Genomic DNA, 64698 nt, shown 5'->3' on the forward strand with positions numbered 1-64698 from the left:
AACAAGGAGCACGGTGGCGCCTTTAGCCACCCTGCAAAGTGATATTTTATTCAAATGTCACCCACTCCCCCAGAGCATCTTTACACACTGAATATGCCATCTGCATGTAAGCAGCTTTGTTTTCCTACTGCTGTCTGTTCATCACATCCTTCCTACTATATGTGACCTGCAGCTTTCTACCACAGCTTACAGGTGTATTTACCAAAAAATAATAACTGTCACAGTCAGTATGAGAAGAAAGCAGCACTGCCACTGGAACAACTTTTGCAAATTATCTTCAGTACGGAGATCAATGAAAAATCGAGAGGATCGCAGTTTGAGGTTTGCTGGTGTAGGTGCCACAACAAGGAGAGATATGTAATTACATGAATTATAGTAATCAAGAGTGATATGACGTATTGAGTATTTGCAGTTTTTGTTCTGCACTGTCAGTATTGTTGTTGTCTCGGAGGTGAATTAGCAGTCCAGGGAGCATCCTCTTCACCTCCAGTCTTCCACAGAGATTTACCTCATCCTCGGTCTCCCTTTCAGAATTTCTTTGCAGGTGTCCAACTGATTCGGAAGGCTGGGGTAAGATCAGGACTGACCACCTGTCTGCACGCATTATCTTCCCTGCACTTGGGGCCACTTTCTGAATTTCTGTGGGTGAGGGGCCTGACTGGTCCCATGACAGAACTTTGCTGTCATTGCCGCTTAGGGGTCATTTGATTGATGGGTTGGGTTCTGCCCAAGCCCACTGGGAGGAAAGCAAATAGACACTCTGACCCTGCTCTGTTGGTTCAGATCCCATTTAGGACACAGTTACTTAAGCCATTACATCAGAGCTTCTCCACTGAAAACCAGGGATTAGGAATGGATTAGAAATTGAGCAACACAGAACAGTGAATGGATTAGAAAGGAATTTGTAGCACAAACATAATGTTAATGAAGGACATGGTAACGAACACAAATGCACATACTCCCTTGTACCCTTGTTTCACCACGTACCTTTTGACCCAACATAACATTTACAACAGAAAAATATATTCTGAAAAACATCATCTTTAGCTGACGTTAACATTGGTGCAACTAAAGTTACTCAGCTACACAATGTGCTAATATTTCACATATGTAAATATTTCACATAATACCAAACACCGATGGACATCTGATGTTGGCACAACGTCCCAAGTAGAAATATGTTACCGAGATGTGCCTTCCCATTGAACAGAGAGCGGAGCAGTTATTCTCTTTTAATTGTAAACAGTATATAGACGTGCATATGTGAGTTTATGTAAAAGTGAATACCTTTGGAAAAGTAATTACAGTACTGTTGTTTTGTGGCAATGCATGTGGTATGGATGGCGGTATCATTATCTTTGTCTCTCAGCTTCACTTTGTGCCTTCATTTTTGTCTTGTGTCAGAAAGCAGGTATGGAGCACTCCCCTGACATGCTGTCATGAGCACCAGACTGATAGGGGGTATGACGCACGCTCAGCTCCACCCCCTGCTATTTTTACTGTGCAACAACCTGTCAAACTGCATTTATATTGGAGCTCCCGGTCAATTTGTTTTTTGCAGAAGCTTAAAGCAGGACAACTGGGCTTTAAGAGGCTTCCTCACAAATATCTTCATCTGTACTTAGTGCCTCAAACTCTAGAGCAGGTAAGAGTTTTCTATTCCATTTACACAAGTCTTAATTACAGTACATGGTTGTGCGTACTGCTTTCTAAAAGATACAGCTATTACATTTTCCAAAGAGCACTTTAATCCAACAACGCACAATTTTGTACATTTTTAGAGCCTTTTATGTTAGCAACGTACCACAGAATGTTAGCACAGGGGGGCACTTCCTCAGCCTTGAACCTACAGCCTTCAGGTCAAAATTCCATGTCCTTAATCGTAGTTGTACCTTTAATTGATTCAAGTTCAAGGTCAAGTTGTTTGTATTGTCATTCCTCTATATAGATTGTGTACAGTGGAATGAAATCTCATTTCTCCTGAGACCATGGTGCAAAACAGAACAGGAGTGCAGAACAATAAATACACAGGACAAAACAAAAAAAAATTGATGGACTGCGATTGGCACAAAACCTAAATCTCTGGAAGTAAACAGCCAAATGTCAGTGTGCTCGTTTCTGGGACATAACTTTGTTTTTAATAAGTACAGGGAGGAAGTAAAAGCAGATAAAACTTTTTTTAGGAAGAGTGGTGTAATTCTGTATTGATGCATAGAAATTACCATTCTAGACGTCGTCCAAAGATGGAGGGAAGTTTCACCCACCTACAGGAAAAGGGAAATTAAGTGGATTTCTGAACTTCATCAAACATACAGGAAACAATAGCATCTTTCTGCAAGGCTGACAAACCTCACAGTTGTCTCCTTTAACTTTGGACAAAACTTCCTCATTGTCAAGAAAAGACTTTGTTTCAGCCTGGTCAGAACCGTGACCTTCTAACTGAAACATTCATGTCAAACTGGATGAAATAAAATTAAATTCCCCCAGAAAAACATTCATTTCCATAAGTTTGTATCAAAGCTCAATTAGATCACAGTTGAACCCTAGACAAAAAAAATCTAGCAAAAACAGTCTAAAATTATATAAAAGAGCTTTTATATTCAATGTTTTAATATTTAACTTGGGCATTTAATCTTTGACAAATGGTGTTTGCAGAAGTTGCTTTTGCATTTCTTCTTGGAAGGCTGATGGTAGCAACACTGAAATAGTTCTCCACTTAAAGGAGCGAAAACAAGTTCTCCAGCTTCTCATCATTTCTTTGAGGAGCTCCACGGATCCTTCGCATCAGAGACATTTCCCAGACTGTACTAAGACTTGTGGACAGTCAAGATGTCTGAGGGAAAGTAGAAGATACAGCTGTTCAGAATTCTGTACATAAGATATCCATCCAATTGCCTAATCACTGGGATGTTTTGTCCAAAGCAACTTTCATACATCTAGGCACATGTGAAATGCAGGAGTAAGTCTGGCATTGGGGGGGATGGGTGAACTAGCTTAGATCTATTGATTTAGCAGACACATTCTTCCAAAACGTTTAACTGAGAGGAAAAAAGAACCTCATTTCACCAGCAGATGGAGAGATACAGATGCAGACACACAATTCTCAAAGTGCGGTCAGTTTCTTCAATTCCACCACTTAAACCAGCATACGTTACAGGGGTAGCTGCATACAGAACTGGTAGAAAGTACAATACTTTTTAAAACAGATAAGGTAAGTAATTTTGACAGGTAAGGCAAATGTAAGGAACAGATAGATAACACCCCACTGATTATACTTACAGACACCTCTATGCTTACGGAAATTTGAATCACGGAAATCTCGATTTACATAAAAAATTCCCATCATGCATATTATTTACGGATAGCGCTTATGCAAAACATGGGGAATACATTAAGCACAAGTCGACGTAGCCAGAAAAGGCAGGAAGCTGCACCTTCCCAGTACCCGTATGTTTGAGCCGTGAACACATCTACTCTCCTTAGTGTAATCCTTTTTTCGTATGTTTTTTACCCATTTCATTAGTCACAATGCCTGGTGGTAAATGTGCATTTGAAGGAAAACGAGAACCATCTTGCAAGAGTACAGCAATCGATTTGGAGATGAAATTTTAAAAAGATTAAAATAATAAGGAAGAGGGGCGCGGTGGCGCAGTGGGTTGGCCCGCAGTCCTGCTTTCCGGTTGGTCTGTGGTTCAAGTCCCGCTTGGGGTGCCTTGTGACGGACTGGCGTCCTGTCCTGGGTGTGTTCCCTCCCCCTCCAGCCTTACGCCCTGTGTTGCCGGGTAGCCTCCGTGACCCCGTATGGGACAAGCGGTTCTGAAAATGTGTGTGTGTGTAATAAGGAAGTATGCAGGTGGACAGATTATCATCTATAGAACGGGAACCAGGTTTAGCCGCATCGACTGTGAATACAATAGTGAAGGATGCTGCACATATAAAGGATCCCGTGAAAGGAACAGCTATCGCGAAAACAACGGTAATAATGAAGAAACATCAAGGTGCAATAACCGAGATGGAAAAGTTATTATGTTTAACGGTGGGGGAGGAGGGGGAATCTCACATATGTAACTTTTCACTTACGTAAGGGGTTGAAGAACGGTCTATTTGCATAAGTCGAAGGGTGTCTGTATGTGACGAGTGAAACAAAAAATGACCAAGAAACACAAAACCCTCCACAACTGTACACACAACCCATTTCAGTCTCGCTAAATGTTTACTAATAAGCCAGGTATCCTTTCAAAATGCAAATTGTTACCAAAACTTTTTTTTTTCCCCTCTCTCCCTCCTCTAAAGCTCTTCCACAATTTCATTTTGAAAAGTCTTTAATTGAGCGTCATGTACAACACCTGGTGCTTGTTGCCTCTTAATTACTCCTCTCCAGGGGCAAGCGGGGGTGTGGCCAGCATCCCGCCTGCCACTGCATATTTCACTAAAGCAATTTAAGTGAGAATAGCTAGTAAGTGGTCTGTTGGCACTCGAATGCACAAATAGCTGTTCCAGCCCCTTGTAAATTAAAGACTTTAACATTTCAGGTTTAAATCCCACTGAGGGATGTCCTGCTGCACCAAACAGATTTATGGGAAGCAAACAAGAAATGTAGGGGATTATTTAAAATCACGTTATTTCAAAGCAGAATTCTGTCCAAATGGGTGAAATTGCGTGCTTATGTAGGTCATTTTGGGGGGGAACGTGTCTGCTGAGCACATAAATAATGTAAAGCATGCAGACTTCGGTGCAGCGAGTGCTGCCTGCATCTCTTTGATTGTGTGCTGCACCAAAGGCCCTTTTTTAGATGAACCTGTTACGGAATTTACCTGGATCAACAGGTGCGGTGAGTTCCTCATCACATACTGGTTGCAGTTATTCACAAGAATGAAAAAGGGAGCGCCTGGAGAACTGCATTTCCTGGATTGTACATTGTGCAGAGAACTTTTGCTTCATGACTCAGTGGTGTTTTTCTGCATTTCACTCTGACCCAGGAGCTGTTCCACCCTGGTGGCAGATATGAACTGGTCCAATCTGTGGTCCCTGATCAGTGGAGTGAACCAGTACTCGACTGTCCTGGGCCGGGTCTGGTTCTCGCTCGTGTTCGTGTTCCGCCTATTGGTTCTGGTGGTGGCGGCGCAGCCGGTGTGGAGCGACGAGTCCGGCCAGTTCACGTGCAACACGGGGCAACCCGGCTGCCAGAACGTCTGCTACGACAAACTGTTCCCCGTCTCTCCAGTTCGACTCTGGGCCCTGCAGCTGGTCGCTGTCATCTGCCCTTCGCTCCTGGTGGTGGCTCACGTGAAGTATCGCGAGGAGAAGAACGCTAAGCTTGCCAAGGCCAAGAAAGGTGCCCGCATGTACTACAGGCAACCCGGCAAAAAGCGCAGAGGGTTGTGGTGCACGTATCTGCTCAGCCTGATCATGAAGTCCGCTTTTGACCTCACCTTCCTTTATGCTCTCTATTACATCTATAATTTCAACATACCAGTCATCTACAAGTGCTCCCTGGATCCCTGCCCCAACACGGTGGACTGCTTTATCTCCCGGCCCACCGAGAAGAAGATCTTCATGATATTCATGGCGGCATCGTCGGCCGCCTGCATCCTGCTCTGCCTCTGCGAGATCAGCTATCTGCTGTGCCGTTGTATCACCAAGTGGCGGGATATTCTAGGGATGCCCAGGGAGTGGAACGACCCCACTGCCACAGCCAAAGCCCTCCAACAGAATGGCACAGCAAAGGAAGTGACTGATGGCACAGCAAAGGAGGTGACCCAGAGCAGGGAGATACAGCAATGACGCTGATGTGTCTGTCTTTCAATTTCAACCGCCAGGAGACACTTTTCAGTTAAAACATTGAGATTCTTACTTTGGCTTTTCAAAATCTTTCGATGTTTGTTTCACCTTTTGGCTGGAGCTCATGATAACAACTTACCGCTTGATGGAAAGTACACACTGACCCCTGGTGTGCAAATCAGGACAACACAAACTCTTTGGTGAAAAGCCGACACGCTCCTCAGGATACTGTTTCTGAGAAGTTTCCCGATAGACTCACCGTCCAGGGTCATCTGAGGTCTCGTGGTCCTTAGAGACGCAGATGGCAAAATTACATTTACCGGTCAGTTTTATCCAGGGTGAGTTATAATGTTAGAGTTTTTCACTAAGCTGCTAAGTTTACATTTATTTATCCATTTATGGAGCAGGGTAATGTTCACTATAAATTCACGGCAAGTGCCTTGATCAAGCGTACTACAGCTGGGGAATTCAAACCAGGGACCTTCCAACTGAAGAAATTAATTCCAACCACTGGACAGGACAACTACAGCGACTTTAGGTCCAAAGGCAGCAGCTCTAACCACTACGCTACCAGCTGCCCCCATCCAGTCGATTCGTCAGTCAATCTTTAACTTTTAACCGATTAACCGAAGGTCCAGTTGATCAGAATCTACTGCCTTACCATACTTTGAGGTGTCAATTTATAAAGGCGCCAGAAAACAAAACGACGGTAATAGAAAGAAAAATGTGTGTCATTTGACCAGAAGGAGGTCAGAAGACATAGTTTTGACATGACTGATGTTCACCATAAATGTGCACAGTGCCTGACCTCTGAAGTTGTTTTAAAGTTTTTGCATACTTGCATAATTGCACGGCTTCTGTTTTTCATGGTTTGTTTTGAGCAGAATGCAGATTACATAAAGAGTAATTTTGGACGTGCTATCGAACCTCACTGCGATCCAATGTAAGCGGTGCGTCCTCCACCACCGCAGCGGTCGCCGCGGTCGCCACGGTCACCACACCTCGCACCTGACAGGAGCCCGCACTGCTGCGAGCACCATGAAGGACGCGGTCAGAAATAGTGTTTCTGGAACTTCATCTGCATTCTCCCGGGCGCTGCAGTGAGGCCTCCGGACTGCGGCGCGGCAGGATCCGCGGCGCCTGAATGATGATGGCTGAACTTGGGGGTTAAAGCCGACAATCCCCCGGCGAAGCAGTCGGAGGCTGTTAGGTGACAGCCCTGCAGAACGCATATCAGATGTGTGTTTACGGAGGCTGCCGGACAGGGTCTTCAGTTAACTGTCGCTGTGGATGTGTCTTCCCCATCCGAGATGATGGATTGGATGAATCACGCTGGGGGGGGAGGTTGGCGGCTGGGGGACTTCTGTGGGGATTTGGACCTGGTCATGTTTGTAGGCATGAGGCTGGTGAAGGGAGAGCAACAGTAATGAAGTTTGAAAGTGTGTGTGTGTCTGTGTGTGTGTGTGTCTGTGCGTGTGTGTTGTTTACCACTTTTCCAGGAGTTACCAATGCACTGGTGTTTAAAAGCCCTGTTCCTCCCCCCACACCCCCAGGGACAGGACCCATCTGGGTTCGGGCCTAACAGACGTGTCGGCAACTCAGACTCCTGTTGGAGCCTGTCGAGCCGCTTGCCAGGGGATGACAGGTACACGCAGCCTCTCCTGAACCGCTGCTGTGCCGCTGTTGGCCTGGTGGCCTTTTCCATCGTTGCCTTTTCAACGAGTCACCGACTGTTGCTCGTCCTTATCCCTGTTTTTAAACTCGTGCTCTTGTTTTAAGGCAGCTGGTGGCACTGCAGCCTTAGGTGACATTATGAAAATTAAATGGGTAAAAAATGCAAATGAAATGTAAATGTAAATATATCCCCTTAAGAGAGCAGCCCTGCATGCCAGGAGGATATACGCGTAAACCACAAAGTACCGACTCTCAACCTGGATGCGGTACTGAAACTCAGCCTTTAAGCTCTTGAATCTTTCGAACCCAAGGTGACTTCCTGCAGGGTGTGGACCTTTAGGCCACGCGGAATTTTCCAGCTAATGCGCAGACACACACACACACACACACACACACACACACACACACACTGCATCAGCTGTCAACTTAACCGTTCCGCCCTTGCGGCTGATCCAAGATGGAACCCTGGAATCCCCTTCCTTGCACCATCCTTCTTGCTGACCTTCTCCTTGAAAGGAATGTCGCCCAGCTGCAGCTCCCGGGTTCGACGCTTTATCAGTCAGAAAATGCAAAAGTGAAAACAACAGCAACACGAGTCTGGATTTCCCCGTCTTCCCCATGACTGTCGGGTTCAACGACCACACTTGGGTATGTCCCACGGTAAAAAAGTTTTGGACTGAACTGAAAACTTCATATTTAAATAGAGGCAAATATTGATATAAACTTCAAAGAAACTGATGATGTAATGATGAACTTTGTTATTATTAATTCACACACACACATTTTCAGAACCGCTTGTCCCATACGGGGTCACGGGGAACCGGAGCCTACCCGGGAACACAGGGGCGTAAGGCCGGAGGGGGAGGGGACACACCCAGGACGGGACGCCAGTCCGTCGCAAGGCACCCCAAGCGGGACTTGAACCCCAGACCCACCGGAGAGCAGGACTGCGGTCCAACCCACTGCGCCACCGCGCCACCGCGCTATTATTAATTCAATTGAAAATAATTTTTAAAAACCATTTGTACTTGACCATATATTTCCACGTTACCTTATGCACATAATAAAATGGTCAGGGAAGAGTGTGCATCAGCTGAGTAAACACTTGAACACTTTAAAATACATACAGGAACTTACTAGCAAGCTAGTTCAAAATGTAAAAATATGAAAGTGATGGATACTTTGTGTGGCCTTTCTTTCATAATGTATATTTGTACTGTAATACTACCCTGATGTTCATTATGTGTGTGTGAAAGTGTGTAAAATTAAATATGAACATGTGTATATGTTCACATCAGTATCTGTAGCACGGATATGAACATATACATATGTTGATATTTCATTTTGAACATATCGATGCAACTGATATACATATGTTCAAAATGTAATTTTAACATATGTTTATATGTATTTTTAGAAAAAAATACATATTTTCCATATACGGATCTGTACCTGATGTTCTTGTTATTCACGAAAATAAATAAAAAAAACCATACTTGTAACTGGCAGCAGAACTTAAGTTATAATAATAAATGTTAAAATGTGCTGCAGCCCTTTCATGAACTTTTATTTGATAAATGTGGGTTTCTTTTCAATGAAAGCATCAGCTAAGTGCTTGCGAGAAAGTGTTCATTATGAATTATTAAGTGTCTTAGGACTTAATTTTAATGCATGTCTTATGACACTTTAACCATTTAAAATAATAAATTCAGAATCAGAATCAGAACGAGCTTTATTGCCAAGTATGTTCACACATACAAGGAATTTGTCTTGGTGACAGAAACTTCCACAGCACAGACAGAATGACAGTGACAAGACACAGATGAGAAGATAGAATATGTGAATAAAGGATAAAAAATATATAAAAAACATAGAAAAAATAGCAACTGGCTGACGATTTGAATGAGTTTTACTGCAGGTTTGAAAAACCCTGTCTCACACCCCACACCCATTCTGATCTTCTGTCCATGCATCGATTAACACCTCCAGTAACCCCCACCTTCCCCCCTCCTGCACTTTTCATCTGCGAAGAGGAGGTGCGTCGGGTCTTCGTCAAACAGAAGACAAGGAAAGCACCAGGCCCAGATGGCGTCTCACCGGCCTGCCTAAAAACCCGCGCTGACCAGCTGGCCCCTATCTTCACAAAGATCTTCAACAGATCACTGGAGATGTGTGAAGTTCCTTCCTGCTTCAAACGCTCCACCATCATCCCCATCCCGAAGAAACCCAAAATCGCAGGACTGGACGACTACAGACCTGTTGCCCTAACAGGTCGTGAAGGCATTTGAAAGACTGGTGTTGGCCTACCTGAAGGACATCACTGGACCCTTGCTGGACCCCCTGCAGTTTGCTTACCGAGCAAACAGGTCTGCGGATGATGCAGTCAACATGGGACTGCACTACATCCTGCAACATCTGGACAAACCAGGGACTTATGCGAGAATCCTGTTCGTGGACTTCAGCTCAGCCTTCAACACCATCATCCCACACCTCCTCCTGTCCAAATTAACCCAACTCTCCGTGCCCACCTCCATCTGTCAGTGGATCACCAACCTTCTGACAGACAGGCAGCAGATAGTGAGGCTGGGAAAATTCTCACCCAAGACTTGCACGATCAGTACTGGCGCCCCCCAGGGATGTGTGCTCTCCCCACTACTCTTCTCCCTGTACACCAATGACTGCACTGCAAAAGACCCCTCTGTCAAGCTCCTGAAGTTTGCAGATGACACCACACTCATTGGCCTCATCTGGGGTGGTGATGAGTCTACTTACAGACAGGAGGTCCAAGAGCTGGCTGTCTGGTGCAGTCATAACAACCTGGAGCTGAACACGCTCAAAACAGTGGAGATGATTGTGGACTTTAGGAGAAACACCCCAGCATTATCTCCACTCACCATCATGAACAGCACTGTGGCAACAGTGGAGTCATTCAGGTTCCTGGGCACCACCATCTCACAGGACCTGAAGTGGGAGCTCCACATAGACTCCACCGTGAAAAAGGCCCAGCAGAGGAAGTTCAAGCTGCCACAGGAGCTACTGATGCAATTCTACTCTGCAGTCATCCAGTCTGTTCTCTGCATCTCTATAACTGTCTGGTTCGGCTCAGCTACGAAATCAGACATCAGAAGATGACAGCATATAGTTCGGACTGCTGGAAGAATCATCAGCAAACCCCCCCCCCCCCAGCTCTCCAAGAACTGCACTCGTCCAGAGTCAGTAAAAGAGCTAGCAAAATCATTCTAGACCCCTCACATCCAGGCCACTTCCTCTTCGAACCCTTGCCATCTGGCCGGCGCTACAGAGCACTGAGCACCAGGAGAGGCAGGCACAAGAAAAGTTTCTTTCCTCAGGCCATCTACCTCATGAACACCTAAATCTCTCCTCTAGAGAGTAAACCAGTGCAATACACAACGCTATTTACACACACACACACACACACAAAGTACACACACACACATTTTCTAAACCGCTTGTCCCATACGGGGTTGCGGGGAGCCAGAGCCTACCCGGCAACTCAGGGCGTAAGGCCGGAGGGAGAGGGAACACACCCAGGACGGGACGCCAGTCCGCCGCAAGGCATCCCAAGCAGGACTCGAACCCCAGACCCACCGGAGAGGAGGACCCGGTCCAACCCACTGCACCACCACGCCCTCCACAACGTTATTTATATTTATAATTATGGGACGAGCGGTTCAGAAAGTGTGTGTGTGTGTGTGTGTATCTATTTATCACATCATATCTTACTCACATTCCCTTGCATTTGTATAGAATATACCTGTACATACATATAATGTCTAGTGACTATTTTGTATACTGTGTACTTTATATTTTTTATATATTTTTATATATTTTTTATCCTTTATTCACATAATAAATAGTTGTTTTGATCAGCGGCGGGATGTCCGGAGCGCATCCCGGAATCACAGGGCGCTTTCCACCATGGACGAAGACTAAAACAGATTTTTTTTTCCTTTTTTTATTAAATTTAAAGTAATGAGCTTCTTTATGCATTCGTTGATTGTTATTCATGTTCGCAATTTTTCGAGTCTTTGTTTTATGTGTAATATTTAAGCATGTGTGTCAAATAAGTGCTTTAAACTAACCCACTGCGATCCAAAATACGTCTTAAAAATGAGAGAATACTTCAAAATAACAATAACTGACGCTCTAAACAACGTGACAATTCGCACCCGAGACCGTTGCTTTCAGTTTCGTGCATGCGCAGTGACGTCTATGAAAAAGCCCACCCAAAAAACAAAAAGATTAGTTGTCCAGCCAATAGTGACCAGGAAATTTTCCCGATTACTATGACGTAATGACGATTAGAGCCAATGAACCTTAAGCTTGTAGGCGGAATTTCAGGAGGCGGAAGTGAGGTCTGACTGCTATGATCGTGAGAGGTGAGGGAGGCAGAGCTGGTCAGTGCTGTGTCTTTGAGTTGTGTAAGTTGCATTACTGGACAGCTGAAGGTCGAAGTTGTTGATTTTATTTAAATATAATAATTAAGGCGTATGTTTGGTAAAGTGATGATTCATTAGCGGTTCCAGAGCACACACGTGACGTGTGTTCCATTGAATTTTGAAGTCCACGTTGTTCCTGCCTCAGCTCAGGTGACCATTCATTTACTATTAATATTATTTATTTGCGTTACTTTTTTCCAAATCACCTTATTGTACTTGATCCCTTTTTCCATCTGAACTTTTTTCTGCAGTTATTCAGCCTAACCCTAAGATTTGGGCTAGGGACTTTGTTCAAGGACACTAGACTAGTCTAGTGACTAGGGCAGTTGAGGGGAATAGGTCTTGAACCAACAGCCACTGGGTTACAGGTCCAGGTTCTTAATTTGCTGCCCACCGGCCTCTTGGCCCCTTGTGTTGCAGTAACGGAGCCCCGCCATGTGGCCGGTGTTGTGGACCGCTTTCCGGACGTACGCCCCATACGTGACCTTCCCGGTGGCCTTTGTGGTTGGGGCGGTGGGGTACCACTTGGAGTGGTTCATCCGGGGAACCCCTGCACCGCAGCAGGAGGAGCGCGGCGTCCTGGAGCTGCGGGAGGACCGGAAGCTGGAGGAGCTCGCTGGACGGGACAGCACCCAGGTCACCAGCCTGAAGGAGCGGCTGGAGTTTGCACCGAGGGCCGCGCTCAACCGCAACCGCCCAGAGAAAAGCTAGAGAAGTGCGGGGAAGGGCACCCCGGAAAGCCTCTGCCCTGAGCGTCGCCGCCATCCCCACCACCACCACCGCTCACTTCTATAAGCAGAGGACGGTTGTGGTTTACTTTACCAGTCTGCAACGTGGCTGTCTGATGGAAGAACAAACTGGACTTCTTTTTGTGTTGACATGTGGTCATTGATGTTGTTTATCAGTTGCTGCCACACCAATCACACATCTGTGTTTTAAAAGAGCTGTCTTTCAAAATCACAGATTTTTCTAATCTTAATATTTATGAGGGTTTATCATAAGGAATCAAGGCCTTTTTTTGAGAATTTTTCTTTTATCTGCAGGTTCTCTTCAACAGCAATGTGGTTCAGTGATCATGTGTGAAGTGGATGCAAAATTTCAATTAGTTTTTTTTTTTGCCCCCTTTGACCTCTGACAGAAAGAGCTAATACGTCGTTTTAAATTAGTTGGACATAAAAACGAGTTGGTGCCTGGAAGAGGCTGGTGTGAGAGCACTGTGAAAAGACTTGGGAAGTTTCGAACACACACGTACGTGGTTCTTCTGCCCAACGTTGATCTGAAATGAAGGATGTCTGGTAATCGGTGGTTACCAAGCATTTTGTGATACGTTACTTTTCCTGTGCTTCTTGTTGATTTTATAACGACTGGGACTTTGTGCATTTTGCAAAGAAATAGCTCTAGAAAATGTCTTTATTAAAAACAGAAGTACAAAGGTGTGTGTGTTTACCCAGATTTGCTTTCATTTTTGAAAGTCCCTTAAATGCAGCCACCCACTGTTCATATGAGTCCTGAAATGTATGGCAATCTTGGCGTGTGAGATCTTAGCCAGGTGAACTGTTTTGGAGAAACCTGCAGCATCCTGAACTATAGTAATTAAAAATCAGTCATTTCAGTCTCAGATAGTAATCATTTTGTTCAGTTCACACGTGTTGGTGCTGTTATTCAGGATTATGCCGATGGGGTATAATGTATACGTGCAATTCAAGACTTTCCGCAACATATCAAGCTTGGTGTGTCGAATACGCTTTCTAGGTGGGACAAACGCAGATTTAATTAATAAAAAAAATAACAATCAAGCAGCAGAATGTTAATGATGTAACATTTTGTTGTTAAAGAGTGATACAGGCTGTTGCAATGAATATGGTACCCGGAGCTCTGCCGTTACAGGGAGCCTAGGCTTGATGGTTCACAGGAAGGGAAAAGGAGGTGGGAGGTGATACAGTGCAAGAGGCAACTCCAGGAAGTGTGACAAACCCCAGAGGAACCCACGCACAATGTGTTTAAGATAAGAGACAAATAGTTTCTCAGAGGACTGAAAATAACCACTCTTTTTACTTGAGTGAGATAGATGTATGGATAAAAAAATCAATAATCCCAGTGGAGATCGCATGAGGCTGCAGCAGCATACTTACAGCTATTGCTTGAATAAATAAACAGTGTAAAAATAGACCATGGAATGTAATGTATGCTCATCTTCACAGCAAACATTCAGTACTGTGGAATTTACATGGAAAAAAGCTCAGTTTTACTCTGGTATCAGAACGCTTGCTTTGGATCATTAGTAAGCGTGAATGTCATCAATAGGCAACTTTCTGGCTAAATGAAAGGCAAAAAAAAATCCAGTGATGGGTAAAAAAAAATGAAGAACTGGGGGCCGCATGGCAGCAAGGCTTTGGAAAGTGTTGGATAACAAGGCACCATGCTGCTGTCGCGCAGGTGACTTGAATTTATTAATCAAATGGCTTTGTTCTTGATGTTTTCCCACTTGTTTCATTTGCAGGGTGAAGCAGGACGATACCATATGGCAGCACACGGCCACTTCGCTACCATTTTTCATCTCTGATAGACATGCATAACAATTAACCTTGATTCATTTGCTTTTACAGACAAGCTGTAAATGTCCCCAGGATTCATTTCTGAAATTCTAACTGTTCTTTGTACGCCTGAACAGACAAAGGGAAGCTTCCCTGTTGGATTTCACTGTGGTCCTCATGGTAACATTTGGAAAGAGTTATTTCAATCTTCCTAATTGTATTATTAATCTGTAATGGTGCAACTATTGCTCTCTTAGTCTTTCAAACACATACAGCACAAGTGTGGCTGATGAGTAAAAAATAAATATAGAAACTTGCAAATCTATCAATGCGTCTCCTAATTTCAGCTTGAATATCTTGCATGATGATGTTTATGCCTGAAAATATAAACAGGAAGAGGAGAAATGAACACATATGAGAGCCATTTGATGTTATCAAGCCTTAAGAATGTTTGTTTAGGGTGCCACGAGTTGATAGAACTGCGATACGTGTGATTATGGTCCATTTGTTTCATACTTTTTTGTCAAATCAATAAAATACAGCCATAATTCTTCAACACGAGTTGGGATGCGAAAAAAAGAAAAAACCTTCACATGCAAACATGCAACACCGCCTTTACTTTGTGTATGACCTGATCATACCGGTGATGTAGTGTAACCTTTTGAGCCCTCGCTCTATGTACGTGGATATATTTGCAATTTCTCGGTGTGTCATCTCCACCTGTATATTGCTGTGACCTTGTGTTGTTCATACAATTATGTTTAACAGATGCTGTCAAAATGACTAATGAGTGGAAAATTATAATAAAAAAGCACTTAGATGGGACCCGTCTGCATTTGCCAAGATAAACTGTGATTGAGAGCTATCAACGTTCATCCAGCAGTTTTCAGTGGGTGATTTACATTGGCCTGTAACATATCTGGCTTGATTTTGGCATTTTTGCAAAGAAACCGCTAAAAAGAGCAGTAAATTATGGTTTGTGCAGCATCACAGCGCTGACAATATGTATCTTCAATGAAGGGTTTAGGGAGAAAAAGGAAGAGGTCCTCAGCCATGAAAGCTATAAGAAAACCTCTTTGGGCTATATGCTGTACTCGTGTGCAATGTGTATGGTACTCCGAGCCCCAGTCGAAACTACACCAATCATCCACTCCAACCGTCAGTGTAATGCTTCTAACTCCTAAAATATTTGTATTTTCAGTCATTCTCAATGAGTTTTTATTTGAATGCAGCTCAAAGTTAAGAATTAGAAACATGTTTCTTTATTATTCATAAGATTTTTACACAAGCTAGCCAGTGAAGAAATGGGGGGAAACCTAATGTAAAGTAATGTTTATATGTATCTCAAAAAAAATTCTTACTAGGAAGGTGATCAGCAATGGTCGATATTCGGATAAAGTTTTATGCAGCTACTCATGTGATGAACACTGGTTCATATGGTGGAAAGAAACAAACTAACTGTACCTAAGAACCACGCGTCTGCATCTGAGCGTCTCTTTCTGCTAATGAACGGATTGTATTTTCCATGAGATCTACGAGAGAAAAGCGTCTGCTAAATGAATACATGTAAATGTAACCTTTTATTAATTTTTACTAATTGTGCTGTAGTGGTATAAGGGACTTCGAAGACTTGACTGGAGTTACAAACTGAATTATGTACAGGCTTCAGGTCCCAGTTGTGTTTGTAAGCTGAACAACCTGCGTATAATACGGCCGACCAAGGTGAGTCGCTTGTGAATGAGGGGGAAAAATGATGCCGGTCCTTATGCATGAGTCGGTCCCAAACCCCAAATGAAAAACGGGCCTCAGTCCCGGCTCTGGTCCAGTTCCTTCCATTCAGCTGGGCCATTCTGGCTGGTAGAGAGTTTCTGTCAAAGAAGATCTAATCCTGATCCGTTCTTTTTCACGTTCCGCCTGACACTCCAGTCCAAATTGGATGGCTGAACACAGCAGTGACATGACGCATGGCTTTCACTCGGTGCAAGAGCAGCGCTCGCCCTGTTCAGACCCTCGAAATTCAGATCCCTGGAGGGATATGTGTGTGTGTGTGTGTGTGTGTGTGTTTCACAGCAAGGCAAGACGTGATGGTCCCAGACTCCAGGATGTCGCTGCATTCAGCACACAATCAGTGTGCAGAAGCAAATTCTGATAATTCTGTAAGGGTCCCATGACGGTAAGCGGGGAACAATGAGCGATGGCCCCCTCCAGACTGGCTCCTTCCTGTTTCACACGGCCTGGGATCCTCTGCTTGCTCCCATCCCCTGCTGACGGTGTCCTCCCGTGACCTAGACTCGCACCTCCTTCCCAGCTGCTGTGCACTGATTGACTGACGGACATAAACAGAGCTCATATGCCGAGGGCGGCAGGAGGCGTAGTGGCTAGATCTACTGCCTGTGCTCTCAGAGTCCCAAGGTGTGAAAACCACCTCCTGCTGTAATACCCTTGATACAAGGTACTTACTGTGAATTGATACAGTAAAGGTGTTATAAACACTCTGAGAACACACGCTCAAGTTAATATCAAGATCATATTAGGAGCTTGAGTGCTTGAACCCTCAGTATGGACAAAAAATCGAAGAATTATGATGCCATAAACTGTCACATGATCTCTGCACTGGATATATGCTAGTGCTCATACAATACAATACACGTTCACCCTGATAAAGGCTTTCTGCCAAAACACATCTGTGTTGTGCGATTGAAAACTGATTTCAATGAGGTCGTGTGTGCTGTCCTATAGTCTTCCTAATACAATTTCCCTGTTGTATAAATGGGTAAATCACTGTAAACAGCTTAACGTTTCTGAATAACATAAAATAAATAGGTACATGTAAAAATATATACTCATGTATGTATACATGTAAATTTGGTGTGTTTTTATCGGAACTGATTCATAAGAATTGAAGGTCAGGGACTATAATGGTATTTGATATTAAAAACAGACTTCAATCGGTGGAGAAGTAGAAATGAATTTAGCTCTCTTTAAAATGCGGGATAATTAAGCAAAAACAATGAGAGATGCGCTCAAATTCCGCCGTCAGTACTCACAAAGTCTTTTCATACTCTGAAACAGCGGGTATTGTTATGATGACAGGCGGGAGACAAGTGAAGAACGCGTTCCGTTAGTCAACATCACAGAAACACAACTCAGAACGTCTGTTATTCAGAATTAATTAATCCTCTGAGGAACAGAACAGTCCAAGGAGGTTTTTGAGAGTCTTGTTTTTTTAAAGCAGAATTTGCCCCCTCTCGCCCTTGTAAGCGTGTTAGCGTCACCACCGAGGCTGTCTGCCGCAGCAGCCGTGACTTTGGGCCCCCAGGGGCCCGGGATGATGTGTGCTGTGTTCCCAGCATTGGGCCCATTGTCCAGCCGAACAATCCTCAAAGTTTATCTCAGACGTAACAATGGTGTCGTAGGGAAACTGAGGGCCGCGCACTTCCTGCCTGGTGCTGGTGATGAGAGCGCTCTTATGACACAGGTATTGTAAACACACGCACATGCAGGCCGAAGAAGAGGAGGAAGCCCCACTATGCACCCGGCACCTATGGACCCAGGTTGTGTGTGTGAGCCAGATCAGTTGAGTTTGAGTACTTGGAGTTTGAGCAGGAAAATGGTTGTATTGTAAATAGTTGAATTGTGGGTAAAATGGAATTGTGTTCAACCGCTATGGGAACTCGCGGGGAATATAAAGGGGTGAGTGTGTTGGCCAGTGAAAGAAGAAAGCAAGTCTGAGGAACACTAAGGTGAGGAAGGCTGACTTGAGGTGCAGGTTCTTGAGGACAAGGGGTCCTTTGACACAGAGCATTACTTCCTTGTGTGTCGGGGGTGTTCCAATAAACGTTCGCAATGAACGCTGCCTGCGCGTCCTTCTTCGCACCATCCAAGCACAGTTCGCTACAGTATGTCAAAGCACAGGACCAGCACATATAACCAAATAAACAGGGAGTGCAAGGCTAGTATTTTTAGCCCGATTTCCCCCTGTAGTGTAACTGCTGCTTCCCGGTGTCTGTTGTGGCTTCAAACCGGGAAACTGCTTTCATCGGTTCAGCTGGCGGGACGCCATCGATAATTCTGGGCACAACAGACTGGCGCATAATCTCATCCCAGTAAGCAAAGAGGCTGGCACCGATGTCCATAGCTCAGGGCAACAGACAGCACGCAGCTCTAAGCAGGGTTCGACCGGGAGCACTACCGCACTGCAAGGTACAGGCCCTGCGGCTTCATTTTCAATCCTTCGTTGAGCTGCTCTGGCTCCAGAGGTCTCTCGGTGGCTTTGCATGTTGAGATTCTTCCTGACTTCCTATGTTCAGACCTGGATTCTCTTTTCGCTCACAGTGACACCAGAGGGCAGGCGAGGGAAAGAGGTATGCCAGTACCATGGTAACAATGGCAGGATGTACCTGGTGGTGTTTAGATGAGCGGTTGGCCATGATCGCAAATGCAAAGGTGCCCAGAGACAGAAGTGGCAGAAATGGAGGTGTTGAGGTCGGAAGATTTGAAGTCAGAGGTGAGCACTAGAATCGGCTCCGAGCCGAGGTTTGACTGGACGGGAAGATTCAATGTCGAGGGAGCAGGAATGGAACGCAAGCAAAACAACTCTGTCGCTGTGACTGTTGGATCACGAAACACGTTTTACATGTTAAAACCCTCCTAAGCCAATCCGATGCAGCCGTCTTGGTGGGGTACTTCTGTCCCGTACTGTGAGCTGCCTATCCCGCTGAATATAAAATAATGCCAGCGCACAATTAATACCCATCAAGGGAATAAAAACAGTGTGGTTTTCGCCCTGGCTGCTTTGTCTGAGACATCCTCTGGGACAAGGTGGTGGCAGAAGGTCCGTGTTAGCGTCACGAGACCGAGTTCCACTCTGACCTTGTAAAAAAGCGAATTGAGGGGTCGCCCCTCACCAGCTGCTCGGTGACCCTCTGCTTGCTTATGCTGCAATCTGATCTCATGCTGTTAGAAGACAAGGACTGAAACCGCAGGATGATGTGCCAGCTACAAATAGTCGAGCGTCTGGAAAGGCGGCCATCTAGGTCTGGCCAAGTCACTCCCAATCCATCAAAGGAAATGTGCCCATGGACTCGAACCCCTTCATTACAAAACATACGATGTGTTTGGGCTTGAAACCAAAGAAAAACAAAGGGCAAAACATTCACTGTTTGAGCTGTTTTTTTTTTTTTTTTTTGACCTCATCAAGGTCAAAAATTAAATGCTACAAAAGCTTGTCCCACCTAGCAAATTCCACATCGAGCCATTTCCTCTTGCCGATAAGTACTTATCTCAGGACAGACAGTTGTGGAAATTGCTGGAAATGATAGGGTGGAAAGGGCAGCGCAGGAGCCAAAGAGAAAAGTGAATCTGGAAGTAAGGAAAAGAAAAAGAAGGAAAAGGCTTGTGAGGTCATAAAGTGCGAGGTTTTGGACAGCGACAAAAACCCGGGTCAGAAACCTCAGCGTGTTCAGGCGGTGTGCGAAACCAGCCAACCACTCCCCCTTTTTACAGATTGCTGTGGTTGATGGAAAAGTTTATCCTTTTTGACAATGATTTTCTTCTCCGAAAACATAACCATAAACCTCGGTATTTTTCCACTTTGTCAGAGCTGAACATGCACTTCCAGTGGATCATAAATTTTTGGAATGTTTGGTATTAGCTGCATATTTTTGATACAGTGTTGCTTAGATGCATACCTTGGTTGCAGCTGTGAAGATTATAAATACACAAATATAAATATAGTATCTGTCCATGGGAAAGTCTGTTTTCGGGGAAAACAAAAAATGTAACAAATCCCCTGGGGATTAGAGCCGCTGCTTTAGAGTACCGTCAAAGACAATGAGGAAAATCTGTTTTTTGCATCAGTTCACGAAACAAACGAGCTTGAATCAGAGAGAAACATGATCCTTTTTCAGATGGAAAAAGAGAAAGTTATTAATTGTTATTAATTGTTATATTGTGTGCCATTAAATATAAATAAACAATTTGGGCTCCTGTGGAGAAGGATCCTTGTTAAACGAATAAATAAAATAATATTTCAAATTTTTAACACAATTTCTTAGTTTTTTTTAATTTGGACATGTTTTATTTTTTTACGTACGTGACAAAAATCTGACACAGAGGTACATCTCAGGCAGTTAAATAACTTTTTACTTAATAGAAATAAAATTTGTATTCTGTCTCAATAAATATATAGTGACAATTTTATAAAAATACTGTGGTTTTAAAAAAATATTGTTCAGAATTAGACAAATTCATTACACAGTCGCTAGCACGGTAGTCTGTCTCCTGGATCATGAACATGTCGTCCAAAGTTACAAGATTCACATTGGCAAGATTCACAAGTCTTTGCTTACTGCTTTTGCAGTACTAGAGAGCCTTTCCAAAGGAGTCGCTCCTTCTCACAGTCCAGTGTTTTTCCATGATCGCTCCTCAACCCCAGTGACAAACGACCGTGAACCAAAGCATGCCATGGTTTGGCAGGGATTTACTCCGGCCCAGACTGTCAGCTTGAGAAGCTGCCAAAGAAACGTGCGGGTTTCGGCCATCGAGCTCCATGCAGAGGGATTCAAAACTGAGCCAAACAAGGACCGAATCTCAGAGACTCTGAAATCCATCAAGGCGAGGGAACAATATATTCCTTAGCACGCACCCGCATACCCCCTTGCCAGCAGGGCCCCCTGTCTCCCCTGACTTGGAAATTCTCAGTGGAGGATAGCTGTAGCCTGGCGGGCAGCTTGCATCAAACATACTGCCTCGGTCTCGACTTGTCCCTTCTGGAGCTCTTAGCGTGTCCTTTGTGTGAAGATTTCTCTGAGCCAGATCTGGTAGTGGAAGAACGGCCCGGATTCACGCAGTTCGAGTAGCTGGGCAGAGGGGTTACTGGTTTGCCCTGGCTCATGCCCTCATCTGGGATGGCCCAGGTTTCCATTGGTGGGTACTGCTTGTATGGCTGTGTGTAGGTAACATTGCAATTTGGAAGAGGCAATTTTGACTGGTCCTGGTAGGTTGGGGTAAAGAGCCCCGGAACCTGAAGCCCAGTTGGTGTCAAGTTCATGCATACTGTCTTTTGGCTGTTGTTATTGTACTTTTTCTCCAGGCAGTGGATGATGGCCCTCTGGACAAGGTATAGCAGCTCCATGATGTTGAGGACAACAGAGATGGCAGCGATGACCTGCATGTAGATGGTAAAGATGGTCTTCTCGGTGGGACGTGAGACAAAGCAATCCACCAAGTGAGGGCAGGGATCACGCTCGCACACAAACCTGGGGAGGAGGATGAAGCCATACAGAATCCACATCCCCACCATGAAACCAACCTCCAACAGCAGCTTCGTGCAGATGCTGGCCGTGTAGGCACACAGCAGGCCGCCTTTAAGCTTGGGTATTTCCGAGACCACCACTTGTTCACTGGGCTCTTCCTTCCCACCTTTCTTGTCAGCCACCTTGATTCCATTAGAATCCCCTCCATCCAGGACAATTACAGCCACCTGCTCTTTCTCCTTCTCTCTTATCTTCCTTCTGCTGCGCAAAGCCACGTAGCCAAAGTAGAAGGCGGTCGGCGTGGAAACAAAGATGACCTGCAAGACGAAGTACCGGAAGTGGGAGATGGGGAAAGCCTTGTCATAACAGACAGTTTCACAGCCTGGCTGTGCCGTGTTGCAGAAGAAATCAGACTGCTCATCATCCCAGGTGGACTCAGCCGCCGTGCCCAGAACGAGGATCCGGAACAAAAAGAGCACCATGAGCCACACCCTGCCGATGGCCGTTGAGTGCTCCTGCCCATCCTCCAACACACGCTCCAGGAAGCTCCAGTCCGCCTTGGACATTGTGTGGATCTGTTGGAGTCAAATGCTGAGAAAGTCCTGTTAGAGTCTTTCACACACACACACACACAGAGCATTTTTATCAATTCTTGAGAGTCCAATTCCATCTAAAACCATTACGCCTGTAATTTCCATATTTGTTACTGACATTCCTTTTAACGCTTCATACCTATATGTACTTTTAGGATGGTGGATTGGAGTGATGCAGCAGATAGTATTTTCAAAGTTCCTAGGCTCAGGATTGGCTTGTGTGGACGTTACATGTTTTCATGTGTTTGTATGGGCTTGTTCCGGGTGCTCCTATTGCTTCCCACTGTCCAAAGATGTATTTCAGGTGAACTGGTGCCTTTTGTGCGTGTCAGAAAAAATGTCAGTGATTGTCCTGTGATGGACTGGTGTTCCATCCGGGGTGTACCCTGCACTACACCCTGTGTTTCCGGGATAGGCTCCGGACCACCAAGATCCAGGGCAGGACAAGCGGTTGATAAAAATAGTTGAGACTGGAGCTTAGTGATATCAGTAACACCAGAGAGATGTTTTTTAATGTCTGCTCCTCATAATCATTCATGCTATTCTCAATAACTAATTAAAACTGGCACAGTGAAATGAACTCAAATTTACTTTTGCCACACATGGATCCTGTTGGTGTCAAATTAACTCTCTTGCAGTCGATTTAACTTCTCATGTGTCCTCTGTTCCGGAAAGATTTTGACAGTTGTTTCTTAGCACTCACTTTTTTCCAAGGGGACGCACTGCATTAGATGATCAACTTTACAGTGATTTCCCCATTTATACACCATGATATTCTTACTGGATCAGTTTAAGGTAAACACAACGATCAAGAGTATAACGGCAGGAGAGGGATTCGAACCCGGGACCTTCAGATTACAACAGCCCTAACCACTATGCCATTTGCTGTATGTTGTGTAAATATCATATTCATTGGCTCTAAGGGGTGCTCTGTTTACATTTATCAGAAAATTATTGTCAGGCAATAAAAATACTAAGATTCACTGTACATATCATAATGAGTTTTATGAGTAATTGTGAGACTGGGGATCGCTAAGGACCATTGCCCTTCCCTGAGCTCTGTTTGCTGTCCATATCTGTGGAAAGCAATTCTACACTCACAGATCCAGAAAGATGCATCTATCAGAAGAACCATCCCAAGGCCATGTTTTGTTATATTTGTGTAAACATCCGATTTGGTCTGCCGTTACCATGGCATCGCTATCTCTCAATTAGCTGCTCCCTCTTCTGACTGAAGGGCATCCTGTGTACAATCTTTGACTTTCCTTACATGGATATTTGGTCTCTGACTATAATCACAGCACGAGCATTTTTTCCAACAACAAACATGAGCAAAGTGACGATCAAAAAAACTAAGTGTGACCTGAAGGTGGTCTTAGAAGCAGGTTCTTATCTTCACAATCAATACATTTTTGAGCTTGAAAATTTTGAAGAACTTATAAGGCTTTGAGAGCTTATATAGAGTTGTGGTCATTGTTCATACTTACATTCCATTACTGAGAATTTTTATCTATTATCTCTAAAGTAAATCTGAGCCCTTTTTACTGGAACATACCCTCTGTTTCAGAGAAGTCCCTTTTCTCTATTTATGGAAATGTTCTGTTCCAATTAAAAATATATTAATCTATATTGTCGTTATTAATATATGATAATCTAAAGGAAAGATTTTTTTTTTAAATCATGGTTTTAATAGATGTGTATTTACAGACTCTTGTTCAGTTGGGAGTAGAGATGAAGATGGTATTTAAGTAAGTTTTAAAAATAAAAAAAGTCTGTGCTGACAGAAAGTTCTGATTTCCTATATAAAAAAGCGTTTGGAATTAGTTTTCAAAGTGTGAAAATTACGATCTCACACAGCGAGTGTGAAAATTTGAAACTGGAAGATTCTTTAAGTTTCACTTTCTTTTAAACTTTTATTTGTATGAGACCTCTACTGTTGGAATCTTTAATATTAATACAGTTTATGGTAAATCATCGCTATGCTGGAGCATTATAAAAATCCTGTATATACAGGAATAGAGTAATTTGTCCAGCATCCCATAAAAAAATCAATAGCATCAATTAATTTTTTTATGTAGCTGATACCGTTAAGTTTATCATAAATTCACATGCTGTGGCAACAGATCAATTCAAAATTCTCTTAAAACCAACAGTCCTGACAACAGCAGAAAAAGGAGAGACTAAAACCTAGCATAAAAAAGGTATAAATAATAATTTATAACGACCGAGAATACCTGCTGTTTACTGAGAGCTCGTTCCTGTTCAGTTTAGGGTCCACATGGAGCTCCTCTGTCCTGTGCTCTGCTCCTTTAACAGTTCATTGTAAACTCAGGGGGTATTTTCCCATGTTTTTAAACTGCACCTCCCACAGGAAACTGGGCCAGGAAAAGGGATGGACATGATCACAAACAGTTTTCTTCTTCCTGCATCAACCACCGAACATGTTGGTTAACCGCCGCTAGGCCGCGCTCACGCCTGCCATGGAACAGAGGTGAATGAGTATGACTTGTTAACAGTTTAATTATTCACTAAAGTTGACCACTGGGACCCTTAAAGTGCTGACATACAGTATGTGTGTGTCCGTTCAGCTGTGTTCACATAATTATTGTTTTAGTGTGCATTTTGATACATGCAGTCATTACTATTGGGTTTTTTTCCATGTGTATTTAATGTGCACTCGAACCCAGATCGCACACAAACACACACTTTTACATTTATTTATGGTGACATTAATTCATTTAGCAGACACTTTTCTCCTAAGTGCCATCCAACTCGGAGTAAACAAAAGTGTATTTCACAGACAGAGAGACAGAGACGCAAATGATTGTATTCAAGAAATACGGTTAATTAATTGAGTTACAGCAATTTATTTAGCAGGGAAATTTCTTCAAAGTGATTTAGAACTCAAAGTTAATTAAAAAGAGAGAACAAGCCAAATCAGAAATACAGGGTTAGGCCAAGGGTTACGATCAGGGTTAGGATTAAGGTTGTGATTAGGGTTAGGTTTAGGGTTTGGGTTAGGGTTAAGGTTAGGTTTAGGGTTAGTATTTGGTTTAGGGTTTGTCTGATACCACCAATTTGCAGGAGAAGCATTCATAGACATTCAACACACTTCCCTTTCTTGACAAGCCTAATCATTCAGCGATGCTGGACTGGCAGGTTTGCAGGTCCATGACATCAGAAGTGGACCTCATGGTCCTCTGCGGTTCTCCTGAACACCACAAGGTGTCAGTGGCCTCTTTGTTTCCAGAACCTTGGATGCCACAAAGCGACTAATAAAGTGGAATTCGAGGAGATTTAGGTTTGAATTCTTACTCATTGCTCATTCATTGTTGTGTTTTATTTGCTTAAATGAGTTTGAGGGCCTTTAATTAGAGGCCTTTGATTCCTCAATAGCACAAACATGCTTTGCTTAATTTGCTTTGGTAAATATCCAGAATAGGCAAGATGGGATCAACGTAAAAAACTGGAAGTTAAATTATGCATCTGGGATAATAAGAAACCACTGAAAGAGACAAATATCACTCTTTCTGGGTTATTACACCTGGGAGGCAGCTCTCTTGAGGACTAATGGGAGGAGAAAAACTGTATGAGACAGAGAGGTAACTAGTGTGGTAAACATGGTCCTAGTGTGACCAAAGGGCTCATTTGTTTTTAGCTCTGTCAACAAAACCCATTGGTGTGTAAGAGGCAGCAGTCCCACAGCAAAGAGAAATATACCACAGTACTAGCTGGAATAAATGCACTCCTAAGTATTAAAGTATATCAGCATTCATTTATGCTGAAATTATGTAAATATATTCTGAGGAAAGCACTAAGCTTATACATTCACAATAGAAATAATGCATTACGCACAGAGAAATTCATAATGAAACATACAATATATTACAATACCGCCTGTGTGAGATCGTAAATTGGAATCATCGTCATGTCCGAAGACTCAGCATTTGTCGGTGACTGCTGGTTTATATTAAGCCTTATTTATTTATTTATTTAATAGTGTAGCTACGTCACAGTATTCGTGATGATAATCGTAAGGCATATGAGATGTATTGTGCCATTGCTTTGTGCGGGGAGAACACCGCCGGCCCGTGATCTCATTCAGATAACGTAGAAGCAAAAATGCTGTTCTTAGCCGAATAACACAGGGAAAGGCATCACAGTGGCAGAAATGTTCATGTGAACCGAAAGCACACGTGGAACTGAATCAAGTAAATAATGCTGAAACATCTGACTAACAGATGGACACATCTGGCACTCTGAACCATAAATCTTGGAGAATGTTAAAAATAAGCATCACTGCGTTCATTTGAAGCGTACAAGTTCTTGCTCTGGGAACGGAGTGTGTTTGTGCATCGATTGGAGCAGGACTTTTAGGCAGCAGGTATTGATCCTTGCCATTGGCCATTCACACACATTGATCTTCATCTTCCCGCTGCTCCGGCGCCCTTTCTTCCAGGGCCTCGACGTGCACGGCAGTTTGCACCGAAACAACATCCTTATTAGTGGGGACTTGTGCAGGTTCTTTACATGTATCAGGTAGTGCCCTGAAGGCAAAAGCAGGACTGGATGTTGCGCTTGAGGTTAGGTGCCTTCAGATCTTCCGCCTGGTACATCTCACGAGCACAAGCGCTAAGGTGCCAGTGATCGGGAGATAACATGATGCATGATGCAGAGCTCAGAGATGTTCTGACTTGCAGTGGACTCAGTGGGTTAGCAGATGCTCCGCAGTTTGGAGAAAAGGGTCGAGGAAACCTCACTCCTCGATCAAGTCTCATAGACTGTATGTGTGTGTACACTTTTGTTGTGGGGGCAGTGGTAAAATGAGCCCTGCTGACAAAAGAAAACCACCAAAGGCCTATCCCTGAAACCCACCCAGAAGCCTGCCATGCTTTCAGCTTTTCCCATCAGCAGCCGCTGAGAAATCCGTTTCGGTGTCATTACACAGTTCCGCTCTTTTTCAGACAGCGCTCACACCTGTCAGACCGCACAGTGGAACGGACCTTTCTTCCTCCCGCATTGCGCTTCATCTAGTACCTGACCCACTGCAGAGGGACATGGCCAGGCAATAGGTGCCTGCTCCAAATCCTTCTGGGTGTAGTTCTGGAAAGGAACAACCGGAACCAGAAGCACAGCCTGTACTTGGTTGATTTACACATCTATTCATCACTTTCCTCCAAAATGAGCTACAGTGTTAAGATGTTTACAGTGATTTTCCCATTCATACACTTGGGTAATTGCTACCGTACTAGTTCAGGGTAAGTACCTTTATCGAGGGTATTATGGCAAACCAGGGTTTTCTGATTGAGAGGCTCTCTAACCACATGAGCACCTACTACCCCCTTGTCGATGCTCAGTATATGTTTGTAGAGACTCTTATTTACATATTTGCATATTAGATACCCTGACTGGGAGGAAAGAACACCCTAGGTCAGGCAACACCAATGTGCTCGGGTAGAGTTCATCCTTACTGCTGGAGCTGATGTCAGTTATTTATCTGCATGTGCTCTAGACCATCATGAGAGGCTGTAGCAGGCCAGCACGATGGTGGTACCAGTGGGATTTCCCCACTCAGAAATTCCAATCTTCTGATGCTCCTGTTCAGAGTACACTGAAACCTAAGCAAAGTGGACTCACCACAGGCCAATGCAAACGTAGAGCGAAGGGTTCACAAACCGTCCCATCCAGTGGCCCTGGCCCAGGCTTGCGTTCCCAGGGGCCGCGGATCAGAACCGCGAGGAAAACGGGAACCTTCGACAAGCGAGCCATTTGGTCCTTCAGCTTCAGCAGGCCAGCCTCAGCCTTTGATGTGCTTGCGGATGCACCCGGTCAGATCTGTCAGGAGCCAAAAATCTCTCACTGCACTCTGCTGATTATTCTCCCAGAAACCATTGTGATGGACAGCTCGGCCTGGTCTGCATGGCACGGCTCTACGCATTAATAACAACATGATGGATGCTATCAAGGCTGCAGTGCAGAGTTTACCATTACTCTTCAGCAGCCTACAGGGTACATCGTGCGTGCACAAGTGTGTGTGTGCGTGTGTTTGTGAGGGTGTGTGTTATAACTTCTGGTGCCATATGGTGTAGGGTATGTTTAAATTATACATGCTGCAATCTGTTTAGGCCTGAGTTTTGTGTTTGGCTTTGTGCTCATTCCCCTCCACCCCACCCCCCCACCCCCTTATTATTTATTTATTTATTTATTCTCTCTTTTCTGTTGGTCAGAGAATGCGCCATAGTTTCATATTGAAATACAGGCGTGTGAGACCCAGCCTTGGTGGTTTGATGTAATATTCATGATGCATTAGCGAAGCAGGCATTGCGTTATGTATGAGGAGGGGGTCCTGATCCTCCAAGGCCCCCTAAAAACATTAAAAACATATACACGGCTGCCAGGCTCACATTTACGCTCTTTCACGCAATTACATGTACGTCCTCCCAGGAGCTCACACATGGGCATGTAGGGATAAAAAAAGAGCGGGTAATTTTTTTGAATGCCCCTCTCAGGGGCTGTGTTGGAATGTGTTCCCAGCTATGAGGACACCCCGTTACCTGGGACTGTGGACTGAAAACTTGCAGTATGGCGGAGGTCCCTGGCTCCTGCTCCGCTGCGTCCGCCCTCCTCGACAGGAAGGAGGATCCTAGGGTCTGAAAATCCTTGTCCAAAGATGCCTTGACAAAGCACCTACACCTGCAGTCACTGATGTCTGCATGGTACAGTCTGGAAAGACTCTTCACCTTGATCGAGTATTGATAGTGACCTCGGTTTGTTCCCCTTTCCCACCGACCTCCAAAAAAGCAGCCCTGAAACTTTTGATGTTGGTCCATGTTGGTTGCACAACAATAAACAAGCAAGACAAGGTGGTAAATAATGCAGACCGTAGGTTCTCCTCTTAAAAATCATTTCTGTGTGTGGCAAGAAATATTTGGACAGCCTTTGATTCGCAGGAAGTAAGCATGACACCATAAGAGGTCCTCGTGCCGCTATACAGGCAAACAGCAGAGACTGAGAACCACACATACAGTCCAAAACCATTCATCCCGAACTGGAGCCTAACCCGGCAACACGGGGTGCAAGGCTGGAGGGGGTGGGGACACTCTCCGGACAGTTTGCCAGTCCATCACAAGGCACCCCAAGCAGGACTCGAACCCCAGACCTGCCAGAGAGCAGGACACAGCCAAACCCGCCACACCACTCCCTACGACTGAGAACCACAAAGGAGCAAAGGCGGTAATTCTGCAATGATGGCTGGATCATCAGTGCTTCTGTCCTTTGGTCACCTTGTCACACCGTAATGTTATCGAGTCTCGTGCGAATATCAGCCTGAATTTCTTCACTAATGACAAAATTGCTACCCTCTCATGATGGGAATATGTGTGTGTGTGTGTGAGAGAGCGTAGTAGAAGACAGTAGATAAACATCTGTCTCATCTGTCCAGAATGCTGGAGTAGTTGAAGGACAATATGAGACATCCTAGATTGCCTTTCCAAGACTGGAGGTGTGCCCCTTTAGTGCGTAAGTCCTTTTTACAGTCTTGGGGCTCTTTGAAGATGTGGCGTCAGATGTTAAAGGGGCGCGTTAACTGCTGAGACATCTCATAACAGCATAACGGCTCGAAACGACAGTCTGTGACAGCATTAGACTTGATAATAGAGCCTCATGACAATGCGCAAGCTCTTTGTGAAGACAGTGCAAATTAATTCCTACGCTATGTGCAAACTTTGGGGAAAATGCAGGCCAACAGCAATTAATGTTGTGACTAAGAACAAACGCTTAGGTACTGGATCACGGGTGGGGAGATGAGAATCAGTTGCTCCCCGCAGCTGAGGTGTCAGCTCTGCCGAGTGATGGATTATCTGACGGACCGGCGAAGGCAGATATGAGGGAACACGCATGTGTGCCAGCTAATGGCAGGAGAGCACCAGTCAGAATTATCCTGTGCAGCTTCCTAATATCTTGAGATTAATATACTGATGCTGGCGGCAATGAAACTGAGCCAAGCAGGCTAATCATAGCGAAAGAGATGCATAAATTCTCAAGAAAGAAAATGCTTTGCCACCGGATGATGTTGCAGCGAGAGTACCGGAGAACAGTGCTGTGTTGTTTTCCGAATTTATCCCTGAAATTATAAACAATGCATATTCAAGGTTTTAAGTAGGCATGTTTTCTTAGCAAACAACAACTTAAGTTTTACTGTCGCCAATGGAAACCGTTCTCTGAGATCGCCCATGTCCACACTTTTTAGCATGTGGAAAATTCTGAAAAATGTCCCAGGTGGTTTCACCTCACATCTACATTTACATTTATTCATTTAGCAGATGCTTTTCTCCAAAGCGACGTACATCTCATAGAAAATACAATGTGTTCATTACATTTGCAGAAAGAGAGACATAGTCGCAGGCGTGTGATTTTTAAGTACAGTTAGTTTGTTTCTTTCCACCATATGAACCGATGTTCATCACACGAGTTGCTGCATAAAACTTTATCTGAATATCCACGATTCGTGATCACCTTCCTAGTAATATTTTTTTTTTTTTGAGATGTATATAAACATTTAACTCCGCCGAGGGATTCCTTCGGGGTCCCCTGCCGCTCCCAAGCCCGGATAAAGGAGGAGGGTTGGGCATGGGGCTAGCGACCCCATCCCGTAAAAAACCCACACCGCTACAGAAACGCCAACATATAAACATTTACGTTGCATAATTAGCTGTGTAAAGGTTTATCCGCACGATCTTAAAGTTATGGTGGATGATCATTTACGCCTTATATGAACTTAAGAGATCATGGGTGAAGTGAATCTGAAAGAGGTGAGATATTCTTTTTGGCATGTGAAAAAATATTAAAAATGTCCCAGGTGGTTCCGGATCACATGCTACTCTTCAATGTCCACCTGAGTTGCAACCAGAGCTGCAATCAAACCCACAGCATGGTGTGGACACAGGAGTGCTGGACTGCAGCGTTTTCACAGGACAGGACTCAACGGAGTTTCAGCGATGGGTCAAGGGAAATCAATGCCTTTATGAAGAGACTTTCAGAAATGAAGTGTGAATCACCTCTCCTGGTGGTCCCAAGCCAGCAACCCTGGTTCGGGGTGCAAGTGCACTACCGGGGCCCCCGGATCAGTGAGGTCGCACCTTTTAAGGATGTGTATTTGTCATTAGGTCCTCTTCCTTTCGAAGGCAATGGCCGCATCTGGGGGTGTCTCGATTTTACAGTTTTGAATGGTGACAGACGCTGCAAGTCGGGACACGAATAGTAATCTACCACATCTGCAGAATGCCATCAAAGGCCCATTGGCATGGACAGAATTTGTTGATCCCTTCAAACGAGTCTCCTCACTTATCCTATCCCTAGGCGACTAATGTCATTCCTGGCTGTGCTAAATCCACCTTGTATTGAAGCCAGATTCATCAATTTATCAGCACGTTATAATTTTTCTTTTCCTTTTTTGGTTCCTCTCACCATATTTTTACCATAACCTATGAAGACCCCAGAAAACTCAATCAGTTCCTCAACTATTGAATGCAGGGCCTTAAAAATGAACTAATTCTTTTTTGTACGAAATTGCATTCTTAAGGACGCCGCACTCCGTAGCTGTACTTTGTGTCCCACAAGTAATTGTGTGCCGTGGACCTGAACATGTGCTGAACAAGTTAAACAAAAGCAATCTGATCATTTAAATAAAGGCTCTGTGCTTTCTGCAGCACATCCAATTTGAATGCATTTGCAGAGCCATTTTGCCTCATCTGTAGTTCTGATTCTTAATGGACACTGCATAGCACAAGTCATGGACATAACAGAACTTTGAAATTGTCGGTAAAACGACAACATAATTTGACACAGCCTGCACGGGTCTCGGAAGTCAATCCCAACTGAGCACGAAAATGGTCGCGTAAATAAAAAACTCAAGTTCCACCATGACGACATATTCCTAAAGAAACCATGCCAAGGATAACATTTCAAGTGTTGGGAGATGGAGGGAGGAACAGATGGAGAGAGAAGCAGAGAGAATCTAATTTTAACTTCTCTGTCATGTGCAGGAATTGACTTTACTAATTATGAGTGTAACGGGTTGAAATTACAATGGTAGAATTTAAATACTAGATGATTTCTATTCTGTGGTTGTGTGTTTCTTTTTCCAATCCGCGCGTGACCTTGATTGCAAAAAATCTGTGAAATTATTAAATGCGTAGTTTTCTTGCATGATGATCTGGCATCCCAACCAGGTGTCCAGGATAGTCTCCAGACCACTGTGACCCTGGCTTGCACAAGCATTTAATGAAAGCGAGTGAGTGAGAGTGACTGAAATCATTTTCTTGGCTGTTGTTAAGACTTTTGCGTCCTCTACATTCTCAATCGCGTCTAACTCTGCCGCTGACCAAGGTGCTGAAATGCTACCGTCCCAAGACCATCCGCATCGCTTTTACTTAAAGAAGCAGCAGTTCTTGTACCAGCTGAACTTTAAAGAAAATATGGCTCCGAGTTAATAAAGCAAATTAGTTTGAAATCTGCAGGCAGTAAAAGAAAAAAACACAAGGTGGAAAACAAAGCCCAAAGCTGCCGACGAATCTGGATATACATTTGTTTTTGTTGTTGTGCTGCATTCATGCTTCCTTTGTGTATAACTCTATCATCCATTCCAGTAGGAGGATAAAAATAGCAACCTCGCATCATCTATGTTGTATAGGTTATGTATAAAACAAGGCCGAGCATTCACACGTTCAGTCATACATCTCTGAGTCTGCTGCACCGAATTAATTCGCACTGCCTCTGAGAATTTCGCACTGAAGGTGCCTGATGTCATTTGAGAAAATGACACTTCTTTGCATCTCCTGCATGTTGAGAAGTGGTGACAGCAGCTGCAGAGGTGTCGCTCCCTTTTCTCGCAGAGTAATTTTAGTTTAACTGTAAACACAGGAAACGGTTGCTTAGATAAATTCATTGCAAGTAATTATATGTGTTAGTGTGTCCCTCTTTTAGTAATGAAGAATCTGTGCATCATGATTGCTTCTTGGGGATGTGGAGGAGCACAAAGCTTATGGTCACCACTTACTTCACAGAAGTGCAGAAGCGGCAGCTGTTACTTGTAGCCTCTTCTTGTAGCCTCTTCAGATTTTGTTGCATTTCTGAATTATTGTGCTGAACATTCAAATGCTGTTGCTACAATTTCATGCTTATGTGCAAATGTTGTGGAAGGGAGGGAAAATCTTAAACTGTCAACAGTTTAAGCTTAAAGACAGGGTGTCTGGTATTGCTCTACTGCACAATGTATGGGAACAGCAGGAGGTACATGGTTAGACGAGTTCCAGATCTTTCTGCTTTCCTAGTTGCTGTAGTACCCTTGATTAAGAGAAAACAGACCCCCCCCCATCCCCCGAATCGATACAGTAAGAATACCCCTGCTGTACAAATGCATAGATCATCGAGAAGTTACTTATCCAGCAGTTTCAGGTTGCCTTGAACAAAGGCATCCTCTAAATAAAGGTTAATGATGCACTTCCATGTAATGATTAATAAAAAGTGTTTATAGCAGCACTGGCCCTTATTGTATCCCACAAAGGTGTTTTATCTGCTTATATTTTATGGAATATATATATATATATATTTATATTTTATGTCTTACATAAAACTGACATTGAGTCGTACGATTCTTCTCCCATGAGTACACTTGCCAACACGTGCAGCAATTAATTTCACTTCATTTTAGTAACTGATATCAGTTGGAAGTTTAATCCTGCCAATTTCACAGAATAGGCATTACTTATTTATAACTGAATTTCGCTTTTAATTGCTATATTTGAGATATCTGTTGAGGGGAATTACTGCGTTAACTTACCTCAGTTAAGCGGTCACTGGATGCAATGACCCACTTAATTTGAAAAAAAAAAAAAGACTATTTGAGCATTGAAGTAAAAGTCCCGGTGTAAATTTAACACACCTCTATTGGATTTCATTGCTACTGGATCCAAAGTATAAATACAAGTTATCAACATGAAGGCTGTAAACTACCATAAATTACAAAGAGGTAATGAGATCCATAGTTCTCATTTGTTTTCTCTTCAGTCTTCAAAAGAAATAGAGGCGGTTCGGCTATAACTCATTTTAAATATGCAATTTGGATGTGCAGCAATAAACACACCAAGGAACACATTTTACATACATTTTACAGTTGCACCTTCTGATCTTTTTTGTATACAATGTCTAACTCTGATCTGTTTTGTTCTTGTTTCCAAGGTGATAAGGAAGTGTTCTGGTGGCCCAAGAGGAGATCATCATAAATGAAATGCTACAAGGCTGGGTGAGAAGTGGGATGGTATGAAGCGCTATAGGCTTATACAGTATAAATATTACATGAATTTTCATCATCATATGATTTTTCATAGGAATACAACTATGACCTTAGAGCAGAACTATTATGAGAAAGATGTGAGCAGTAAGAAACTGGCAGTAGATGATAATGGCTGCTTGTTCCCTGTTTTACAACTGCATTTGCAATAAGTTCCAGAAGGCTGCAGCTTTGGGTACCGACCTGATCTTTGACACATACACACACACTGTCTGAAACCACTTGTCCCAAGTGGGATCGCGGCGAGCTGGAGCCGAACCCAGCAACACAGGGCGCAAGACCAGAGGGGGAGGGAACACACCCAGGATGGGACGCCAGTCCATCGCAAGGCACCCGAAGTAGGACTCAAACCTCAGACCCACCAAAGAGAGGGACCTGGCCAAACCCGCCGCACCACCACACCCCCATTTGATCTTTTGACATTCATTTGATTTCTCCCTATTTCAGCTCTTGATCGGTGGGAACACAGTTACTATTGAACCCTTCCACGATGTAATGGCCTTGAACACGCAACAGAGATTATTCCAAGCCGTGGGCCTTGCGTGGAATTACCGGGTGCAGTCGAACCTGTGTCCATCTCCATCCGGTGGGTACGACCCTTATTAATATTCATCTATTTAGCTGATGCTTTTCTACAAAAAAGCAACTTAAAGTGTTAAGCTACAACGATTTATACATTTAGGGAGCAGGCAGGGTAATTTTTTACTGTATCGATTCAGAGTAAGTACTTTGTAAGCACCTTGGCTTGATCAAATGGTACTGCAGCAGGGCAAGGGATTCGAACAGGGAACCTTCAGATTGCACAGGTGGGAAGGTGACAAGCTAATAACACACATCATGACATAGGCATACACACGTTAGCGCGCGTCCGCATTTGGCAGACAGTCGCGGACTCCGATCACGCTTCTTTGCGCGATTGATGAACCCAGTTGACGAGCCCTGCAGCTGCTTGAATGGGCGGTGTCGGGTCCGAGATCCGCACGCGCCCCATGTTTCTTCTCTTCTTCCGTCGACAGCTGGAAGATGCCACAGCTGAGCAAAGGTCTATCTCCCCCCCCCCCCCCCCCAACCCCCGCACGGGCTCGCGGGACACAACCGCGGGGAAAGTGTCGGTCCACGGCTCTCGCGGACCAATCGCGCGGCAGCACTGCTCGAGATGGAGAGGGGAGGGGTGGGGGGTTGCCCGTACACGCGCGGAGGGCGCGGGACGCGGTGCGAGCGGCGCACAGAGTAACGGACCCACCGCGAGAGCGCAGCCCCTCCGATCACGGCGGATTTCTGGAGGGATATTTTGGTTCCGCCGCGACGAGCGAACCCCTGGAATAATAAGGTAAGGTGAGCAGCGGGGTGGATGGGCCGGCCGGCACTTTCCGACCAAATCTAGATATGCTCCCCCATTCTTTGCGGCACCTCACAGTTGAAAAAAAATATATAAATCATGTATGTATATAATACAGTATATTAAAAAATCGTTTTTCTGGAGTGTGACATGGTGTACGAGTAAACAGAGCTAGGGGGGACTCTCGATATTGGGCTCCACGAAGAACAATTGCAATTAAAAAAAAAAGAAAAAAAAAAAAAAAAAAGCTGAGAGTCTTTGTCCGTGTCGATTGGGCAGGTGCGTGAGGCTGCGCGGCTGCCTTCTCAACTCTACCAAGTGACGGTGGTTCAAAGTTGTTTTTTTCTGTCCCTCTACGGGCCAGAAAAAAAGAAAAAGAAAAAAAAGTCGTGTCCGCAGTCGGTAAGAGGAGCCGTGTAAAATGAGGGTGAGGGGCCGCCGCTGAAGCACACAGAGCTGAGCGACTCGAAGTGGAGTTCCGCTGCAGCGCGAGGACAGTCGCTGAGCCTGAGGTAAATTTCCCTAACTCTGTCACTTTCGCGCCCAAATCATGTGTACAAGTTCCAAGTAACGCAGGAGGTTTTTATTTCAAACTAGGTGTGTGTCTGAAAGAAGAAGGTTTATGATACACCGTGGGCTATGCCTGCTGCTACAAGCTCGAGGACAGTGCAAAACGTACATATTGACTTAATGAAATGTCAAGAGCGTCTCCTCCATCCATGTCTTCACGTAACCAGGAGATGCAATAAAATATTCATTCAGGTGTAACAGTACTGTCCTTCTAACTCCTTCACAGTACAGCAGTAGCTTCTGTTTCAGCGTTTGAGATGAGAGGACTGGGGGGGTTCATCTCTTTTACACACCAGGTTCTAGTGTGTTCTTCCTGGTTGAGGGAAATGTTCTCGTTCCTCAGAATTTCGCAGTCAGTGTCGGCTAGCTAATCCTCGTTTTGGTCATCGCCCGGACTCCTGAGGCTTACTGGGTCTCCTAAGGTATAGGTCGTCGTGTACCACAGTACTCTTCCCTACACATCACCCTGAACGTGGTACTGAAGCGGCGACGAAGGAAAGGAGTGTTTCTCCATACTTGGTATGTGTTTTACTCTACAACCATTCCCTGAAATACGCCCTAGTTCCGTTCTGACCAACCGGTTGGTCGGATCTCGCGATGGACGTAAGTCGGACGTATGTTAGCATGGCATGGAGAAGTTTTCTACCTGTACAACATTCTTTTATCCTCCTCAATTTCTATCATGGTTATCTAATTTATTAACCATCTTTATGAATTGACACTTTATAATATGATTCTGTTTTTTTCCTTTAATTTAAGATTCTTTAGTTCACATTTTATTATTTTTGTTTCTTACGGTATGCAAGTTCTGTCATGAATAACTCATTTTTTGCTTAACCAGTTTTATGAATTGATATTTTTTAAATCACACTATGGTTTATTTTTAAAATAAAAAAAGCTTACCGAACGGCATGTGAGAGCGAGAACTGAGAGAGATGCTGTGATGTACACAGTGCCGGGATATCATCTGACGGTCTCTATCGTATGCACACAACCGTTAGCATTAGCGGATGTGCGATCAAGCGTAATTTTTGTATTTACGTATATTTTTTCTTGATTTTTTAAAAATTCGTACAGGTTTTTTTTTTGGTTGTATTCATCGATGATTGTAAGTCACAAGGTCGTAAGTAGGGGAGTGACTGTATTTGTATTCACCAAAGTGAATAATGTGTTTCACTTGAGTATGAAGTAGGTAGTGCAGTCTTGTAACTAGTCTAAAAAAAAGACCCAGGTTCAAATCCTACTTACCTCTGTAGTATCCTTGAGTGAGGTGGTTACCCTGAATTGATACAGCACAAATTATCCAGCTGTATTAATGGGTAAACTGTAAGTAGCTTAGTATATTAACTTCAGTATGCTTTGCTTTGGAGAAATGTCAGCCAAATGGAAAAGTGATAAAATATGTTTTTGTGTAATACAGGCCTAATATATAATTATAATTTACTCACTAAGAAAGATAAACATAATGATTGCCAATTAGTTGGACTACTTTGTCACACAACAAAGGCCAGCCTAAGTGGACCAACACGAGAGAGCTCAGTTCAACCTCATTCAGCCTCATATTGCACATCAAGAGCTGTCCATGGTAGGTGGAAATTATATTCTCACACTGGTGCTGTTTATTATAAACACAGATACAGGTGGTCCTTGAGTTGCAACATATGCGATTTACCATCACCCGGATTTACAATGGCTGTCACCTTAACTTTATCATATTATTTTTTTGTAATTATTACATTTTTTAAGTTTGTCGTAATGCTCTGTGTTCTGTACGGTAACATCAGCCTGCCAGTCTGCTGTAAGGCACCAGTATTTCTTCTAGTTTTTGGTGTCTGGCAGTGCTTGCGTTTTGTTTACAAAACTTTTGTTTGTGATTCTCTTCAAGTTACTTTTTATTTTTTAGTGGCTACCAAGTGAAAAAGTAAGTGTTCTGGTGATCCTGATGAGTGCTCTTGTGATGCACACTTGAAGATGTTAGCAAGCTGTGTAAATGAATACATCATCAAGCACTTATCAAGTAAAATAAACTGGTATTTCCTGACAATAACTGAGAGTCAGTGTGATGTGTGGCAGGATCATAAGCCACGGGAAAGTAGGTTAACTAGCGGATGTCAGTATTGATTAACATATATTCATCCCCTCTGTTTTAGCAAAGGGATGAGCTGATCTATGTTGTTATTATTATTATTATTATTATTATTATTATTATTATTATTACTATTATTATTATTAGTTGTTGTAGTAGCAGTAGTAGTACATTTTCATCATCCCTAGCATTCATTATTAGCTGCATTAAGTTCTCTTTCAAATAGCACACGATTGTGTAAACCTCAGATGTAATGAAGTAATCTGAACAAGCTCTTTTCGACTGAAATTCTGGTCCATAGGAATAGATTAGTATGTACCATCAACAATAATATACAGCAATAAACACCACATTCACATCATTTTAGTCAGCAAGGTCACAATCTAGGTGCACATGTCTGTTTACATCATCTCCCTAATGGATAAGTTAATGCTGGTATTGTGTATATTTACAATTCTGGGGACTTGTTTCACATGCTTAGTTGTTAAATAAGTTAATGTTTCCATTGAACAAATCATCGAACAAATCACAGGACTCAAATTTACAATGGAATACATCAAAATGAATCATTTAGAATCTTAGTGAACTGAAATTAAAGAATATTCATAAATCCCTGCAATAATTTAGGGTATTCATTGTAATCTGTGATTTTTTTATAAGTAATAATACTTTTTCATTTTGCTGTGTAAGAATAAGTATTTTGTCATCTGTTACCATCACAGGTGTCTAGAGACCTCACACTGCTTTTAGTTTAACTTGATTTGAATTGTGCCATTCACTGAAGTGCCAACTCCATCATGGCTAATTACAAAGACAAATGAAGGCAAACGACAACAACAGTGCGCACGCTGAGACCAAAGATTGAGTGTAGGAATCCTGTTTGTGAAAGAAAAGATAAACACAATGTGCACGTTAAGAAAAAAAACTCTAAATTCAGATTATGTGCTTTGCATAGATGTGTAGCGCTATCAGGTCACAACTGTGTGAGCAATTCATTTAGAATGTTCTTTGGAGTGAACTCATCATGACTGAGATTAGATTCTACTGGTAACTGAATAAAGTGTGTGAGATAGTCTTCTAGTCTGATGCACATTAGCAAGAGTTTGTCCATGGCATCCAGTCATTTATCCGTAACCCCTGTTCAATATCCCCTCTTCACAATCTTTTATTTGCTTTTATTGTTAAAATCAGAAACAGTTAGAAAACAATTTATCTGAGCCATACTTGGTCGCTCTTTTTCTCATAATAATGATACTCAGTAAGTTCAGTTCAGAAACTGAATCCTTATTAGACCCTTACTGTTTTATTTAAGAGCAGGTGTCTTCTTCCATCTAGTATGAGCAATAATACACAACATTACTGGATTCTTTGTTTGCTGTGTCATGGAAAGAATGTAAACTGCCATTAAGAATAAGCATATTAATTGAAAAATGTGTTGGCAAGAGAAAGCTGTATCACTGTAATAATAAACAGATATGCTGATGACTAGAGCACCATTCACAGTTTACTTCTTACAGAGTTTAATCTCAGGCTTTGAAACTTAAGCGCAAATGCTATTTATTTACTCAAAACCATCACCGAAAACTGCAGTTTAAACAGCCATTGCTGAAAATCAGGGATACTCATGGTAACCACTTCCCCAGCTTGAAATATAATATTGAACATGTAATCAGTAGACGTGAGCAGAAACTCGGGTTGGGTCTCCCTCAGCTGTGCATGTTGGCACAAATTAGATGTACTTGTTGTGAGTTTAAATGCTCATATTTGCTGAGAGAACCAAAAAACCAAAGTCATATCATTTATCATTATTATTATGTATCACGAGGGGCGCAGTGGCGCTGTGGGTTGGACCGCAGTCCTGCTCTCCGGTGGGTCTGGGGTTCAAGTCCCGCTTGGGGTGCCTTGCGACGGACTGGCGTCCCGTCCTGGGTGTGTCCCCTCCCTCTCTCCAGCCTTACGCCCTGTGTTGCCGGGTAGGCTCCGGTTCCCCGTGACCCCGTATGGGACAAGCGGTTCTGAAAATGTGTGTGTGTGTGTGTGTGTATTATGTATCACATGGGTGCGTGCAACATGGGGCACACTCAAGGGACAGTTCTGGCTCCATTCTTGTTCACCCGGCATACCTCTGGCTGTAGGTACAATGCTGAGCCATCATTTGCAAAATTTCTCAGATGGCACAATTACTGTTGGATGTGTTAGTGACAGACAGGGAGATGAGTGCAGGTGCCTGGTGAAGACTTTGTTGAGTGGTACAAACTGAACCAGCTGCCGCTCAGCTTTGGATAGACTAAAGAGACGGTGATGGACTTCAGGAGGTTCAAAGGTCCAGTGTGTCCAGTCAGAGTTGTTGGAATGGAGGTAGAGATAGTTGAGACATAAAAATACCTGGTTTGTGCACCTGGATAATGACATGGGTTGGACATGCAACACTAGGGCCCTGAACAAGAATGAACAGAGTAACCTTTAATTTCTGATGAGTCTCAGTTCTTTTGGAGTGTGTAGGAGAAGCTCTAACAGTCGAATGTTGGTGATGCAATTTTTTCTGCAGGGGAGTCCTGGGGCAGTAGCTTTATGGCAGTTGGTGGCAGTAGGATCAACAAGCTAACCAGGAAGGCTAGCTGAGTCCTGGGAGTGAAGCAGGACTTCCTGGTGGAGGTCACTAAGAGATGAACTCTCAATGAACTCGCTTAATGGCTAAGTGGCACCTAGTTTTCTTTGTATCCCACCAAACATTGCACCACCTCACTTCACTCCACTCTTCCCTCTGTTGAATTTAAATATGTTTGCCTATTTAGTCACTTAGCAACTTATGTGTTTGGTCGCTTTATGTATTTATGTATGTACATGTATGTTACATGTGGGTATGCATGTTGTACATTGTATGTAACTGCAGCCAGATTGAATTTCCCTCTGGCTTTCATTCATTCATTCATTCATTCATTCATTCACTCATCTGTCAGATGCTTTTGTAGAAAGGCAGCCATCCCAGTATTATCAGGTTTGTGCATATATAGTAATAGTGATAACTGCTATATTGGATTTTTTACTTTTACGCCTCAAAGAGAGGGCTGTCAGAAATTCCAATTATATGCAGAAATTCCAATTATATTTAGAACTACTATTCAAGAGAGCTGATACTTAGTTGGTGCTGCATCCTAGCCAGGAAAGTATGTCTGCTGTGATAGTTTTATAGAGATACCCATGTATTTGCTGTTTTTTTTTTTTGACCTGTCTCTTTAAAGGAAAAACCCTCAGTCAATAAGTCCTCATGCCCCTCTTTGTACTGTTTGATTTGGGACCTGTGTTGAATTGGTATGTGACATCTCACGCTGAAGCCAAGTGTTATGCTGACCAGGAGAACGGTTGAATATTTGAGGCCTACTGTGGTATCCTTCTGCTTGTGGATGTTTTCAGATTCATTTTGAATTAACCAAGATTATCTAGGCTGTACAACAGCATCTCATCAAAAAGGCCAAATGGGTAGTGTGCATTTTTCAAGTAAGGTTCTCTTTGACTATATTGCATATTGATAAAGTTTGAAAGTTGCAGATTCATGGGTTTATGATCCTCGCATGATGTAACAGTCTCAAGATGAAAGTTTCACTGCTTTTGTCCTCAGAAGTGGCTGTTCTCTTATCACTGAGTACAGACTCTTTCTGGTTGCCATTAAACTTTGTTTCACAGGATTTTCCTCCACCGTTTATTGTATGCCTCCTCTTAGAAAAAAAAACTTCCACTTAGGCTAGCAGATAGCTGCTGAAACTGAGGTTGTGAATTTACAGAAGCTGGTTCAAAAGTATAAGCAAATGCTCATGCATTTAGTATCTTTAAGCTGAGTCCTTTGAAATTTGTCTTTTCGTCCTTTAATTGTTTATGTTCAGGTTGGTGAGATTTTATACTATGTTAACTAATATAGTACTATGGTAATATGATCTTGACCAGAGATCACGTGGTCCTGAAGACCACGACCCCTCTTCTCTGTTTGGCAGGCTCACAAAGTCAGGCATTACTTTTCAGCAGATCTTCTAGACCTTGTCCTGATCACCATTAGGTCATAATCACCACCTGTAACTTTAATGCTGAAACCAGGTGCTCCGGAAAAAAAGACTCAGTACTCCAGGAAACCAATACTGCCAGGGAGCTATATGCAGCAAGTCTTCTTAGCTACATTCCTCTCTAGAAAATCAATGAGAGAGCAAGTGCTTTGTGACTAAAAAGGGTTAAGTGACTGATTGTTTCAAGTCCCACTAATGGTCTGACCATTCATCACTTTGAGATGAAGACTCAGTGCTTATCGTTTTTGCTAAGATGGGAATTACTAACTGTCAGCATCCAATGACATTACTTGAGCCTGACTTCTTATGAACAGTGGAAAGAAGCAGTTCAACCAAATATTGTCTTTGAAAGGAGGGCGTAATTACTGGGGCAATGTGTACATGGCAAAAACTACAATTGTCCCCCTCCCATCTCATAATGGTCTACTATGGCATGAAATGTCCTCCCTTCCACCTCACCGACCCAGCTTCACCCACATGCAGAAAGCCCCACATTTGTCCGGCAGCTTCAGCCCTCAAATAACATTATGACATTAACTAGGGAAACCGGAAAGACAGAAATACCAAGGGTATACAGAGCTCAGTTGGTGCTTCCTACCATGACACATGATCTGTACACCTGTGAGAGAAATTGGAAAAGGTGGCCGAGGGGAAACAGCTCACTTACAATAAGAGATAATAAGACCTTTGTTTTAGTATTCTGAGCCCCGAAAAGAGACGGGGAGGAAGCTGGAAAAAGGACAGGGAGTGAAGGATTGATCGAGTAGGACTGATGATGAATGATCATCAATTTTATTCTGAATGATTTATTCAGTTATTTATTGAGCGCATCCTGGTTATTGCATTTTTTTCCATCTCATTTCTCAACTGCTACTTGAATGACATGCATTGTGAATGCCACCGATCAATGCTTTGCAAATTGCAATGCTTTGCATTTTTTTCCATTCTCGCTTCAGTTTTTTTGTTTTGAATGTTCACTCAATGACTCCAATACTCTTCGAAACATCCTAAATGAAATTATGAAGAGGGAGCCTGATGGCAACAGTAATCCTGTGTGCCTGCGTGGATTTGGACTCGCTATGATTTGGAGGATCAGTCAGCTTTCTTGGCTCCATGAGAACTCATTGTGCTCAGTTGACAACAGACAGAATGGACATACTCTAGCAGGAGGTGGACTAGGCAAACCTCTAATTTGCATTGTTGTTCCACAATTTCACCCCAAAACACAGTGCTACTGGCACTGCACTGAAAATGAACTGTATTGGGAAGGTGAAAGATGGGAGCCAAGAAGTCAGGGATGTAGAGGGCTTGGGAGTCAGGGAGCGGTTTAGAGGAAAAGAAGAATAGCATGATTGACTGAGGCTGATGAGAGACTCTGAATGAATTCATTCTGAAAGAGCTGGGGATGGTTGACATAGAAGGGATCTGACAGGAAAATGGCTGAGACAAGGTAGGAAATGAAACGAAAGCAATTGCATCTTGCGATGAATTTACAGTGATGAATTTTGGTTTAGTTTGTTTCCGTGGAGGTGTGGGGTTCTTTTCAAACTTTGGGGCGTGGTAGACCTTATAGGTAACATACATCAAGTTAACAGCTTCCAAGAAAGACATCAGTTTGCAGTATCCAATGCTGCAATCTGAGAAATGGCTCTTTTTTGGTTGACTGGATGTCATGGCTCATCACCTACCCTTGAAATTAGATTTTTAATTATAATCTTGTATGAATAACTTTAGATGATGTCAAATGCTACATTTCAGAATGTGATATCCTTTATCTTAATGAAACATTCTACATGTACAAACTCGCACTGAAATGGAATAGCTAAAATGTTAACTGTGCTGAAATAATTAATCTAGTAGTAATAAATGGACTTTGTACCATTTAAATAATATAGCTGTTCATTACAAAAGCAGACATGATTGAGAAATTCCAAATATATGTTCAGAAATGTTTCTGAAATTCAGTGAGTATGTCGGTCTGAGTTACACAACTGAATATCTCAGAAAAACACGGGAAGAGGGAGCCACTTCTGAAACCAAGTGACAAATGGGATGCATCGACCCAATTGTTCTCCTCCAGACAGTACACCCCCGATACTAAGGGAGGGAGATGAGTCCCCAGCACATTAAATGACAGTCCCCACCCCACCCCAACAGTGCGTGCCCTTTTCCTAGACCTTGCAACTGACAGATCGATCTGACCATAAGGAACACTGATCAACCACCCATCTTGTTTCTCTGGGAAGGCAGTTTGTTCATGTCTGGACAGAACATGGGACACAGGGAGTCAGGTGGCTAGACTGTTAAAGACCCCCCCCCAGAAGGACTTGATGTTTGTCACTATCATGCTCACTTGTTTGGTGTCCTCTTGTACTTCAGCATTTGATCCCTCAAGTATCTGTCTCCACCTGGCATGTCTGTTCATTGTAGCAGGGAGCTTTTCAAATACAGCCACAGCTTTGTCTTCTCACACAATACACTCATGTGTCTTCCTTTTCCCCCCCAGAGGTCAGTGGTGAAATTCATGGAAGTTGTGATATAACATTGTTTTTTGTAGCTTGGATGCTGTGATTCTTCTTTTATATTTGCAAGGAGTGATTAACCAGACCATTCTCACCCCAATACACAACCCTCAAACAATAAGTCTATGAATATCCTGCATAAATTCTAGAGTCATTTTCACAGTGTAGTCACTCACCTTGACACACTCGGACACCTGAGCCCCCTATCCCCACAGCTTGCCTTGGTGAGAGTCCACACTGTCTGTGTTCTGTGGGGCCTGGTTTAAGTTGTGGGTTTTCCCAGGGAATTGCACTGTCATCAGCCATCACGCCACTGTGTGGTTCTCGATAATGAGAACTCATCAGAGTTTCGCGTCGCACTGCTGTCGAGGTCTCTCTCCGCAATGCGACCCCAATCATTGCCTGGTGCGGACAGCATAAACAGCTGAGCAGTCATGTGTGACCCCTCTTTCCTCCGCTGAGGCCCTGGACCCCAGCACTGCCAATCACAGTCGAAATGGTCCTGACAGGATGCAGAGCCTCCCCAGAATAGCCAACAATGACCTCACCTTCAGAAAGGTTATGGGAAATCTAGCCTGAGTTCTGCTATAGATACCTTTTCATGCATTTGACATAGGTATTGATCGGGGTGAGGTGTGTGGTTTGAACACATAACTGTGCTGTGGACTTGTAACTTTACTTGATATATGTGTGGCAGCTGTTTTTCTCTCCCCTCGATTAGATGTTGGATTTGTTGTCAAGATGTTAGAACGTTTCTTTAGTGGTCCCTGGAGTAAAGATGTTTCAGATAAATGCAATGAGGCATCATCTCTCATTGTGCTCTTTCTTTGTGTTGTTTACACTTTGTTGTCGTTTCCTGTCAGCCTGTCAGTGATGCAAACAGTAAGAACGTCAAAGACAAGCGGAGGTTTTCCTTGGCATCTCTGCTGCTGAATCACAGCTAGGAGACCTAAGGTATCTGTTTCAAGGGAGTCAGGAGAAGAAGCGGACATGGTGGTGTACACAAAGGCTGAAATCCAGCACTGAAGTCAAACACACAGAATCATGCTCCTTTGGGGAACACCACCATGAATGAGCTTTTCTTCTACCTCTCTTAAAATAAATGTCTACCCAAGCAGCCATGCTACCCAGTTCTGTTACGGGGGTTGCCTTCCCCAGTCTCCCCTTTCCTCATGTGGCATTCTGGAATGTGCAGACCTGACCCTTCATTGGACAGTTACACTGAAGTCCCCAGACAAGAGCAGTCATTTAATTTTGCATGCCAGCATATTTTGTCTCCTGTTCTTCTGAGACATAGAACCTGAGGATAAGTCATCCTTGAAGAAAAGAAACAAACGGTGTTCTCAATTCAAAATGACAACGGCAGTACAGAATGCAGTTTTGTGACACCATTCAAGTCCTGGGACTTCTAGTTGTCCTTCATTCTGTGGCTACATGAAGTCAGCTATTCATTCTGAAGGAATGCAGACCAAGGCTTCCCTTTAATATGAAAACTGCTAGTAGCTGTGTAAACCAAGCTTTGATATTTATGGCTATCGTGATGCTTGGTTAACCTCTTAGCTATTATGTCCGGGGTAGCATCGGCCAACACATATTATTTCATGGTAGCGTGCTTATCTGGGGCAACCCACACAAGGTGTAAGCTGAATTCCATTTATTCAGCCTTTTGTAAACAGGGGCATTTTGGATTAACTACTTTGCTCAAGGGTATAACCTACCTGGAATACTCAATTCTCACCTGAAATCTGAGTCAGGAGTTTAGAGCGACAGATATTACTCTGGTCATTGCAATGCAATGTATATTTTTTTTAACGCACATGAACAAGATGAAATGGGATTTTTGCACACATAAAAAAATTGCAAACAAAATATCACATGAGCTGGAAGTTCTGAAATCTCATCTTTGCAGCTAAATGATGAGATGGCAGGTGAAAGTACGAAAGACACCTTTGAGAGAGATGTTAAAAAAATCAGAAACTGTTGCAATTGTGCACCATGCGCCTACTTACCTGTTGTGGCAAAGCCACACCGGATGACACTCTCCTTTCTGCAGCATATTGATGTTGCAGGAGGAATGCAGGTGGAGGGTGGGCAGTGGTGGAGGGCAGGATGACTTGCTAGTCATAGAAATAAGCAGGAGGGATGGAACAGATTCTCCTTTGAGTTGTGACTGCAGCGTAAACAACGATTTCTCTTGCTGTGGCTAGAGGTGATATGACTTCCTGTCCCTCCACGCCCACTGCCCTAGGTACTCCATAGCATGGTGTATTAGCAACATAGTGCATACACTTATGGCTTAAACTAATGGGACATTCACAGGGGTCAAAGACTGAGTAAACACACACACACATTCTTGAATTCATCTGGACATGTGTAGGTTTTTATAAGATGCAAGCACCAGGAGGCAAACACCACTGCACTGCCCATTTGATCCCTCAGGTTGCTGGTGCTGAGTGCTCACAACAAAGTGCGAAAATATTGATCAATTGTTCAGGATACAAAGAACAGACACTTGGACACTTTCAGCCAAGATTTGCTTTTCAGGCCCAAGGCCCTTTATTGTACAGTTTATGGGCAGACAGCCACAGATGCAAATATATAAGAATAATTGTATTGAGGTTCAGATCCCAGTGCAGAGATACAATAGTAGGAACCATCCTAGTTTTAAATACAAAGGGGTGGGTGGGGTTGGATATGCGTGTGTGTCTACTGGAGGGGCAATAGGCAGTTATCTCCTGGCATTCTTTATACCATCACTAAACAAAGGAGATTAAGCCTTCCCTGCAGCTGAAATCATGACATGAGTACAAAAGAAAAACTTTATGAAAACACAACCAAACTCAAATTATAAGTCAGAATAGAGAGGTTCTTGTATTATTGAGGACTAGGGCTTACTCTTTTCTCAATTCTTTTAACGTCACCCTGAATCTATTTTCAATCCTTTCAATACTTTTCTCAATTTGCCAAAATGGCCTACGTGAGAAGTTTTAATTACAGTCCCCAGATTCGAGCTGACATTTCAATTTGACATTTCAGTCCTGATAATCGGTTTCCGTCCACTGGGGAGTTGATGCATTGCTGCTGTCCTTGATAGATTTTAATACTCAGCTGCAGTGCAGTATGTGGGTGCTGCACCCAAGTGCAAAGCACAAATCCAAGAGCACTGGACCCAGTTTGTGTGGTGGTGAATGGGACAGTAACGAAGGCCTAGCATTTGTCTCTGTGGTCGGCTGTGCAGGAGATTAAAGTGAAGCATTCGTTTGAAGTTGGTAATGTAGTTCTCATAGCATCTTCATGAAGATTGTCTTAAAATGCCAGCCCCCATTAATCAAGTTCATATCCCTTTGATTGGAGCCATCTTTTGTGTGATACTTGAAATTTTAGAGGTTCTTATTTTATTTAAAAAAAAAAAACTATTTCAGCTTGATGGACTAGTCTCATAAAATGCTGAGCCACATAAAAATAGAAACACATGCGCATATGATCTCACATCGTGGCTTTAGGGTTAACAGCCATGGTAATATATTATCTGAAATGCCATGTGAAAATCCAAGAAATCACAAAATGGGTATTTATTGCAATAAATAAGCAGACTAATAATAAAATGGCATTGACCTTGATTTCCCGTTCATGTAATTGCACTAAAAATATCTCAGTGTAAACTGGGGCTGCTGTAATGCAAAACTCTGAGAAATGTCAACTGATAATTACCAAAACAATTAATGTCAGCACAGCCGCACTCAGGGATGCCAGGGTATCACGTAATGACAGTTTATGTTACCTGTAAGATTGCCATTTGATTCCAGCTGTTCATTTATGTTACACTACAAGTAATTTGTAGTAAAACCATTCGTACAAAACTACAAATATTTATTGCCTGTCAGGAATGATTCAGATACCTTTGCAATTGGAATTACCATGGATCTTGTCATCCAAATGGTCCTGCTTAATTAAACTTATTTCAAACTGCATTGGAAAGTACATCACTTCTCCATCAGTTCATGTTACTTTATTGCCGAGATACTGATGCACGCTTTCTCTACAGGAAGCGACTTTGCCGCCTGCTAGTACAGAATTAATTCTGTCTAATGACATAAACAGAGCCTCTTTATGAATCAGTGTGACACAGATGGGAGGATGACCCTTGAAGTCATGTGAGGTCCCCAAGGATGGTTGGCTCACAAATTAAAGGAAGTAGAACACACCATGTATGTGGGTCAGAAAGCTGGTTGGAAAGACAACATTAGAAGGTTGACATCGAGACCATATCTGTTCAAGTGGCACTGTAATGTGAAACCTCTCAGACCTGAAGGGGTTCTCCCGCTGCATCTCAAAGCATCAAGGTCCTCAGAGCAGACTTTAGTGTTTGGAGGCTTTTCCTACAAACAGGGATTTTTCTCTGGAGACAACCATCTGGCCCCTAATGTCAGTATGTTTTGTGTTCTGCCTGTAGTAGTGGGGTGTTATTTTTGGTTTAGCCACCAACACCATCCCACTACCATGACTTAGCTGTGACTGACCACTTTGTTAAAGTTTGGAGAGAGTAGATCAAAAAGAATTCAAAAATGAACATGTTTACATTTACATTTTCCTGGGTGTGTCCCCTTCCCCCTCCGGCCTTACGCCCTGTGTTGCCGGGTAGGCTCTGGTTCCCCGTGACCCCGTAAGGGACAAGCGGTTCTGAAAATGTGTGTGTGTGTGTGTTTTAACTGATTTACATTTACATTTACGTGTTTTAGGCAGCCGTTGGCTTAAAAGTATTGGAGTCAGGTTTCCAATCAGGCAGATGATTTCAGAGAATCACAATTAGAAACCAGCATAGACCAGAACCCACAGAGCCACAAATGACCTGATATTGGACTTGAATTCACAAAAGAGAACTCAAGGCTGTATAGTGCTCTGCCAGCTGTTTAAGCAGAGCCTTAATGAGACCTAATTAGATGGCGTGTACTATTTTTTTTTTTTTTTTCAGAAAGTGATAACTTGTCTTCCACAAGCATCCCCCTGCTGTGCCATAGAGAAGAAGTTGATTTGGTTGCCTCCTTGCGGCCAGGCAGACCCATAAACATTTACAGTAAGCAGCAAGTACTGGTACTTCTCTTGCTGTTGGCTCACCAGGGTTAGAATTTCTAGCATAGAGTGACATTGGAGACGTGAGTATATAGTCGCAAATTAGACTGGAGATCGATGAAATTATGAAATTGAACGTTAAAGCCACAGTCATGGTTAGTCACACTCAAAAGGTGTTCTTTAGAGCTGCGTAGTTGAGACAGTAAGGTTTTTGGAGTCATTCTGTGTTCTTTCTCTATCTGTAGGGCTTTGCTCAGTGCACTCATAGATAACTCAAAGAATCATACAGCTGGACTCGTGTCACTGTGTAGACCAGAGATGTGCTCCCAATGCCAAACTGTGCACCACTGTCACACTTTCTAAGAGGCAAAAAGAGTCTCAAACTGCACTGTACACTCCAGAATAATTCTGTCAGTTCATCCCTGAACTTTTGTCGGGTATCACCAGACTTTCCATATATTTGTTCTGTTGAATCGCCAGCACACCTGCTTCAGCTAATCAAGTGATGGTCTAACCCTTGATTAGCTGAATTATGTGTGCGAACCCTTGATTAGATGTGCTACTGATGGAGTAGAATATATGCATTCTCTATGTATATACGTGAGGACTTTCAGGAAAATAAGGAAAAGAAAGGGAAAAAGGTGGATAATGTGCATCTGCTTTCAAATTTTATTTCTGCTAGTTTCATAACACGATTTTTGATTCAGATATGCGTCAATATAATCGAAGCCCCAACAGAAGGAAAAAAACACGATAAACTAACTATCCATTCTCCACTCTCCTCACATAGCACTGCCTTTCTCTTTGGGTTATTTATTGTTATAAAGAGAAAATCATTTGTGTGCTAAATCTGCTTTGCCGTTATCTAGCTAGTAATACAAGAGTGCCTCTGTCCTTGGGGATGAAAATAAGTACTGGAAACAAGATCCCAGAGGAAAGCAAGAAATATGGTAATACTTTCTATGAAATATGTTCCATAAGACATGTATAAAACTGTAAAACCTTTACAAGTTCATCATACCTTCATTAGCATTGCATAAACATTTACAAATTATGCTTGCAAGCTTAACAGAAATGCTGTCTTTAGTGGCACATCATACATTTAAAGGCAGTGTATTCACTTCAGAGAAATTACATATTGCTGTGCTTTTTAGAAGGCACACATCGGAACACATTTGATTGTGGTTCTTGATGCCAAACTGATGCAGCTGCTGATGAAGACTAAATTAAGATATCTTGCCCATATATCCCTCACTCTTGCACATTCTTGGGTCACCTCTGAAGAAGCACTCTCCTACATTTGGAATTACTATTAGGTGCTGTATACTGGTCATAAAAGCCAGAGAATTTCAGAAGGACTTTTTTGTAATTGTACAAGAACTGGTTTTTTCTTTAATGTTATATGGGTGTGAAAGTTGGACTTAAAAAGATGGAAAAGAAAAACAAAGTGTAGTGAACTGTGCTACTGGAGGAGAGTTTTCAGGCTACCCTGGAAAGTCAGGAAAAAATAAAAAGATTGATCCTGTATCAAATCAGGCCAGGACTTTCATTGGCAGCACAAATGATGAAACTGAGATTATGGTACTTTTTATATTTCAAGCAGAGATCTGATTGTCTTACAAGGACTGTAAAATTTGCAAAAGTCAAAGGAAAAAGAAGAAGAGGAGGACAAAAACCAGATGGATGGACTCACCACAGCAACAGTGGATGCACCCCGTTCAACACTAAGGACACAAATGAAGTACAGAAGTTTGCGAAGATGCTCTTTGTGTGGTTGCCAAGAGCTGTCGACATTGACTCGATGACACTTAACAACAGCAACACTGGTTATTGTAATTTGGGCCATGATATAGTAGGTATGAAAGACATGTGAAGCTATAGAAGCAGGCAGCATAATACTTGGAGCCAAAACCCAAATAATCCCGTAACCCATTTTTTATGCATACTATGTAATGTACTTTACATGTTGCAAATGTCTGTTTTGATGTGATTTTTGAGCAATATGTTATTTCCATTATGTTATTATCCATCCACTTTACACAGTCATCATTTCTTAAAGATTTCTTTGGTGGAGACATGGAAACATGGTTGAAAGTGGTCACTGGTTATCCTGCTCCACTTTGTGCACTCTGAGCTTCGTAAGAGTGGGTTGGGTGTCATCAAGGAGTGGAGAGTCAGACAGGTGGGATGGGGGGAATGCAATGCAACGAAGGGTCTGAACATTGTATTGGAGTGATCGGGAAGACCAGAGCCAACACAAGGCTGAGGAGGATTCCAACAGTCACCATGGTAACCCCTCAGAGGCCAGTCGCTAAGGCAATTAGGCCATTGTAGGTGCAGGGTTTTTTTTTTATTTTCCTGAGCTTAAACACACACCAAAAAAGTGACACCAAGAAGAAGGGTATCATAAAGTTCTAAAATGAAATGAGTGGCTGCAATAGCAGATGCACCTGAGATTAGTGTGGTACACTGGACCTCCAGGTACATTTTGAAATCATCCAGTTCTGAAGGCTGTGGGACTAAGTGTGTGTGTGTGTGTGTGTGCAGGGATGTTGGTATGGCAGGCTCCATAGGACTGGACTAAAGGGTACGAGGGAGCAGCAGAGCAATCTGAAAGCAGCTGCCTGGATTGGTGGACCCTTGTCACAAAACCTGGATCGATACTGCATGGGACAGAGCCTTATTTTCAGGCTCACCCAAGGGGACAAGCTTGGCAAGCACTGAGCACGGGAGCAATTACAATTCAAATCAAAGCAGCAGAAGAGCTACTCGGCAATGCAGCAGCACTTTTGAGGCCTGGCTTCTGCTGGCAATGCGGGGGTGGGGGATGGTGAGCCTCCGTTAACCTCGGTGCTCGTTTTCTTCCTGGTTTCCAGGAGACAGTGACGACTGATGAAGATGATTAAAATCTGAGAGGTGAAGTGGTAGCCAGCCTTGAGATATGTCAGTATGGCGGTTAGTGATGCCATGAGAATGATACGACAGCTGGCGACTTGGGAGCCACAAACTACTGAACCGTCATCCTTCATTATCACGGGACATCGGCACAAAAAATTGATTAAGATATATATATTTTTTTATCTCCTTACACATTTCCGACGCTAGCCCCCCTGCCCATCTTTGAGTTGCAGAGTCAAGAGGCAAAATGCGGTCTGTGTCAGACAGAGCATCAGAGATAGTTTGTGATGTGGAGCCTGTGGTGCATGCTGGGACGTTCGGTCTGAGTCATATCATTGTAATGACAGACAAGTCAGTGGCATTTGGATAGGTCAGTAAGGTTACACTCAAGGTCAGAAAAACATCTTCTGTGTCTGTAAGTACTTTAATGAGTTAGTCAAGCAATCTTGTCAAGGTCTTCAAGGGTTGCTCTGTCGCCATGGGTTGCTGAGATAGCTGTGTGACATGGTTGGGGTGGGAACGTGAAGATCTGGGTTTGGCTCACTGCAGGGGCTTGGTGCAACATATCGTGAGGATTCACGGGAAGTGAAAAAAATCCTGCCCTTTACAAACACTTTCATTAGTTTGGATGAGAAGAATCTTGATAATTACCGAGATACCCAAACTCAAAAAGCCATAAGGCAACGCAGTTTGGAGAATTGACAAAGAAATCTGCAATATGACTCAGTCAATGCTGGAGAGATACAGCCTGTATTTCAGTTCAGAACCCCAAGCAGGATATTGTGTAAAATGATGTAAACACTTGCTGTTGGTTTATTTTTTATCAGAATAGCCAGTGGAGGTTTACACAGTAGCATTTCAGCTGTGTGAAATTGAATGACCATTACTATTGAACCCTTGGGTTGCTACACAGTCCGCATGGATTCTCTTAAGTGTCTTGTTTAAGTGAGTAAAAGTATGCAATATATCAATAGCTTTGGATAAAATTTTGTACAGCTAAATAATATTTCTTCTGAAATAATGTCATTTTGTAGGCAGAAACCTATATCAAAAAAAACAGCAAATATGCTCACGCTAGCGTAAAGGTCCAGTTTAGGGCTTGGCTGCTCACAACCCCTGGCATTTGTGAAAGTACAGTAAATACGGGAGAGCACACAAGAGATTGAAAAAAAGAGTTATATTACTTTTAACTGATGAATGCGCTTCGGTGGGATGTCTTCATCAGCATGGAAGAGACCTTGCATAACACATCGACAGTGATATTAACAATAGTGTTTATAGAGAGATACTATGGCAGTACCATCTAGGGTCAGTGCCTCATGACCTGGCAGTTGACTTACCTCGAGAGGACACACGTAGAAAAAATAAAACTTAACACATCTTTGTCAGTGAAATGCTTTGAAGCTCCTGATTTCTCACAGAATATGAAATCTTAATAAAGTTAGTGAGATTTTCCGATTATTTTCTGTAAAACAAATTAAACTTTTATATGAGCACATGCAGAATCTATTCAGGTCTTCGTCAATTTTTCTTTGGCCTCTCACTATCTTATAAGTTAATTGCCTGACTTGTTTTTACTTTTTTATGCAGCAAGTTGAGAAATTAGTTCACTGGTGAAGGAATGAGGTGTGTGTGTACACGAGTGTTTTTCCACACCAGCTCTGACTCTCCTGCTAGACGCCATTAGCAAAGGGCCTTCATTAGATGCAGATATGACCCAAAGCAAGAACACACCTTCTGTTTAATTTCCTTTTACAGCTGAGTCGCAGCAGGTGTTTGCCAGCTAAATCCTAACAAGGCGCACAATGCAAAAGGTCAGTACATGGAGACAAGTGGCAGAAGGAAAACATCTCCCTTGTAGCTCTGTTTTGTGTGTTACTTGTGCTGGTATCTGCATTAATGTACGAGTGTGTGTGAGTGAGGCTCTACTTACACGTTGTGGACTCAAGATGGAGTAAGGAAGTATAATTAGATCACATGAGGATGGGGTCAAAGTGGATGTTGGAGAAAAAACTCCTGTTGAATGTCTAATTCTCAGGAACATGCACTGTTCTCAGGAGCATCATGTAGCGTTTGTTTAGATGTCTTTCCGAGGCTGATCTATGTTATGTTAGCCAACTACAGCATCGTTGTCATATCGAAAATAGAGTGGCTGATGAATTTTTTATGTGGATTGTGGAGACCCGACTCTCAGCTCTGCAACTTCACAGCGACATCGCAAACAGCTCTGCTGAGGTTGGCTGTCCATGCATCAGACACACATCTAATGACATTGTCACCTCCTGGTCACCGTCATTCATCAGAGTAGAGCACCATGGCCTTGACCCATGCACCCTACAGAAGCGCATCAGAGAAGTAAAAGAGGGATTAAAAATGTATGTCAGACAGATGAGGAACAGTCAAACTTGGCCGGGCTTTCGTCATACGACAAGAGACGTTGCATTGAAAAATTGATGTGGCCTACTTTTGAGTCGTCTTCATCGAAATGTGTAACTTTAGCGGTATGGGGACTGATGACATTGCCCCCCCCACCCCCCACGCCACCCATAACCCACACTGAGCCCTACAGTGAGACACTTTCAGGCTCGATTCATCGGCCGCCCAATTAAGTCAGCGGTGTCCATTTGACTTGCCCTTTGAATGGGTTGTGGGAGAGGGGGTGCTGAGCGTGAGCATTTCTCTGCCGCACTTTATTAACTGGCTCTCCAGAAGCGCTGCTCCCAAGGGGTAGGTTTTAATTCAAACCCTGCTTTGTCCTGGGAGGTTTCATTAACTCCGATGGATTTCTCATTGTCATCGCGAATTCCCTTTCATGCAAGACACGGTGGATGTTGGAAACCGACAAATTTATGAATCGTAATATATAGACATACTTTATATGCTAATGTCGATGTGTTGGTCAGCTCCAAAGCAAATTACTGGTTTCTTTGTAATCCACACTATTTTTCTGCTCCATTGTTGTCACAACCCGTCCTTAAGTATATTCAAGTGTTCTCATCAAAGGAGTTTCCTGGAAGTAGTGTGTTGCCTTTTTGTTGCCTTTTACAGTAACTGTTCATTACTTTTACAGTAGAGGGAGGTTTGGCTGGGGTGCGTGACTCTGACGCTCTAGGAGTAGCTGCTCGGCAGCTTTTTGCTTGTTCTCAGCTCTTAATTGTTTTATTTACTCCATGGAAAGTAAGTCACCTCTGCCTGTATTTCAGGTGTCACTTTGGCACTGATTAAAATTAATTCTCTATAGCCTGCAGTCCTGTTTCCATCAAAGGACTAGAGCTGTTCTTGTGCGCCCCAGGGTTCGATATGTTTACAATTTATTTCTTTTATAGTTGTAGAAGAGTTATACACTGAACACACTGTACTGCACACAGCCCCCTGCCACAAACACACACCCATTCCCCACCCTGAACTGTGAGGCAAGCATCCCTTAGACTGAAATTCTATCTTCATATTCAAAATATTACCCATTATATAGCACATTAATGTACGAATGCCTATTTAATGTTCGTCTTATGCAGTATAACAAGAGCAAAACCGTGTGGAAGCACCTAAAGAGAATTAGAACAGAAGTGAAATTGCTTTCTGATTAAAGGACAATGCAGCTGTTAGTCACTCAAGACTACAGGATTTACACAAGTAGGTGCAGACACACACATAAAGCATTTCTACTATTTTAATGCTTAATTCTGAGACGAGTCTGCGAATGTCTGTTAATGACCTTGCTCTCACTTGACAAAGCTCATTATTTCTTTTCCAGCAGAAAGACCACAGCAGCACTGCAGCACATATGCAAAGGACTGGGCTGCAGATCAGTCGGTGCAAAGCAAACTTTCTCATACTTTTTAGTATGAAACGCTGTCACTTGGTGAGAAAGCTCCATGTGACTGACAGCTGTAGTGCAGTTGTATGGTTGCTATGGCATCTTTCCCTGGGGTTTGTCCTTGTAGAAGTGATGGAGATACATTGGCCCTTACTCTGGAGGCACAGTGCTGGTGCAGCAGAGACGCGGTTAACGTGTAACGCCTGCAATTCTCAGGGACAGGTCTCAGGTCTAATCCCTTCTGAAAGCTGACTCAACCCGCAACTACACACTCTTGGAGGAATACAGCCGAGGCAGGCGGTGTTTCCCAAGGGGCAGCTACAGGAAAAATATTGTTCTTAGTGCAGGTCTCCTACATGCAACAGACTGTGTTGTGTCTTGGTCAAGCAAGTACCGTAGAGCATTTATTTTTATTCTGACACTTTTTCCAGAGTGGTTTCCACTGAGAGGTTTGTACACCAACCTACGTACAGTGATTCACCCAAATATACAGCTTGGTGGTTTTTGCTGGAGTAATTCAAGGTAAGTAGCTTGATCAAGGGTTCTACAGGGAGCAGGGATTCAAAACCAGGTTCTTCATTTGCAAGGTGACAGCTCTAACCACTGTTTTACCCGCTGTTCACACTCAGTGTTTCCCTCAGGGCTGTGTTCCTGTGATGTGTTAATTTGTTCATCAACTAAGCATATTAGCCAGTAGCAGAGTGCATATGGATCTGGACGAGTCACATTGAAACCCCGCAGTTTTACACTTGTAGAAAAAATTTTTAACTGCTGTCCAGTAGCATTAAACAGTTTAAGTTACTGAGGTAAAAAAAAAAAAATCCTCTAAGCACATTCTCTGCTGTGTGCACTGCGTGTACCACTAACAGTACTTGACACGGGTGTGTGTTTCACCTGACGCACCCATGAGCCTGTCTTAGTACGTGTTTACTAGCCTCTCGTACCCATTTTATGAGCTTGACCTCACATCCACCCTTGCACCTTGTCATCTGGTTCACGCAGTAATGCAGCAGGGCAGTGTTAACTGAGGGCTCTAGAGGAATCCTTCTGGCCATCAGACTGCACATCATACTATTTCCTTTTGGTTTCATTTTTAAATCGGAATGTTATTCACTCTCATGCTGCTCTCTTTCTCTCTGGTTTTCTTCGTTTGTGGGTTGTGCTGGATTTTGCTGATCCTCAACTCTTGATTGCTTTTCTGAGCTAGTTAACTGGAACTGGGAGAGTAGGGATCTCTCCACTGGGGGTTTAGGGATTCTCAACAATGTGATCCTTAAAGATCAGCAGAATAGCCCATATAGTTATTCTGCAGAAAGATAATATATATCTATATGATAATTTATCGTGGCTTAACAGAGAATGCGCAGTCATGTTGAATTTGTAGTGCAATCAGTCAGTGGAGACATTGTAATGGAAACCAAGAAATAAACATTAATGAAAACAGCACATTTAATGGAAAAGATTTTTTTGTATTGACTGCTCAGTCTAACGAATCTCTCTCTCTGACACACACACACACACACAGACACACACACAAACTCTTTAGTGTTTCTCTTCTTTTATCCTTCAGCAATTGATTGACATACCTGATTTTAAGCACCTCCCCAAAAAGACTGGAAAAGGCTTTAATTGGAGTAAATGTGGTGGAATCCATAATGTAAATGGAAAAGCTGGGTGGTAGGGTGGACAGTATAAATGTAGTAGGCAAGTCCAACATTTGAATGTGCATTCAACTGTATATAAAATTGCGGTATAATTAAACATCATGGGCTGACATTTGAGTGGGTATACTGTCTGTAATTACTATGAGTTATAGAATTGCACGTTTATAAACGATTGACCTTGGCTCCAATCGAAAAACAGCCCTCCAAGACAACCTGTTTATTCCAAGCAGTTAAACAGTTCTGACAGATGTCTTACATTGATGCGAAGTGTGACCACGCTATTTTTGCATGTCTAAAGTAGAGTGACTAAAGATGTTGGATACAGCAGGTTTGGTCATAGAAGACTGTGGATAGGAGGAGAGTACCGGAGGCCAATGTTTGTCGCATCTGACCGTGCCTTTAGGATCAACTCAAGGATGTTAACCAAGAACATGAACATGGGCACATGGGACCACAGCATGGGCTAATGTAGATGTAGAAGTACTTAATGGCCAACGTCAGAAAGGTAGCAAGCCTCAACACTCGCCCGTCCTCCTTGCATTTACTTTCAATTCAAACTGTCTCTGATACTGAGGCTTCTGCTTTGGACGCTCATTAATCTCTAAAGGGTGCATGCTGGGTAATTGAAAAAGTATGCGGTTGGCAAGAGCCAAATGACTGAGGCTTTATCCGCTCTGCCAGAGACAGGGAGGGTGACAGAGAGAAGGGGAGAACGAGAGCGACAAGAGAAGGAGAGGCAGTAACGGGAGGAGAGAGAAAGAAAGAGATACGATTTCTCTCCCCATCCTCGGCTCATGGCGCGCTCTATCTGCCTCTGTTCTTCTGAGTCCCTGTCCCTTTCTCTCTCTCCTGCTCGCTTTCTCACATGCTCTTTATCGCTCTGTGCACAGGGATTACTGTTCTTCTCTGGGCTTTGTGGGTTTGGGGAATTCCTTGATGTAAGAAATACTAGGAACAAAGTAAGAATCTCTGTAGGATCATTGAACACACTGAACGGAGAAAGGACAGCACTAACAGAGTGCCACCGCACTGAATTTGGACACACACACAACACGCTATTTAAACACCGGATCCTCAGACTTGCTGCTGTGTATCACGTTTCCTTACGAACTATGGCTCAAACGGCAGACTTCACATTTTTAACATCACGTTAAATGAACGTTGATATATAACATACCTGTACAAACATATAATGTCTAGTGTCTATTTTGTATATTGTGTACTTTATACTCTCTATAAGGGGTGCGGTGGGTTAGACCGCAGTCCCGCTCTCCGGTGGGTCTGGGGTTCGAGTCCCGCTTGGGGTGCCTTGCGACGGACTGGCGTCCCGTCCTGGGTGTGTCCCCTGCCCCTCCGGCCTTACGCCCTCTGTTACCGGGTAGGCTCTGGTTCCCCCGTGACCCCGTATGGGATGAGCGGTTCTGAAAATATGTGTGTGAAATGTGTGTGTATACTCTCTATATTTTTTTTCTTATCTTTTATTAGCCCACTCTACTTTTATTATCTGTGTCTTGTCACTGTCATTCTGTCTGTGTTGTGGAAGTTTCTGTCACCAAGACGAATTCCTTGTACGTGTAAACATACTTGGCAATAAAGCTCATTCATTCATTCATTCATTTTTAAATAGTGTACTAAAAGCATACTAATTTAATACATGATGTGTTTGTTTGAGTGGTAGATAGCATTAAGTATGACATCACAAACATTGACTTTTATACCCTGCCAATGGCTGAGCTCACCTACAGTGGTCAATTTCACACAGATTTGACAACATATTCAGAGTACATTGAGTGAAGTCTGTTGCCCAAGGATAGGCTCTCAGTGGCAGATTTAGTCTGTACATTCTCAAAATGTTATTTGAAAAACAACTCGTTTTGTTCTATGATGGATTGGTAAAGAAAAGTATACATGTAACAAATAGACCTTTAAATGGTTAGAGTACAATTCACAACAGAGTTGAGATCTGCTGGAAAACAAAAGCAGCCAAGCCTGGAGCAGCGGATAAAAAGCTTTATGAATAATTTAGTGTTGTGAAAGCTGGGCCCCTTTTACAAAGCAGTAATATAACGGTAATATTATAATGGCAATATAATTATTTTCCATTTACTTCACTTGTGCCACCTTTGCTCCCTCTGGATCCTTTGCTTTCTCAGATGTTCCAGAGAAGTGAATTTCCTTTTGTGAATTTTTGTTAGAAGGCAAAGTTGTTACATAAATGTCGCTGTGATAATGTCATTCGCCACTTCTGTCTAACTGAACCGCTGAAGCCACCTCAGAACGCAGAGAAAGATAACCTGTCCTCCCTCATGACCCAAGTCCATTCACAAGGGTTTCTTGTGACTTTCTTATCATTGGCTGAGAAGGAAAGACAGAGTTCTGCAGCCTTCCCATGCAAAGGCTCTCATGAATTCTGAGTGCGGAGCACCTGAGCTGAAGCTTGTCTTGATATGTCTCCTGGGAGAAGATCCACGGAGTTGGTAACAAAAAGGGTAGAGAAGAAAAGATGAGCTGCTTCAACTGACCCGCCTCCACTTCTCTCTTCCCTGGATCTGCCCATCACCTAATCCAACGAGCGCCGTTCTTTCGGTCTGTCGCGTAACGTCTGAATTTGTGTTCTGTCCGAGATAACAGCAGCTGCCAAGAGGACAGGCGCAGAGTGTTTAAAAATGCACTAGAGACAAGCAGTTCCCTTTATCTCCCCAACACCAGTCCTTGGGGAACAATGGGAAGGAGGGATGTTCTTTTGAACAGCTTAGTGTTAGGCCTGGACCATCATATCTGAATGGGCAAATAAGTGGAATAAAAACACTCCAAGTATTCTTACCAAAAAGGAGTTTAATTATTGATCGCTAAATCTGAATGTGACATGTTCGCCCATGTTTTAGTTTCCGCTTCAATTACATCAAACAAGATCGGAGTTTCCTTTAATCCCGCTTTTGCCGCATATGCTGGCACAATTAAAGGCGTGTTTCAAAGGATACTGACAGAACTATAAGGAGGGATGTACTGGCATCACGAGTTACCGAGCCACAACAAAGTGAAAAGTTTGTTTGGAGTGGAGTGGAGCTGAAGGCACGCTTCCAGGGAGCAGTGTGGAGACATGATGTGCTGCTTGGCTTCCATCACACCCTTACAGCAAGGAAAGGAGGCAAGATGAAAAATGTATACCCTGCACAGAGAACCTGGCAATTAGATAACCACGGCATTGCACATTTCGAAAGGTGGAAACACAGAAATGTATTTCCTGCAAGGTGTTCCAGGTTTGCGCAGGTAACGAATGTCCCGAAAGGAAAGTAGGAATTCTTTGTTCGTTTCGGATAAACCGCTTAACCAGTTCAAGCTCCAAGGGATCAGTGTAAAAACTTGGCTTTGGGATCGGGAAATTAATATTTAATCACTCTTTTCTTTGTCTGAGCTCTTCAATGTAAATGCTGCCGTTGTCTGAATTCTGGATTCGTGTGGTGGCTGCGGATTAATGGGGAGAGTCATGAAACGCAACCCCAGCATGTGCACGCACACACGCACACACACACACATCCGAGCACATACGCACATTCACATTGTTTCTCCCCAAACACATATGCTTATATCTCAGGATGAATGTAGACATCTTATACCTGAGAGTAGGCCAGCACAGATCTGGCCCTTGACACGCGGTGCAATTAAACGGCAGTGCCGCAGAGCTCAGCGACCTCTGCGGCCGCAGAAGGAAGAGTGTGCCCTTGGTGGCTCACCGGCTGGTATTAGAGCTGCTAATCAAACCCAGACACCGAGCAGAGGCCCCTGGCCAGAGAGCTACACTCTCTTTCAATAGGCTGGGGAAAGGGGGCACATTTTGCTGCCAAGTTCTTATTTCATTAAAAAAACACCCCCCACTCTCCAGTATTTCAGAGCCCCCAGCTCATCATGCACTAATGGGGCACAGTGAGTGCTTGGCAGAGCCGTTTTGGGATAGGAGAGATTTGGAACTCCGCGGGGGACTGGATGGGGTGGTGGGGGAAGTAATAATTGGGTAATGTGTTGACAGAGTGTGTGCAACGATGTTTGTCCACATGCTCTCGTCCCACGCTTTGACAAATTGTCTTAATTACTTGCCACGGGGCTGGGTGTGAGGGTCAGTGGGCTGAGGTGTGGGAGCGTTATAGGTTGTGGGGGCTGGAGCAGCTCTCTTTCAAAACTAAAACTAAAGGCACAGCTGGTAGCGTACTGGTTAGAACTACTACCTCCGGAGCTCTCGGTTGCAGGTTTGATCTCTGGCTGTAGGATGCTTGAGCAAGCTGCTTACCCTAAATTGCTTGACTAAACGCAAAAAAATTACCCAGCTTTATAAATGGGTAAATAGTTGTAAGATTGTACCCATAATTATAACCTTAATGTTGTAAGTTGCTTCGGAGAAAAGTATCAGCTAAATGAAAAAATTTAAAACACCACCTTGGTCTTTTATTCGAAAGACTCTTTGGAAAATCGTGTTTGTGGAATGGACTGATTCAAGATCGGTTCAGTACGTCATAATGTTGCGAAGCGCTGCTCTCTCATCGTGCTTTGTACAGTGACTTTATTCATTTGTTTGTTTCTGCTTTAATGGAATTTTGTTATTGGCTTACAGTATTTTTCATTAGGTTTTATTAGCCGACATTACGGTAATGTCTGTTTCAACCTTGGGAGGCTGACACAGAGGACTGAACAGGGACTGCCAGGGTCAGCAGTGGCCAACAATGCTGGGGGTCTGGTCCCGGTCTCTGTCTGCAGTGTTTTCGTGTTCTTCTCGTGTTTGTAAAGGTTTCTCCCAGTTAGGCTTCTCTTGTCCTCCTGTGATCTCAAGGGTTTACTCTGAAGTGCATTTTATGTGTGTATGTGAGGACCCTTTCAAGTGCTTTCTGGAATATGTTCAACACAGCTTTGCTTGTGTAAATGAATCTGAAAATGGGTAGTTCGGTGCATGAAGGGCTGTGTTGTCTGAAGTTTGCAAACCGCTGCTGTAGACCTTACAAGACAGTATTTGACTTTAGAAATCATATTTGCTCTATTTCCATATAGCGCGTACAGCTGTGCTCTTTTCTCTGTTTATGCAGCTTGCTGTCATTAAATCAGTTCCTCCTAAGTGTCTCGCTGAAGAGTGCAACGGCAAAGACCCTGCTGGGACATGACCCTTCAACGTTTTGGTTCCTGAGCACTCAAGATTGTTACAGCTCTGGTGCGCTGAGTTCAATGACATCACTGACTGACACAGAGTGGATTAAAGGTTAAGGACCTTTTAGCTGTGATGCTATTACACTCTGGGGTCTTAAAGGAGCAGAGCACCGCTTCCCAAGGGTTCTAGTGTCCCACCGGTGTCTCATCTGGGAACTCCGAAGCGCTTCGCTGGCCTAATAGCACAACCCAGCCAAGTGCTGCCGAACCCCCGGCCTCCCGAGTCCATCCGCTAGGGGAAACAAAGAGGCCTTTGCTGTCCCTCTGTGCTCCGGTGCAATCGGTACCATTCATTACTCGCTCACTGAGTCGTTAATGCATCACATCGTGTGAGGGTTGTGCATACCGTACACAGTGTTTTACTTTGTTTTACACTGCTCGGCTGCCCTGCAAGCACAAGCCTCCCGAAGTGATTTATGTACCGCAATTCCACACTTTGCTCCTTCGCACAAAATGATATTCTTGGGTGTGCGGGGAGGACGAGTACAGCACTCTGACTTGTCTTCATCATCTTCCAAATAAATGGAGAGATACAGGAACCAAGCTACCTTAGTGGTGCAACAACCCCCCTACCCTCTCTTTTCTCTTGCTTCCAGTAATTGCACTTTGATGGCTTGGGGTAATTGTAATAGTCCAAATTTATCAGGAGCTGGGAATGGAAGCGGCAACATAATCAACATAATTAACAGTTTAAACTTTAAATTTTCCATAGAGTTTTTTCTCCTTTTCTTCTCCGTGTTGTTTCTCCTTTCTGCTGAGTTGCTGCCCTGTACTACACACAACAAATCTGTATCTTCACCATCATTCAGTTTCTTACATGGGGAAGTGGTTATGAAAATA

The 64698-nt window shown here is 43.3% G+C and overlaps 3 protein-coding genes across 7 annotated transcripts; 2 read left to right on the forward strand and 1 right to left on the reverse strand.

Moving 5' to 3' along the window:
• Positions 1-1570: 1570 nt before the first annotated feature.
• Positions 1571-8224, forward strand: gjb9b (gap junction protein beta 9b). The gene is made up of 2 exons (XM_018759828.2): positions 1571-1645; positions 4980-8224. Exon 2 carries the CDS (start codon positions 5005-5007, stop codon positions 5782-5784), a length of 780 nt encoding a protein of 259 aa, XP_018615344.1. The 5' UTR covers positions 1571-1645; positions 4980-5004; the 3' UTR covers positions 5785-8224.
• Positions 8225-11814: 3590 nt separating this feature from the next.
• Positions 11815-15268, forward strand: smim12 (small integral membrane protein 12). Of its 3 annotated transcripts, none has more exons than XM_018759896.2 (2): positions 11815-11855; positions 12336-15268. In XM_018759896.2, exon 2 carries the CDS (start codon positions 12351-12353, stop codon positions 12624-12626), a length of 276 nt encoding a protein of 91 aa, XP_018615412.1. In that variant the 5' UTR covers positions 11815-11855; positions 12336-12350; the 3' UTR covers positions 12627-15268. The 3 variants fall into 3 exon arrangements, with proteins under 3 accessions (XP_018615412.1, XP_018615411.1, XP_018615410.1); XM_018759895.2 differs by having other exon boundaries at positions 11827-11897; XM_018759894.2 differs by having other exon boundaries at positions 11840-12065.
• A 5260-nt stretch (positions 15269-20528) lies between these two features.
• gja4 (gap junction protein alpha 4) lies at positions 20529-24607 on the reverse strand. Of its 3 annotated transcripts, none has more exons than XM_018759891.1 (2): positions 24533-24607; positions 20529-22280 (listed from the first exon to the last, which is right to left on the reverse strand). In XM_018759891.1, exon 2 carries the CDS (start codon positions 22269-22271, stop codon positions 21186-21188), a length of 1086 nt encoding a protein of 361 aa, XP_018615407.1. In that variant the 5' UTR covers positions 22272-22280; positions 24533-24607; the 3' UTR covers positions 20529-21185. The 3 variants fall into 3 exon arrangements, with proteins under 3 accessions (XP_018615407.1, XP_018615409.1, XP_018615408.1); XM_018759893.1 differs by having other exon boundaries at positions 20529-22296; XM_018759892.1 differs by having other exon boundaries at positions 20529-22317.
• Between the last annotated feature and the right edge of the window lie 40091 nt (positions 24608-64698).

Source organism: Scleropages formosus, chromosome 23, assembly GCF_900964775.1.
Source record: "Scleropages formosus chromosome 23, fSclFor1.1, whole genome shotgun sequence".
Lineage (NCBI taxonomy): Eukaryota > Metazoa > Chordata > Actinopteri > Osteoglossiformes > Osteoglossidae > Scleropages > Scleropages formosus.

What these genes read in the sequence shown, in the direction of transcription:
- smim12 (XM_018759896.2), top strand. Translation starts at nt 12,351, where the DNA reads ATGTGGCCGGTGTTGTGGACCGCTTTCCGGACGTACGCCCCATACGTG.
- gja4 (XM_018759891.1), bottom strand. Translation starts at nt 22,271, where the DNA reads ATGTCCAAGGCGGACTGGAGCTTCCTGGAGCGTGTGTTGGAGGATGGG.
- gjb9b (XM_018759828.2), top strand. Translation starts at nt 5,005, where the DNA reads ATGAACTGGTCCAATCTGTGGTCCCTGATCAGTGGAGTGAACCAGTAC.